The sequence below is a fragment of the Pinus tabuliformis genome, chromosome 8, assembly GCF_031772625.1.
Source record: "Pinus tabuliformis cultivar Carrire ecotype Pingquan chromosome 8, CPIR1, whole genome shotgun sequence".
NCBI lineage: Eukaryota > Viridiplantae > Streptophyta > Pinopsida > Pinales > Pinaceae > Pinus > Pinus tabuliformis.
Window position 1 is genome coordinate 371810644 of NC_142294.1, and position 72089 is coordinate 371882732.

The window sequence follows — 72089 nt, forward strand, 5'->3', positions numbered from 1 at the left end:
CTTGGCCATTTTGGGGTAAGTGTTTTAGTTTATAGTTGCACATCTGTTTCTATGTCAATTTATTGGTCCTTGAAACTCTAATAAACTTGGGGTGAGAAAGCACAATCCTACTATGAGAAAGACTAATATTTATGCTATCTTCTATTATGTGCTTCAAATTATAAAGTAAATTTGTGTATTCGCCAGCAACAAGAGCACTATTATCTCAATTTTATGTAAAAGTATGATGCATCAATGAGGAAATATGTTACGTTGTGACAATATATTGTATTATAGTTAGTTTCAAGTCTATTTATCCATCAATACAAGGTACATTAGTTAGATTTGTCATTTAAATTGATATTTCCAAGGGTCTAAACTAGGTGCAATATATTTCAAAGGTTGTAAAATTATTTTAAATGTTTTATAAACTTTTCTTCTTTTGAAGAGGAGGTAGAGTTGTCTCTTTGATTTATGGCATTGTCATTATCATGTTTTGTTCCTTTGCATTTCTTATTTGGCTTTCCATATTACTGGTATTAAATAATTGAGGTATGGGATCAAAGGATCTATTTCTCAAAGTTTTCCCTCTTGAAAGGAAGCCTGCCTAATAGATATATACTAAAAATAAATTTCTTTCATCTATTCACAAACAAGTCTACCCTTTTAGTTAATGCAAATGCAATCTTAGGATAACTCCACTGGACCAAGTCGCATTACCCAACCAATAAGAACCATGTACATGCAATGATGAATTTGTAGCCAAATCTCAAGGATACTTGTATTAGAAATACCCAAGGATCTACCATCCATCCTCCTTCACACATATAAATCTAACGCTATTTTGATTTGTATCTATGTTTTTCCATGTCCTTCGTTCAGGCCCTTTGTTCAAGTGAGTGAATTTGTTGGAAGAATCTCATCTTTATCTCTACTCAATTATTTGGATTAGTGTGCATTTTATCACAATGAACTAGTATTCCCGGTGGACATATTCCCTTGGCCATCGTGGGGTAAGTGTTTTAGTTTATAGTTGTACATCTATTTCTATGTCAATTTATTGGTCCTTGAAACTTTGATAAACTTGGGGTGAGTGGTTCTTTGGTGTTTTGGTATTTTTTCTTCACTATAATACGGTTGCTCACTTTGGGGAAATAAATGAAGAGAGTCATTATAGTAATGTTTCTTCTCTTTTTCAATTTGAAAATCATGCTTCATACTTTTATTGTTAAATTACTTGGATTGAGATATGTTTTTTCTTGTTGGACAAAGTTCTACAAGCAAACACCACTTTATTTCTTACTATCTTCCTCATGATCCGTGAAGGGTTTCAAGACGGGTAGGATTAAAATATCTCTCACATAGTTACAACCAAAAATATTTACCAATGATAATGTGCTTCTATCCTATAATTTCTTACGATTCCTGGTTTAGGTTTATTGCACAGTTACAAAGTTCACTAATGAAAGTATTATCCTCTCTTCCTTCTCCCTTGTAATTATTTAGGATTATAGGGTTAGGTGATTTTATCTAGAGATTCATGTGTTGTACATGGTGGTGGATGAGTTCATTGAATCTAGGGTCCATTGAATATGGAAATTATGAGAGACTCATGTAAACCAAGTTCAACATCAATGATAGGTTACATATGTTGAGGCCACACAAATTGATGTGCTCGATAAGGTGAGGGTGAAGGATTCATTAGCACTCACTGTGTTTATGGGTGGGTGGAATGAAAGTAGAAGGGATTGAGTATCAACACTAACACTAATATATATAAACCTGAATACAAATTGAGGTGCTTTATTGGGTGATTTTAAATGATTTAAACACTTTTTGTCTGTATTGGTGAATTGAATGTACATTGCACTAGGTATGAATATTAACAAAAATCCATTTAAACCTGGTCTGATATGTATATTTGGGTTGTGAAGAATGTTCAATAATGTGTTAGATGCCCTCCTACCTAATGTAGATAATTTACCACATATCTGTCTTCAAATTGGGGGGAAATATTACATTGGTCCATTTGATGCAATAAAAAATAATCGTAAATATCAACCCCATGAGGCACCCTTTCATGAAGAGCTTCCTAGGCTACCTATGCCCAATTTTTACTACACACTCAAGTATATTGTATTTGAGGTTGCAAAGAATAAAGAAGGATTAACTTGGTCCATAAACCATTCGACACACATATTTCGCTTCTCTGCTTGGAGCTTGATGAATGTTTTAGACACACTGTTTGTTTACACTATCATTTGCAAACATGAGGGGTTCCCTTTCAAGTACCCAAGGAACAATATTTTGTGGGAACATTTTATGGATGCACCTGATGCATAATTGGTTGCAAAACATGAAATTGGGGCTACTACATATACTTATCCAAAGACCCACGCCTTTAATTATCCTAATGGAGATGTGTATAAATGGAAATGCCTCTAAAGATTACTCACAGGTAAATTTGATCTGGAACCATTACCCTATGAGGGTGAAGGGTTCAATGTGCTTAAGGTGATAAAAGGAAAAGGTCTGGTCTGGGATGCAATTGTTAATGAAAATAAGCTCTTGGATTGAGCACTTGGGAAGGAAGTGGCACATGCCTATGGTTTGAGTAGATTGTTTGATTGTATTACATTTAACATTAATATTTATTTTTCATTCAAATTGGGTTATAGTTAGATCACATAATAGATCACATCCTTTATCATCTATACTTTTTCTCCATAAACTTTACCGACTTAGGACGTTTCCTTTGCAACATCTGATATAAATATTAGTACATTATTTATTGACAAAAAATTAATTACAAACTACCATATTTCAAATAGAATGTAATTTTTTAAATTAAAATCAGAAAATTAGATTTTAATTAATCTATTAAAATAAATATTTATGTGAAAAATAATCTTAATAATTAAATGATACAAAATTTATTGAAAAAATTTACATTGCAAAATACGAGTCCACTGGAATATCCATGATTATTTTAACAGATAGTTTTAATTTTGTAAAATATATTCCAATAAAGTTTCAAACAAATCATTACATTTTGTGTATTTTACATTTTTTAATTTACTGAGATTAAAAAATGCATAGTCTATTTAATTTTAATTTTTAACCTTTTCGAGGTATATTTTATGTTTTCTTTGACCATTACATTTCATCTAAACGTACGTACATCTTTTTTTAACAGAGTTTTAATTTTGTAAAATATATTCCAGTAAAGTTTCAAACAAATCATTACATCTTATGTATTTTACATTTCTTAATTTACTGAGATTAAAAAATGCATGGTCTATTTAATTTTAATTTTTAACCTCTTCGAGGTATATTTGATGTTCTCTTTACGCTTTACATTTTATCTAAACGTCCGTACATCTTCGAGAGACTCTTGCTTGTTACTTTATCTATTTAGGTGATTCATAAATACGTAATCTTAATAAAAAAATTGTGCTGATAAAAAGATGAATCTACAGTGTTAGAATTATCTATATGCGTTGGACAACTTGGCTAAACCGATTGACAGAGTTTTCTCGCTGAAAAACTGAAAATAAGTACCCGCTCATTTAGTAGCCATTGGCAAACCATATAAATTTGATGACCCCGCTCAGACAACTATTAATCTTGTACTAGAGATTGTTGTTCACACTCGCACATGCGACGAACCAATCATCTCCCAATCAAACGACCTTATTATCTGGAGCGATACCTGATCAGTACGGCCTTCTCGCTGAGATTTCTTTGCTCTGCAAAATAATTCATTTACCCATCTGCCGTGGCCATGATAAAGTTGGGCTGCACGGCTAACTGTATTGTTTTTGGAGTATTTAGGGTTTTGTTGCAGAAACCTTGCATTCATACAACTCACATCTTTGGGGTAAATATTGATTTCTACATCTTTGGGTAAATTACTCGGGCCTTTGCAGTTTTAATTTGTTTTTCGTGGATGTTCTGGAACGAATTCCCTAGGGGTGAAGGGTTAGGCATGTGTGAAACGAAGACAAACAGTATGCGTGCACCATCATGTAATAATCACATCACAAGGATGAGATTTCTTATTGGAATAAGAATCCCAGGTTTGTGTGGGTATATCTGTAGTCTATTGATACATAAAAGAGAAACAAAGTCCACTAAAATTCCCGAACTTCTAATATACTAACAGAAAATTGGGAATATTAATGAACCTTGGTTCTCTCTTATATATATGTCAGTGGACGACTATTATATCACAGCATTTTGGTATTCTTATTTTATCAATTCACAGATCTCCTCTCCGTCTTTGATTATTACATGATGGTGCAGGAATGCTGTTTCTCTTCGCTCCATACAAACAAAACCTCAGCAACAGCACGGGGATGATGGTATCGTCGCCACAACTTTTGTCGTCTATTTCAACAAGCTCAAGCCCAGCGTAGCCAACTCTGTCATTGCGCAGTTTAACTTTCTGGGTATGGATGATGTATCAATTTTGTAACCCAGAGTTAGGGTAATATTGCATAAACATGTAGCTAGTTAACAATTATGGGATAGTTTTTAAATACAACAATTATTTAAATGAAATGATTTATGAAATGTTTTGTGGGTTTTGCTGATGGATGAAGTGTTTACTTAGAAAAAGAAAATTTCTGAATCTTAAAAATATATAACTAATTGTGGAAATCTATCAAATGTTGTAAATAATTTGTAATTCATACCATCTTTTTTTTAATTTTCTAGTGAATACATTAGTTTTTAATATTTTAGTAAATACATTAGTTATATCATGATGGGTACTCAACCTAAAATACATTTCTTCTATTATATTATGATTTGTATTAAACATATTAAATTAATTTTTCTTAATTGAATTTTTCTTTTATAAAATAATGTTAAGTTTCAATGTATTTTAATTTTACATGATAAGTTGGATTTTGTTTTATTTGCTTTGAATTGGAATTGAGGCACTTTATTGTTCGGGTTACTTTTTACTTTTCTCTTATGTCTTTGGCTATGTATTTTTACCAATTTTATATTCAATTTCACTTTGTTGTTGCTTTCTATTCCAAGATACAATTCTAAACCTCTCATTGAATGCATTTTTGTGATTGATTTTCTATGATCTAGACACCTATCCCATTAGAATTTGAATAACTTACTAAGTCAACATTCAATTATGGCTTGCATGTGGTTTAGGAAGAATTAACCAAATAATGATTATGCAATATTTGTTAGGGTAAATCTGATTTGTTGAAATACTTAAAATCATTAAATCCACAATAATAGATTAGGACACATGGTTTGATAACCAGTGATATTCAAACCCATAAATTACATGTGTTGAAGTCTTTAAAAAACTTGGGGATTCTCATTGTAAAGTTCATTAATATTAAAATCGGGAACGTTAATGAACCTCGGCTCTCTTTTTTATCTCAATGGACAACTCTTATATGATCAAACTTCGGTATTTTTAATTTATAAGTTCAAAGATCTCCTCCGTTTCTGATTATTACATAATGATGCAGGAATCCTATCTGTCTTCGCTCCATAAAGACCAAACCTCAGCAACTGCACAAGGATGATGGTATCGTGGCCATGGTTTTTGTTGTCTGTTTAAGAAACCCAAGCCATCGTGGACAGCTGTGTCATTGCACAGTTTAACATCCTGGTTATGGATGACAGTATAGTCGTCATTGTAGCAATTTTGTAACCAAGAGTTAAGACTCAATAGTAATATTCCAAAAGTAAAAAATAATATAAACGTAACATGCGCATTGGATAGGTTTCAAATAGAACAATTATTTATATGTAATTATGTAAATAGTTTGTAATAAGTACCATTTTTCCCGGCAGTAGATTAGTGAATATATATATTAGTTATATTATGATTTACATTAAACATATCCAATCAATTTTTTCCTTGATTAAATTTTTCATTCACAAAATAATGTTCAGTTTTAACGTCTTTTAATTTTGTATAATAAGTTCGATTATGTTCATTGAACTTAGATTGTAACATTTTATTGTTTTAGTTACGTTTTTTTTTCTCTTAGGTATTTAACCATGTGATTTAGACAAATGGAATGACTGCACAAGTTTTATTTTCAATTTTATCTAGTTATTTCTTACAACTTTAAGTTACAATTTTAGATCTGGCTAGATGTATATTTTATGATTGATTTTCTATCATTTAAATAACCTATTTAATTAGAATAACCTATCCACTCAACATTTAGTTATTAGTATATTTGATAGTTCTTTTTAAGCACCTTTCCAATGGCTCTCATGTGGTTGAGGGATCAATTGAACAAGTGATGAATATGTAGTATCACATTTGTTAGGGTAAACTTGATTTGGTGAAAGAATCGAAGTTGTTAGGTCCATAGTGATGGTTTAGGGCACATGGTTTTGGTATCTAGTTGTATTAGCGCCCATGGATTACTTGTGTTGAAGTCTTCAAAGGGCTTTGGGATTCTCTATTGTAATGTGCCTGATTTGAATGGAAGGGAGGCATGATGTTGGAGGGATTCGGTCATGTTAAGTCAAAGAACGATTTAGTTTAAGCCATAAGATAATAATAGATCTATTAGCTAGTAGTTTGTTTTACTTGTTGTTATTGTTATTGTTTTTTTATTTCGTATTGTTATAGTATTATTAGAGCCAATGGATTGTGATCTGTAGAACGAGGTGTTCATTGGAAATGCTTCGACATTGTATGTTGATGTTGAAGATACTGACACTTTCCTAGGTTCATGGGTTCTTGTAATGCACATATTGGCCACTAAAGGGACCATATTTAACTCGGAAAGTATTCTAGCATCAACACTCAAGACAACCTTTCAAGCAGCCAATAATCAAGAGAAGAGCCAAACGTCAAAATTTTATATGGCAACTTATCTTCTTTATGCAGTTTGTGCAACGTGTGAATTCGAGAGATGGAATTTGAAATGAAACCCATAGATACCATAACCTATACATATTTATTAGAAAACCTTTTGGAACCTAGGGTATAAAGGTTTTGTTAGAAACCAAGATAATACTGAGAGGTCAGGGGTGAATCAATAATGTAGCAATTTTACTAATTCAAAAATTCTTTTTACTTTGTGTGAGAAACATAAGATAGTGAAGGACACTTTCAATAATAAATATGATAAACAACTACTTCAACAATCAATGGAACATTCAAGAACGAATAATTTCAGAAACTACTTCTCCATTTTATTCATAGGGTAAGTTACAACTTGCAAATACAATGCTTTGGTTATAACAAGTAGGAAGCTACAACTTCCTAATTTATCGGTTGTAAATAAATAGAGCTACAACCCCAATTATTCTCTAGAACCCACTGAAAGGAGCACCAGCCCTTGATCAGCAAGCTACAACTCACTTTATAATTTCATTATTCCATCCTTCATCCATTTTCCCACTAGGATCAATGATTTCCTTCTCTCCTTTCAGAACAAACAATTTATGTCAGTCACCTCTGAACAAAACCTAGATCAATCACCATACCAACACCTCACTAAACCATAAGCTTTGTGTAAAAAAATATTGTTCTTCCATTAATTTTGATCAAGAGTGCTTATAAAGAATTTCGCTCAATATTTTGGGCATCCTTTTATTTTATTTGATTGTTGCATGATTGCTTATTTTTTTTCCTTTGTCATATTCATATCAATTGTCTGCACCTATTCACTGAGTTCTCAGACATTAACCAACATTTTCTGCCAGTTGAATTGATTTTATTTGAAGCTTTTAACTAATCTAGACTTTTACAGGTTTTAGAAATGCTTATTCTATTTTTAGTTTCAATTAAGCTTGGCTTGGCTTCCAAATTTACTGCCAAACTATCATTTCCCCCAAATTTGGGCTTAAGCCCCATTCACTAGCTCCTTTTCTGCCATAAGGTCAGGTCTTTACAACCACTGTCTTAGGCCCTAGGCACTCTAGGAGCCTATTTCCTTTGCTAATGACTCCATGTCATTAGTCACACCTCTATGTGAGGCGACCAAGGAATAATGCTTAGTTGCTTCCAAAAAAGTTTGCGACTGTTTATATACTCTGCCCCCATTTCTAACCTATGGCATAGTTTCTGGTGCAGGCGCTTAGCCCGTAGCCCTTAACATCCCGACACATTCACTTATGTGCACCATAGTTCACCTATAGGGGTCATACCTCTGGGTTGACGTGTCTCGTGGGGACCACCCAACACTCTCTCTATTGGATGTCGCTCATTACCTACGAGATGATGTCACCATGATGTCACTCCTTCTACGTGTCGACCTGTGAGTGGTGACACATGTCACTTAGAAAAGGGCCTTTCGGGTGCCAAAAATTGTTGAATCTGCCTGCCACATGTCCATGCTGACTCCACCCTCTGACGTCATCCAAGAAAATCACGTGTTGTTTTCTGCCCTAGTGGCGGAGAGAGAAAAGGTCCTCCATACATTTTTTTGTGACCATTTTCTTTGTTATTTAATTTATCGACTTACCCACCATTTTCTTTTTTTTTCGTTGGGTTGACACTCCTCTGCTCTACCTTCTTTGTTATCCTATCGAGATAAATCTCCGGGCTCACCCTTTGCAGGCTTAAATGATGGAGTGGGCCTCCTTGTGCTCCCTTTACATCGGTTCGTTGCCTTAGCTTGCATTTCCTTACGCTTACCTCCCGATGCTTAGTTGTCTGCTTCTCCAAACAAACCTCCGAGGTACACCTATCAGGGTATTACCACTAGGTGGGCTCCACCCGCTTAGTCCCCATTGGAAAGTGTGCAACTGTTGTGTCACAACTCTTTCCTCCCGGTTTCTTATACTTGGGCACCAAAACATTCTGTCAGGGTGTATCTATCAGGGTAATCTTGTCAGGTGGGCTCCCCTTATGGTCGAACCTGCTACTGCCACATCTGCCCGGAGCTCTCAGTTAGAGGCTTCATTGGTCTTGGTGTTGAGTTTGGCATTTAAGTGAACTTTGGTTATGCGCCAAAGGCTCCTACACACTCTTTAACTCTACTATAAAGGCCTTGGGGTCATAGAACTTTCATTGGCTCTAAATTTTGATCTAGGAGGCATTTTTAGGACTTCCATATAGCATTGGAAAGCTTATTACAGATCTCTATCCATATGGGTGGATTACACCTACACTTTATGTGATCTAGGGCTCCAAACCTGACTCCAAATATGCTACATTAATTCTGATCTTTTACCCTTCTTCTATGCCTGGAACCTACTCCTTAAGGTATTTTTTTGACACCTGTGCCTCCTATTGCCACCTGCCATCACTGAACACTTTGTTTCCATAACCTTGTTGCCATCAATGGCAGCATATCTCAATAGGTTCGTATGAGGCAACTCCAAAATATTTCATTTCTCTTCTGTATCAGGCACGCTTTGGCAATGACCCACCTTGCATGTCAGAAAGAGCCCGAAATACCCTCATTGAGGTTATACACTAGTTCTCTATTATAGAAGAAACATACATTAGAGTTTTAGGTGCTTATAAACCTCCTCATGCCCTCCCAACAATGGTGACTGATATATTACTTCTATAGGAAGTTTTCTACCAATTAACCACTCGCCAATCAAAGACATTAGCAAAAGGGAAGAAGGGATCATGGCCTACGTTCCCCTCAACGATACAAAAGGTTTATGTTTTGTTGATTTTAAATTTTGAAAGTATGATCCAATGGGTGTTGCATATACACATTCTAAGGCAGTTGCCTTTGCATGGTCCTATAAACATTTTAAAGCGAGTGAAGAACATAAGGTAATAAAACTTTATAATGTGTGCAGGGAAATAGATGATCTAGGTGGATATTAGTGGCCACTTGCCAAGTCCACTTGGAGCCCCACCATTGTTTCTTTCAGCTTTTTAGTTTCCTTAATTGTAGCATAGTTTACTATTTTTAGCAGTTTTTTGGGTCATGAACTTTCGGAGCCATTTTGAAGCCCTAAACGACGTTTTTTAGGAAAACTCAGAGCAACATGGGTCCATAGACCGATGTTTCTCTTCCCAAAGTTGTAGTTCTCGGATAGATATTTCTAACGAGATATTGTGCGCGTCAAATAGATATCATATGCCAAAGTTACAACCCCGGGAAGTTGATGTACCAATTTACCCAAACGGGGCCCACAGTTTGGTGTTTCATCTTTTAGGGTTAGGTTTTTGGATGTTTATAGTTTTCCATTGTTTCTCAATAATAAATAGGCCTTCGAGCCTCATTGTAACATAGTTCAGAGGCATGTAGCCGCCACATCTATTCTCGGAGATAAGCTACCGTCGCCCTAGCTGGCTTATTTCCATCGCTATTTGTAAGCATATTTCAGTATTTTACATTAATGAAATGAAGTATTATTTCCACTGCATCTCTATGTTTATGGTTATCTCAGTGACTTGTTGCATTCTTGTTTAAATCTGGATCAGTGGTATCAGAGCGGTCTACTTTTTCTTTGTTTTTCTTTGCATGTCTCCAACAAGATTGAGATATAAGGAGTTAGGGCTTGAGTTGGTCAAACCTTTGCAAGACCAACCTCGCAAATCCTGACAACCTCCCATGGTGGACGAAAAGAAATACGGGGGGGTAGGAGATCCTATCAAAATCTTGCTTGAAGAAGCCCTCGAGTGACAAAGGAACATGATGATGGACAACTTTTCCCAGATCCTTCAGCAGCTACCCAGGGGCGACGCATCGGCTTCCAACAGCTACTCTGGAAACACCACATCATTTAAGGTACAAGTTAATTTTGAAATCCCCATATTCGAGGGTTAGATAGACGCATAGGTCGTTGTTAAATGATTAAATCTACGAGAGGGTTATTTTTTCATTCACGATTTTTTGAGTCGGGAAAAGATTATTTTCGCTCTTCTCAAAGTGGCCCCCCATGTCAAGGACTGGTGGGAAACCTACTGCGAGTAGAAGGATGAAAGTACAGGCTCACTATTTATAGCTGCACCCACTTGGGATTAATTTTGGGGTGCCATCAAGGAGTAGTACTACCCTGTTGGAAGCTATGAGGATCAATACATAAAGTGGACCATGCTGTGGCAGGGGAGGGACCAAGATGTGCCGAAGTTTACCAATATTTTCCATACCCTTCGCACAAAGTTTGGTATCAAGGATTCAGAGTAGAATTTAGTACTCAAATACTACGGCTGCCTACACAAGTACATTAAGGAAGAAATGGAATTCCTAAGCATCCCCTCGCTTAGCATGACATACCAATATGCCGTCAAGGTCGAGAAAAAATTTAAACAGAAGAAGCGAGACTTTGGATCTGTAAATTCAAAGCAAGGGAAAGGTTCCCCCAAATCGTAGAACAAAGGACAAAGCTAAGGTGGGGTGGCCCAAGACAACCCACCAAAGTTGTAAGCAAAGAACAACGTCGTGAAGCTGAAAAAGGACACGGGCAAGTGGTGTGAGTTCCATAAGAGCTCCACCCACAACACAAGTGAGTGTCGGGCCAAGCAGTCACCGGTGGTCGAGCTAAAGGTTTCAGAATCAGATGCATGTTCCAACTCTGAGTCAAAACCTGACAAGGGGAATGACAAAGGGAAGTATATTATTGATGCAGAGCCCAATGCTATCGTTTCCATCACGAAGATACAGAAGGAGGAACCGAAGATCCAGAGGAGGAGGAGTGTCTCTTCCACTCCTAGATGTGGGTAAAGGGCTCCTCACTACAAAGGTCATGAAGCAGCTAGGCTTACAGACCATAGCACATCCAAAACCATACACCATCGGGTGGCTTCAGCAAGGATGGGATCTTCGCATGAGCTACGAATGTTGCCTTCCAGAGAACATCAAGCCCTTCACAGATGAGGTATTGTGTCACATTGATCCCCTTGAAGTTTGTGATGTATTATTAGGACAACCATACTTGTGGAAGCGACATCCTGTGTATGAATCAAGGCCCCTTGCTGTTATTGTTACTTTGGGAAATAAGTTGTACAAGATACCAAAGGTAGCACTGCCTACCGCTATCTCTTTGGTTACTACAAAACAATGCAATAAGCTCATTTCCAAAATTGAGAAATTTGTTTTCCTAATGATACACCCTCAAGGAAAGAAGAAGATTGTGGCCACGACCTCTAGACAGGGCCCCTCCGCACGACAACTACAGATGGACAAGGTCATGGAAGAGTACGAGGACATCTCCACCTCCCTCGTAGGGGTTCCTCTACATTTTCAGGTCAAGCACTCCATTGATCTCACTCCAGGTGTGTCGCTACCCAATGGACCAATCTATCAGCGCTCTGTTCTGGAGAACGACGAAATCAAGAGGCAGATTCAGGAGCTACTATAGAAAGGTCACATCTGTCCGAGTTCATCGCCCTGTAGGAGCCCGGTCGTGTTGGTACAGAAGAAGGATGGGACTTGGAGACTCTATATTAACTATCGGGCACTGAACAAGATCACTGTCTGTAATAGGTACCCGATCCCACGGATTGATGACCTCCTAGACCAATTGAAGGGGGAAAAATATTTCAGCAAGATTGACTTGAAGTTAGGATATAACTAGGTAGCAATTGAACCCTCCGATGTGTGGAAGACTACCTTCAAAGCCAAGGAGGGCCTTTTCTAATGGTTGGTTATGCCTTTCAGATTGAGGAATTCTCCTGCAACCTTCATGAGACTAATGGATGACATCTTGCCGCCATTCACCAACTCATTTGTGGTGGTATACTTGGATGACATCCTGATCTTCAGCCAGAGTTGGGAAGAGCACCTCCACGACATCCGACAAGTTCTCCAAACACTGCGAAAATGCAAGTTATGTGCCAATTTGGAGAAATCAACTTTTGGCATGACCCAAGTTCAGTATCTGGGATACATTATTGATGAACAGGGGGTGCATGTGGATCTAGCCAAGATCCAAGTTGTTTGGGATTGACCATCTCCAACCACTATGATAGAGCTCTATAGCTTTCTAGGTCATGCCAACTTCTACCGTAGGTTCGTGTTGGGATTTTCTCATATCACTTGACCCTTGAGTCAAGTCACCAAGGGAGGAGCAAAAGAAAAATTATTTTGGTCTGAATCTCAATAGAAGGCATTCACAGAGTTGAAATATCATCTCTGCATGGCACCAGTGCTCGCATTACTAGATTTGCAACAACCATTTGAGGTCAAGACAGATGCCTCTGACTATGCTATTGGGGCAGTCCTTACTCAACACGGGCATCCAGTGGCATATCATAGTGAGACACTTTCAGATATAGTCCGAAAGTATCCAACTTATGACAAAGAGATGTATTCCATTGTGCAGGCCTGTCGAGAATGGAAGCATTACATTTTGGGGAAGGGAATGGTCATCCACACAGACCACTGACCCTTGCAGTTCATACAGACCCAAGGGAAATTGCAAAACGATCACCATTAGAAGTGGTCCACATACCTGCAACAGTTCCATTTGAATAGCAAGTATAAGAAGGTAAACACCAATAATGTTGCAAATTACCTTAATCAACCACCAATCATGGAGTTAACCACCGTGCTCAACTCTTGTGGGCACGAGACTTTTGATTGGCCACTTCTCTATAAAAGTGACATAGAATTCAGCCACGCATACCAGACACACTTGGAGGGTTAGCATGTTCTAGATTTCCACCTCCAGGATGCACTGTTATGCCACATGGGTCACCTTTGTGTTCCTTCAAGCGAGCGTGCCAAGATGATTTGGGAAGCACACTACAGTCGAGATGCTGGGCATTTCGGGGTCGAGAAAATGATGGTAGTACTGTAGAAGTATTTCTATTGGCCGAATCTTTGACAGGATGTCGGGAAGTACATTAGATCATGCACTGCCTGCACCATTGCCAAACAGACCATTAAGAAGCAAGGCCTCTATACCTCGCTTCCTACCCCTAGTCGACCTTAGGAATCCATCTCCATGGATTACATGTCAGGCCTTCCTTCCACTAAGCATGGAAATGACTGTTTTTTTGTGGTCATTGACAAGTTCTCGAAGATGGCCATGATGGTGGCCTGTAAGAAGAATATCACAGTAGAAGCCACTGCTAAACTCTTCTTTGAACGAGTGTGGGTACAGTTTGGGATACCACAGTCTATCATCTCATATCGGGACAGCAGGTTCCTCAGTACATTTTGGTCCAATCTCTGGTCGATGCTGGACACCAAACTCACTAAGTCCATAGCCTTCCATCCTCAAACTGATGGCTAGACAAAGGTTGTCAACAAGATGATCGTAAACATTTTGTGCATGTACAACTCAAAGCATCCACGCACATGGGACGAGAGCCTCCCCTATGTTTAACACAGCTACAACCAGGCTCTTCATAGCTCGACTGGCCACAGCCCTTTTCAGGTGGGCTTGGGATTCCAACCACTATGTCCCATTGATGTGGCCATGCCATTTACAGCTACTCACATAGATTCAGCTCATGTCCAGTCTGAAATAGATAAGGCAACCAGCTTCATTGAGCACATCCAACATATTCACCAGCAGGTCCATGACATTATGGAGAAATCAAATGCCAAGTACAAGCAGCGACATGATCAACATCGGTTGCCGCACAAGTTTCAAGTGGGTGACAAAGTCTGGTTGCATTTGCAAAAGGAACACCTTATCGGAGCCTATCAGAAGCTTACACCACTCCGATATGGTCCTTACACCATTACCAAGGTTGTGGGAGACAATGCATTTGAGCTTAACATTCCCCCATTCATTGGCCTACACCCAATGTTCAATGCGGACTGCCTTCGGCCATACTTTCCACCATTACTAGATACATCCGACATTGCAGAACAACTCACACCCACAGAGTTAAATCCAAATTGCATGGGACAAGCTGCAACCGATCGGGTCATTGACACATAGATCAAGCACACTCACCAACAGAATATCCAACTATAACGAGTTTTCAAAGTGGGCCAACTCCTTCACCAGGGCAAATGGCTCACCAGGGACCAAGTTCAGCAAAAGTTTCCTCATGTCATGGAGGAACTCAACGCAATGGGGACCATTGATTCCTAAGGGGGGAGGAATGATCTAGGTGGATATTGGTGGCCACCTTCCAAGTCCACTTGGGCCCCCACCATTGTTTCTTTCATCTTTTCAGTTTCCTTAATTGTAGTACAATTTACTATTTTTAGTAGTTTTTCAGGTCCTGAACTTCCAGAGCCATTTTAAGGCCCTAAACAACATTTTCTGGGAAAACTGGGAGCAACATGGGTCCATGGATGAATGTTTCTCTTCCCAAAGTTGTAGTTCTCAGATAGATCTTTCTAACGAGATATTGTCCGCGTTAAACGGAGATCATATGCCAAAGTTACGACCTTGGGATGTTGATGTACCAATTTACCGAAACGGGGCCCATAGTTTTGCGTTTCATCTTCTAGGGTTAGGTTTTTGGATGTTTATGGTTTTCCATTGTTTCTCAACTATAAATAGGCTTCGATCCTCATTGTAACACAATTCAGAGGCATGTAGCCCCCACATCTCTTCTCAGAGATAAGCTACCATCGCCCTAGCTAGTTTATTTCCATTGTTGTTTGTAAGCATATTTCAGTATTTTACATTAATGAAATGAAGTATTATTTCCGCTGCATCTCTATGTTTATGATTATATCTATGATTTGTTGCGTTCCTGTTTAAATCCGGATCAATAGGGGAAAATGAGTGACAAGAGGAAGAGGGAGAGAAATTGGATGATGAGTATAGGGAAAGCATGAGTATTGAGGATAGAAGAGATTTTCTTAAAATAAATAAGGGACATGAAGACAAAAACATGAAACAAAAGAAGAAGAAATTCTATTAGTAAGAGAAAATCCAACATTAACAGAATGAGGGACAACATGATGGAGAAGAAGACTTTGAAGGAACAAGTGCAAAAATATCCTGAAAGAAACAAGAAATGAAAAATAAAAAGAGAAGAGGAGTTTCACAAGAAAGAGGAAGGTTTATCGAGGAAACAAGAGGAGTAAAAGTGGGTGAAATTAGAAGAAGAAGACTGATATAGAAAAGAAGCAGAGGAAAAACACGAGAAGAGGAACAAAAGAGAAAGCCAGCAAAAGAAGAAATGCAAAAAAAACAAGAAGGAAAGGAACCCAAAAGGAAAATTAAGAAAGAACAAAGGAGGAAGGCCAAAGAAGAAAAGAGGTTGAGAGAATAAGTATAGACCAAAAGGAAACAAGAATCTCTAGAAAAACAAACCAAGTAGGATCTTCTTTGGGAACAAAAGATCAAAGTGACAAACGGTCAACAACCACAAGGGCCTGAGATGCGGCTAAATATGCCTCCTTTGGATATCCCACCATCTACTCCAATTACTGGTGGATGCTTCCCACTTCAAGAATTGGGTATCCAACAACAAGAAGAAGAAGAGGTATTGGATATTACGAGGATCACTTTCAATCAGATTCAATGCAAGATAATGCAAGATATATAAAAGTGTTATGTGAAGAATCCAACCAAGCCTATATAGGTGGTCACAGAAAAAGATATCTTCATAAACACCACCATGAACTAAGAAACAATTGCCTCCATTGAGATTGCATTTGTGATAGCCACAATGATGAATGTGACAAGACTAAAAAAACAGGTTGCCAATCTACAAGGCAAACTTGTTGCCTCTAAGAAAAGTGTTGCACAACTATGAAAGGAGAACCATGCCTTTCTATTTCCATTCACACAGAAAATAGTCACATGTATATTCAAGAAGAGGTAACAATATTGGGAGATTCCATGGACTTGGTTTACTGAGAAATGATGAAACTACATCATGTTATATCATAGTTCCCATATATGCATGCATAATCTAAGGATAGAGGAGTGATGCTTAAACTAGCCACTGTAACCATCAACAACATGCATAAGTTGACCATTGAATATCTAGATGCACCTAAAGAAATTCCAAAGAAAGATTGGATAACAACAGAAAATGATAAGGTTTCAATTGGCATCAAGGTTTATTCACATGATAAGTTGGCGAAAGATTTGGACAAGGTAATAGCCTCATACAAACACTTACATAGTGGGCTAGAATCTCTTATTCAAGTGAATAAATTTCCTTCTATTCGTTCACTCAGAAATATAAAGATGCAAGAATAAATCAAACAAGTAATTAAAGCATTTCTGAGCCCCTTCAAACAAGTTGCTACTAAAGAATATTTGCAAGTTACTAAGGAGAAAAGTACTCAATATGTAGTAAATTTTGTAAGGATATACACGAAGTTGTTGACTTTATCAAATCAAGTGAAAGGGAATAATTCCACTCTATTTCTAAATGCCCTGGAATGTATTCACATGCATGGGGATGAATTACAAGAAAAGTTCATTGGTGTTGTAAAGGATTGCAAGCTTTGGCGGACCTATCTAGTACAAGAATTACATTTGGATGTCCTAGAAATTTCTATCTCTAGATTAGTAAATTGAGAGTGTTTCATTTCTTTCATGTAATACGTTAATAGTAGAATAGAGATTAAAGTAGATAGTCATGTAGGAATATAAAAGGTCATAGGGTAACTCAAAACTCATATGGGTAGGTGGAAGGTCACCCCATTTTCTATAAATATACCATTATGACTCAATACAAAGGACTTTTAATTTTGGACAGTTTTGGTGCACATTGTTTTGGGAACTAATAGACCTATGGTGAATACAAGTGGTGATTTTTTACTTCCACTTTTAGATGTCATGGATTCTTCATGTGATAATGCTATGAGTATCTCATCTTTTCAATCTCTTTAAGTTCAAGGTTTGTTATTCTCTGATGTGTCATCAATAATTGTTGGATTTCTCTTGCGATGATCAAATGGTATGTGTGTGTGTATTTATGCTTATTTAAGTAAGTTGTTTTATTGATTTAGGCATACATCATGTATTGAGTTGTGAAATGTATGTGATTTCACAATTTTTTTGGATATGAATTTACTTATAATAAATGCACTTATCTTTATAAGGTACATGGGTTTTATTTGAAGTTTTTCTAACACTGCTTCTCCTAAGATTCATGTAAATATTACTTGGTCATTGTTATATGTATAACATTTCACATGTTTAGAACCTATAAATCACTCGTTTACATTTTTTAAGTGTTTTATTTGTTCTCTAATGATTTTTGTTTGTTTTTCCAAAGCAAACTAATAACCAATGTGATGGAAGTAGGGCCTACATACCAAATGTGACTCCTAAAAAAACGGTGTAGAGTCTAGTTGGGATTATACCCCAGGGATATTCCTTTTCTATCGGTGGAACATCCTAGCTCATCAAAATTGCCTTACACAATAATAAAGGTTGTGAGTGAAATTATTTTGAATTGATCATTCCACCTTTCTTTGGATTACACCCAATATTTAATGCAGAGCCGCTTCGACCATATTTTACACATTTCTTGGACACCTCAGAGGTAGTCTAGTAGTTGGTCCCCATAAAACCCAACCCTGACTACATTTAATAGGTTATAGTGGATCAAATCATGGACACAAGACAAAGGGTACCCACCAGAAACACAAATAAATCCACTAAATTGTTAAAATAGGGAAGCTTCATTATCAAGGAATATTGCTCACTAGGAGGGAAACTCAATAGAAATTCCCCCATCTGATGAGGGAGCATGACACAATGCTGATTATTTCTTCCTATTAAGTGGGGAGCACTAATCTGGGTGAACATGATTGGCCACGCACCTCTTCCATTGTCTCAATGGTTCTTTATCTTCTTAGGATTTTTTCTATGATTTTTGGTTCCCAAACTTATAGGGCCCTTTTGATGCCCTAAACAATGCTTTATGGAAAATTTGGGGGCCCTAATAGAAATTTTTTCTCCTTTGATTGTTATTTTCAGTGAGATATCATGCACCCCAAATGGATATTGTATCCAAGCGTTACACCCTTGAGAAACTACTGTACCAACTCAACACCCAGGGTCGATAACCCTTTTGGTGATTCATCATGTATGGATAGGATTTTATGCCTCTATCATTCTTTCTTTATATTAATATGTCATACTTTCAACTTAGTGTACTAGCATTTGTGAATGTGCATAGATACCATATCTCTCTGTTCAGAGATAGCTAACACTATTCTAGACAGTTTTTGTTCTACACTATTCAGTCATTTGATTTATTAATAGAAATTGGGTGTTCACCATATTACTGTAATATCTACTATATTTAACTATTTGTGTTCCATTTATTTTTATGCATTTAATTTTATTCCTTATACAACCTAGAACATGTATGCTTTGGCCAATGCAATAATACATTCTAAATATTTTTTCATCTCTTCTTTATTGGTCATGTTGGTTGTAATAGACCTAGTAAAAATTCCATGTAATAAAAGTAAATAAAGGAAAAATAATAACCATAGATGATGCAACATTTATTCCAAGTTGAATGTTGGGCAGAGTACTAGTGATGAGGATCACTTGTGATTGTTTGTGACTAAGGAAATTGGCAAAGGAAATGGCTAAGGCTTTGGAAAGGTAAAATATATTTTTGGCATATTTATTTATGAAAATAATGGAAATTAGGAGAGAAAGGAGGTGAAAGGTCATAGGTTTCCTGTGATTTGGAAAAAGAAGGAAAATAATGGAAAATGAAGAAAATAGAGGCGTTACCCATGAAAAGGCTTCTAAGGATCAATTGGTAACCTTTTTTCAATTCAGTGTTGGATCTCTCTCTCACATTATTCTCTCTCTCATACTCTTTGAGAATTAAAGTTTTCTTGGAGCACTCTTGGTGGGTGTGGCATACTTGGATTCTTGGAGAAAGAAGCAAAAGGAAGAGAAGGAAAGCATAGGAGGGAATCAGGATTAGTAGCTACATCAAATTTTCTTGTAGGTACTGAGTTTCATGTATGATTTCTTCACTAGTTTTGGCATGGACGGAATATGCATGCAGATTTTTGGTTGTGATTTGACATTGGCATGGAGGATGGTTAGGATTGATAATGGATTGCGTAGCCTTTCAATTTATTGAATAGCCATGGTGATTGTGGGTTTACTTTCATATTTTGTATTTGATTGGTTCTCATGTTTCCTTAGCTTGGGTTGAGTTACTAGTTCCTAGATCCTTGGTTGGAAAAATGCTCTAGAGCCTTGTAACAACTTGGGTTGAGTTACTAGTCCTATAGCCTTGGTTGGAAAAATGCTCTGGAGCCCTTGGTGGGTTGAGTTACTAGTCCTAGAGCCTTGGTTGGACAAATGCTTTGGAGCCCGACGGAAACTATGGTTTGAGTTACTAGTCGTGGAGCCTTGGTTGAAACAAATGCTCTAGAGCCCAACGGAAACTATGGTTTGATTTACTAGTCATGGAGCCTTGGTTGAAGCAAACACTCTGGAGCCCTTGGTGGCTAGGATAGAGACCGATTCAATGATGGTTTTGTGATGTCTGATCGTGAGGTCGAATCACTATTTGATTGTTTGAGGTGGATGGCCTCTGGAAGATGTAGGAATTTACAGGGTAAGTTCCTCAGACAGAACAACAAAGGACACCGCCCACAAACAAATCACAGATCAATACACCAATATTGTTGACATGGTTAAAACCCTCAAAGAGGGAAATAGTCCACGGCCTGAGCCAATTCGGCCACTTCAGGCAATTTATTAATAACAGAATGAAAATTTACATAAGCTTCTCTCATGAACGATTAGCCTACAAATCAACATCCATGCTCTTTAAATAGAGATCATGGACCAATTGGGTGTTAAGCCACGGATCAAGTGTAGATAATACCGAGGAGAGAATGAACCATCGGATCACTACATATCGTGACCATCAAATTGTAAGTTATAAAAGTACATAGTAAAGAAACACCCTTTACCTAACTCTACACTAGACCAAGTTATACTTAACTATTTCCTATGTGTTGGAATATCCTAACATCCCCCCTTAAGAACAACTTGGGATACGATTGAAGGACGTACAAATATGACATAATAGGAGAAGGAAGGAGGCATTAGAGCCTATCCCCCCTTAGTGACAACTTCCTGAACTCCAACCATAAATCGAAGTTTAGTAAACTTCGCCTCTGTGAGAGCCTTTGTAAAGATGTCTGCAACTTGATCATCTATTGAACAATATTGCACTTCAAGAACATGGTCGTGAATGAGCTTTTTGATGAAGTGCATGTGCAGTTCAATGTCTTTGTTGCGCTGATGTTGGACTGGATCTTTTCATAGTTGAATGGCATTTTGATTACCACACCAAAGTGTAGTCGGATGCTGCTGCTAAAAGCCAAACTTTGACATGATCTGACGAAGCCACAAGGCTTCCTTACTAGCTTCTACAGCACCATGATACTTTGCTTCTGCTAAAGAAATAGAAATGAAACTTAATTTCTTGCAAGCCCATGTAATAGGTCCTAAAACAAGAGTGAACACATAACATTTAGTAGATTTCCGATCATCAGGGTCACTTGCCCAATCAGAATCAGTGAAACCAACGAATAGAGGAGATGCTTCTACACTATAATAAATCCTAAACTAAACTGTACCTCGAACATAACGAAGTATTATTTTAGCTACTTTCCAATTACTTTCATGTGGGTTTTACATAAACTGAGTAATAAGACCAACAAAGGAAAGGTCAAGACGAGTATAAGTTAGATAAAAAAGTTTTCCTACAAGTTGACAGTATAAGGTAGCATCAACTTCAAGGGAAGTACAAGTGACTGAAAGTTTATCTCTAGACCGAAAGGGAGAAGGGGCTAGCTTACAGTGTTCCATGTGAAAATAACGTAGAAGATCACATGCATACTTGGACTAGGAAATGGAAATACCTTCCTTGGATTGCAAGACTTGAAGACCAGGAAAATAATGCAAGTGTCCTAAGTCTATCATTTCAAACTTTTTTTTAAGGCTGGACTTCACATGGTTTAGAAGGTTGGGATCACTACCATTAAGGATAAGATCATCAACATAAAGAACAAGAATGATAAGAGACTTGCCCACTTTCTTGGTGTAGACAGTATTATCAGAATGACATCTAGAAAATCCAGTTCCTAAAAGAAAGTTATCCATTTTGGCATACCAAGCCCAAGGGGCTTGCTTGATACCATAAAGGGATTTCTTAAGCTAACATACAAGCTGGAGTTTGTATGTATAAAGCCAATAGGTTGTTCCATATATATTTCTTCATGCAAGTCCCCATGCAAGAAGGCAGATTTAACATCCATTTGAAGGACTTCCCATTTGAAAGAGGTAGCAGGGGAAGGAACAAGGCAGATAGAGTTCATTTTGGCAACAGGAGAGAAGGTTTCAGTATAGTTAATGCCTTCAACTTGTGAAAAAACCTTAGCAATAAGACGAGCTTTATGTTTATCAACTTTTCCATCTGGTCCATACTTGGTTCTGTAAACCCATTTGCATCTAACAAGTTTTCGTCCCTTTGGAAGGGGAACAAGATCCCATGTATCATTTGCCAATAATGAACGATATTCTTCATTCATAGTTGTGTCCCACTCTGTATGGCCTGAAGCTTCTGCAAAGATGCTAGCATCATAATTAGTTGAAGCTTGAGCTAGTAAAGAAGAGGATCTATCGAACTGAGAACGTGTATGTCGTTGATCTGTAAGACACCGGCAAGAGCACTTGCTTTATCCCGAGTAGCATGGACCCATTTTAGAAGCTGAGGAGCTGAAGGATGATCCTGAGAAGGTGGGGGATGATTTTCATCCTCGCTGTCATCATTTGAAGAAGAAATATTTTCATAAGTAGAAGGGACGAAGAGAGGTGGCACATCCGCCAAACTAGGCTCGTAGGCCAATATATTTTCAGCAAACTTTACATCTCTTCTAATGATAACATCTTTGGACTTAAGTGGAATAAGTCTATATCATTTGACATCTTTAGAATATCCAACAGAAATACTTTTTTCACTCTTAAGTTCTAAAGCTTTATGTTTCTCATCTGGAATATGGGCCCATGCTTCACTTCCAAAAACACGAAAGTGACTTACATCTGGTTTAACTAACCTCCATGCTGCTTCTAGAGTGATATTCTTTAAAACCTTGGTAGGAGTGCGATTTATTATGTAATTTGCACAGTTAATTGCTTCTGCCCAAAAATTAAGACTAAGTCCTTTAGATTGAAGCATATAATTAGACATTTCCTTTAAGGTGTGATTCTTCCTTTCAGCTACACCATTTTTTTGTGTAGAGTATTTGGAACAATATGTTGCATTTGAATTCCATTCTCAGTCCAAAAGTTGATGAATTCGTTGTTAACATATTCTTTGCCATTATCAGATCTTAGCTTAAGAATTTGATGTCCAAATTGTTTTTCAACAAAGGCCTTAAAGGCCAAGAACATGTTAAATACTTCACTCTTGAGTTTTAAGAAGTATACCCAAGTGTGTCTGGAGAAATTATCAATGCAAGTTAAGAAATACTTGTGGCCAAAGAATGAAACAACTAGAAGTGGACCACATAAATCACTATGTACAAGCTGTAAAGGGGCTGAGGCATGCCAAGAGGCACGTTTTTCAAAACTATCCCGATGATGTTTTCCGAGTACACATCCGGAACAAGCACCATCTCTGCAAGATACCATTGGAATACCTGTCAACGTATTTTCTTTACTTAGATTCTGAAGGGAGCGATAGTTTAAGTGACCAAATCGCTCATGCCAAAGTTTGCTCATTTCATCATTATGAGCAACAAATACCAAGGGAAGATTTGATGACCCAGAGTTGTTAAAATTATTCAACCTTGTAGAATCATGAGCAATGCCAGTAACTAAAAACTATCTAGGATCTCTTAGGTCCTTAATTACAACATCGTGAGGTGAAAACTCAACGATTTTACCTTGACCTAAATGAGTTATCTAATATATAGATAGAAGATTGTAGGATAAGGTTGGAACACATAATACATCATTGAATTGACCATTGTCTATATGAATAGTTCCAGTCCCTACAACACTAAGATATCTATCATCACCAACATATATATTTTTGGTGTTACAATCATTTAAAGAAGAAAACATGGTTGTGTTTTTGGCCATGTGATAAGAAGCTCCAGAATCAATAAGCCACTCATGAGAATGAGAAGAAGAAGATACATTTAGTGCATATCTAGACCAGGATGCTTGACAACCACATGTAGAAAGTGCTATTCCTGAAGATGAAGTAGAAGTTTTTGAGTGCTCCAAATGGATGTTATGCTTCTTCATTGTTGTTTCCAAGGCTTCCATCTTCTTAAAGCACTTGGATTCTAAGTGGCCATCTCTCTTACAAAAGTGGCAATGTCTATCAGGCTTCTTCCCTTTGTTTTTATTTGCGTTATCATTTTTTTGAAATGATTTTTCATTTTGAGACTGAAATTTCTTAGGACCCTTGTTTGGTTTAGGACCATTCTTTTTAGGATACAACTTCTTAGGATTCTTTGAATTTGGTTGTTGCTGGGTGGCTAAGGCTTTCTTAAAAGAGTTTCCAAAATTAAGAAGACCAAGATGTAAGAGTCTTTCTTGTTTTCTTATTAAAGAATCACAAAAGGCATCAAAGGAAGGGGACTTGTAGTCTTGTCCTTGAGAAATGAAGGCTTCTCTTTTAGAATGGAAGGTGGAAACAAACACAGAGTAGGTTGGTCCCAACTTAGTAAGAATGGAATAGATAAGGTTACCATCTTCTTTCTTAACCTTAACACCTTCCAAGAGAAGTCTAAGGGTCTTGAAATTGGACAAAAAATATTCAATGGAAGAAAAATTATTGGGGTCCAATGTAAGAAACACATTTTCGAGTTGATGGGCTCTAAGTTCATTTTTAATTCCAAAAACTTTAGTGATATGTTTCATTGCTTCATTAGGAGTATCAAGTTTTCCAATATGGAATCTAAGGTGTAGAGAAATAGACATCCCTATCAACCCACGTGCTTGATCTTGCATATTTTCCCATTTGGCTGCCTTATCTTCATCTTTTGGTTTGTGTTACACCAGAAAATGTCACCATGACTATTTGCAGTTTGTATGGCTCCATCACCTGTCATACTATCCTCCTTGGCAAGTCTCATGCCTCTGCTTTCCATGTCAAACTCAAAGAAAGAGAGAAAAGTCATTTAAAGTCAAGTTATCTCTGGTACGCAGTTTCTCTCAACCTTACCTGCGGGTACGCAATCCAAGTTCACAATACCTGCGTACTTGTACGCTCTGTCTGTAAAGCAATGGGTGCATACTCCTGTAAAGGTCAATAAGCGCAAGTTTCACTCCAAAAAAGTTACTTGTGGTTATTTCTAGAGCATTCTAGAAGCTTGTTTGACGTGTATGGAGCGCCTCCAGATGGTTCATGTATCCCTATAGAAGAGGAACTTATCCCATCAAGAGGGGAGCTAACCCACCCAAAAGAGGGGCTTATCCCATTAATGGTGGACCTGATTAACTTCCTCTACAGCACTATAAATACATGCCTTGGACCAGAGGGAGGGGAGGTTGAAAGCTGAACATTCCTAAGGGTAGATGCTGCTGGAATTAGGACTTCCTTGTATAAGCTTGTGAGGAGAGATTACCATCTTTACTTGTTGTATTTGGAAGTGGGTGAGCTGATCAGAGTAAAGGAGGACTCTTGTGGACCCTGGGAGGAACTTGCACAACACCAAGGCTCAGGTTGTAATGGTTTCTTTTGTTACCTTTTAATACAAGTAAGTCCATTCTTCTCAACAATTTGTTATTTATGAGTTGTTTCATATACTCCTTGGTCTATATGTTAAATGTGTTTTATTTTATGTGATATTCAGGTGCTATTTAATCGTTTGATTGTTAGTGAATGCAAGTTTCGAAGAGAAGGAGGAGCTCATCCAGATCAACAAAGTTGGACTACTACAACAACGTTGGGTTATAGGTAAGATCTAAAACACTTGATTTCACATTGTATAAATGCATATTTAGAGAAGGATTGCTCCTATTTGTCTTGTTTGTCACTAGAAAGTCTTAGACTTCTAGGGAGGTCGGTTGTGTCCACACCGTCGACTCTTTCTGCGTGACAAAATGGCGACTCCACTGGGGAATCCATGAATGTGCTTGAGTTCTTTTTGATTTAATATTTTGGTCTGAGAAAAAGCGCTTGCTTTCTGATTTTTGGCTGTCTAACTGTGTGTTTGGGTGGGTTAGCTTAGGGTTAAATTAGATTTTTAGTTTTCTTAGCTTTGCCAGCAGTACGCAGGGTTTGAGTTCAGCACAGTGCGTACTTGTACGCACTGTGACTGTGTGCACAGAGCGTACCCGCACCTGTGTAAACAGGTCACCTGCGTACCCCTGTCAAATTTGAGAAAATCTCAATTTTTGCTTTTTGCTCTTTAAATTTTTGTTTTTAATTTGTTTTTACTACCCAGATCCATTAGTTTACTGTCAAAGATCTTCACCTGGACTTGTTCCATTAGTGTCGAGAGTTTTGGTAGAATTCATAGGGATTTTGCCTTAGGGTTTGATTTTTAACTGGTCCTGTAGTGACTTTGGCGTTAGAGGTTGTCAAACTTTGGATCTCCTTGGTTTTGTTCAACCCTCTTAGGAGTCGGGCCTGTTATCAAATTCACCCTTGTGAGAGACCTACCTTTGTGTCTTCTTTTTGCGAATCTCGAAAACGTTTATTGATTGAACTTTGAATTTTATTTTTTAAACAAAAGAATAAAAAGATTTTGATTTTGTTTTTTATGATCAGTTTATGATTCTGCATGGATTGATCCTTAGTTACATTTTGACTGAGTAAAACATCCGGGAATCATCCTTGTAGGATTTTGTCCTCATTAGTTTTACTTTTAGGTGAATTTCCCTTTAATTTTCTTTTGAGTGATTTTGGTTTGATTGCCTTAGATTTGTTAAATTTGATTTTCGATAAATAGTTTTACATGCTTGATTAATATAGGAAAAATACAAAAGATTCTTTGAAAACAAGTTTGCTTTGGTAGCATTTGTAGTCTTTTGAAGAAAAGGAAATTTCGTGAATAATTAGTGGTCATGAGTTGCATGTTTTGAAAAGATAAAGAGAATTGTTTCTTTGATTGTCTTTGTTAAGAAAGTTGTTTTCTATAAAATTTGCATTCTCTCAACTCTCTTAGCTAGGAGATTCATTGAAAAAGGAAAGTAGTGTAAATCATCTTAGGTGCATCTTTGTAGTGGTTGAGAGTCGAGTCTACACACCACCAGTTTCATCTCCACTACCTTTTGTCTTAAAGAAAAACCATAAAATTAACGCTTAAAGTAAAATCGACTTAGTAACTTTTTATTTACTAGGGCTCTGAAACACCAATATAGATCAGGCTAGTGTCTTGGAGTAGGAGAGTAATTAACTCTCCAAGACAGCAAAACCAAACAAGTAGTTGATCTTGTGGTAGGATAAATCCAACTGTTTCATTTATACTCTGGGAAAGCTCCTCTTAAAGGAGAAGCACGAGCTCGTGTCTGAACCAGTGAGGGGATCAATCCTCCCTCGTTGGGAACGACGCCAGACACGCACGTATTACAAACGGTAAACCTCGGATTAACCATTGTCGAGGAGCCAGGGGTCACTTGTCGGTAAACCTTGGATTATTGTCAAGGAGCCGGCAAGGGGATTGAGCTTGATACTCTGCCCTTGCATGATGTCGGAGTGTAGACTGTTCCCCTAGGTGTATTTGTTGCTGTTGGTAACCTTAGTGACCATTATCTTTAGGATTCTACCCGAGGTGACGGTGGAGAGAAGATCCCACTGTACCTGGAGCAGACGTCGGCTAGACTCACTTGGATTTTCCGGGGGGTTCACTTCACTCGAGACAGTTAAAGTGGAGGAACTTGTGCTGGTCTATTCATTAAGCAGGTTGCCGGGGTAACTGTTCCACCCACCACTTCTGTACTGAATTCGGCGATGTTGGGCTTCACCACCAACTAGTGTTTTCGGTCCGGAAGGCTAGTGTTTGTGCATGGTTTGACGCCCTAGATTCTTTAGGCGTGTGATTCAAATTTGTTTAGTTCTTTAGAGACTTTAGGTGGTTTGCTTTGAGATTTTACTTTGTTTGCGTGTGCAGTAGTTAAAAGTTTTTAGCTGTGGCGGAATTACCGAGACAGTCCCATAGACTTCGGGGCCAGTCTACTGAGATTGTTTCCGTGGCCGAATTGTTGAGGAGATCCCGTAGACTTCGGGGTGAGCCTCCTCGAGACGACCCGAGTAATCTAGAAGGTTTGAAAGTCCTCGTAACTCCTCCTAGTGGCAGTAGAGTAGGTTCACTTGAAGAAGGAGAGTCTTCGTTGGTAGTCCATCCAGATTACCAAAGTCTAGAAACAGGTTACAATCCTGAAGCTGTTGCAGTTTCTGAGCTTGCTGGTAGTTTTTCATCTACTAGTGATATAGGCGAAGAACCTGAAATATCTGAACCTGTTACTCCAACTTATAGTGTTCCTGATTCACCTAGGGTAGAAAGAGTCATAACCGAAAATCTTCCTTCTGGTTTGTTAGCTATTGAAGAACTTACTCCAGAAGAAGAAATAGGCCCTGTTCTTGAAGATCAACCTACTCTTGATCTAAGAGAGCGTGAATCTATCTTTTACAGTCCACCTAGAAGTACTACTTGGTACCTTTCGTTAACTAATTATTTAGACAACTCAGGGATAGGTTTTTCTCCACCTCGTACTCCTTATCCACCCAGAGGTATTTATACTCCTGTAAATATGTCTAGTCAGTCGTCCGTGTCTACTCAACCCCCTGAATCTTTCTTGTATGGTGGTCCTTCTGTTCCTACTGGGTATCAATCACTTTCTGGTACCTTTGCGGGAGCATCTCCTCAACCCATTGGACATGGGTCATTAGCTGGAAATAATGGTAATAGACCGTTGGGTGTAGGAGACGTTTATATGATGTCAGGTTCAATTCCCGGTTCTCAACCTCAAGGTGGTCAATTACCGCCTGGGGGGCAGCCTCAATTAACGCCTGGGGGGCAACCTCAAGGTACACAAGTTGCGGCTGGGGGGAAACCTGAAGGACAGTATGTACCTATGGTGCAATACGTTCCTCAAGGTCAACCCCAACCTCAATATGTACCCCAAGGTCAACCTCAGTATCAATTTATGCATCAAGGTCAACCCCAGTATCAGTACTTACCTCAAGGGTATCTACCCCAAGGTCAGTACTCGAGTCAAGGTTATCAACCGCCTCAAGGTCAATCTTACGTTCAAGGTACGGGAAATGTTCCCTTCAATTATCAATCCTACCCTCAACCTGGTTACGGATCTCAGTATCCTCAACCTGTTACGGGTCAATACCCCAGAATGATAGTGTGGGATCCATCACAAGGTCAACAGGTGTTGCAGCCAAGTATACAGTTGTTACCTCAAACTGGACAACCTGTAGTTTCTGGTCCACCCCAGCAACCACAACCTGTCCAGTCAAATGTTCAAACTTCTGTAACTTCGGTAGTTACTCAGCCGCCAATCGCACCTAGTACTCCATCTCAAACGGTTGCTGCAACTACCGCAACATCTACCGCACTTACTTCTGGAGTATCGACAGCTCCAGTTTCTACTGTCTCTGCAACCACCCCTCAGACATCTTTACCGTTGTCCGGATCTACGATTCAAACCACGGTCTAGATGCCTGTAAGGCAGCCTGGTTTAAGTACTGTTGTAACAAGTCAACCACAATTTACTTATCAACAGTACCAGTGACAGTACCAATTCGGTCTTGCTGTCCAACAACCGGTTTACCAGTGTCAACCGTATCCTGGGTACACTTATCAACAACCTCAACAACCCCAGTATGGTCCGGTTAATCTTGGTTTTCTAGGAGGATATAATATCCCGAACACGATTCCTGTTCCAAGTTATCCTGGATATCCTCCTCCTGGGACTGGTCTTGTGACCCAGAGTTTTAGAGATCCTAACCGGCAATTGCCGTTTATCGCAACTTTGGATTTACCCGACTTGACGCGCCTAACGAACGATCCAATAAATTATCTTCCGTTCTGGCCGCCAATGCCAAATAAGTTGCCCAGTGATATACCCAAGTTCGAAGGTAAGTCTGGAGAGGATCCATCAAATCACGTGATGACTTACCACCTCTGGTGTGCTTCGAATTCTATCTCGGATGATTCGATCCGTTTACGTCTTTTCCAGCATACGCTCATTGGTCTCGCGGCCAAGTGGTACATTGAGTTACCACGGGCCTCTTTTTATAACTTTAGCCAGTTAGCTACCTCGTTCCTAACTCATTTTTAGTTGTCGGTCAGATACGATAATGGTACTGAGTTATTAACTTCATTAAAACAATCGACGTCCACTTATATTTATGATCATATCCATGAATGGAGACGTCGAAGACGTTTAGTGAAAGTTTTTATCCCGGACCAAATCTTAGCTGAATTGTTTGTTAAATCATTATTACCGAAGATTACTGAAGATGTAGCTAAGGCCGGAGTAGTTACTGAGGAGCAAGTCATTGCTCAAGCCCAGTACCTTGACTTAGTTTACACTCAGTCGGGTACGTTGCACGAGAAGATCCCAGATCTTCCTAAGTCGAATCAAATCGCTGCTGCTCCTTCAGGGTCTCATGCTGCTGATGGCATGATTGGTACGGTGAACACTAAAAGTAAGAAGAAATCCTCAAAGAATTCTTCTCCAATCATAACCTTACCAGACTCCCCGACAGGAGAGTCTTCTCCTGAAATTACCGCCGACGTTCACGCTGTAGAGTCATCTACGGCTAAATCAAAAAATGGTGGTAAAAAGAAAGGCAAGAAGAAGGATAAAGCAGACAAGGCTCCAAAGGAGAAAAAAGAGAAGTCGGAATCTAACGACGAGAAGCGCAAACCTCGCTATCCTTGTTTAATTTGTGAAGAAGATCATTTCACAAGAGATTGCCCTCATCGGGCAGAGGTTGTGAAAATCGTTAAAGGTTCCCCAACTCCTGTTGTTTTGAAAGATCCATTTCCAAAGCAGGAGAGTAAGATGATAGGTTCTTCCTCGAGTGCCAGTGAAGAACCCATATTGATGATGTCTCATGTACGGATTGCGACTCGATCACACGATTATGGTAGTAAGAGTCCTGTTGATGGCAAAGAAGCAGAATCTTCTCATTCTAATCCATCAACCTCAGCTCCCGGTTCCGATCCACTACAGATCGAGAAACCTAACCCGAACTTGGTAATCAAACCGCCCGCCAAGGGTATACTTCGAAAGTCTGCTTTCAATCCACATGCGAGAGCAGCTCAGAATTATAACATTGTTGAGGACTTAGCTGTTTCACCCTCAGCAATGTCGGCTTTAGAAGTGCTGCAATCATGCCCAGCACAACGAAAATTACTTTTGTCGGCTATAGGAGCTGTTGATATTCAGGACCCGAACCTGATAATCTTTGATCTAGAAAATAGTACACCGCGTCTCCCTCATCAGATGGCTTTCCAGATCCCAGTGATAGTCAAAAACAGGCCTATTCATCGGACTGTAATTGATGAAGGAGCTTCTACGTGTATTATGTCGATTCAATGTTGGAGATCGCTTGGTTCTCCTTCATTGAACCAATCCCCGACGATTCTTAAGGCCTTTGATGGTCGTGGGTTCCATCCGTTTGGCATTCTACAGGATTTTCCTATAGGGGTTGAAGAAAAAACCGTTAGTCTGGATGTGGAGGTGGTTGATGCCCCTCTAGACTACAACCTTCTCTTGGGTCGAAGTTGCTCTTACGCTATGACAGCGATCGTCTCATCGGTCTTCAGAGTTATAAAGTTTCCACATAATGGCAAGATCGTGACAATAGACCAGCTGGCTTTCTTTTCATCCGACCCAGCCTCTTCAGAGAGTATCTAGCATGTCGGTAAAATGACTATCCCTTATAGGGATGTTGGCGTAGGGTTAGTTAAAGATTCCGGTTTACTGGGAACTTTTCCTTTTCCTCCAATCAACGCAGACCCTTCATTCGCTTCCATTCATATGGTTACTTCAGACACTATTATTTATGATGATCCTTGGATTGTCCCATCTGAATATGAGATAGACTCATTCGGTGATGCTATGCCTTTGAGTCCATATGAAATTGCTTATGAAGCCGTGCAGTCTTTTACCGACCCGTGTTCAACCCAAATCGACCAAATGAATGTGGTCCGTGAGGAATCACTTTTCACATCAACCTCAGAACGGATAGTGTTTCCCGAAGTTGTGTCATCTGATGAGCAACTTCGCGAAATCCTAAGTGTAGATGATCTACCATGGGAAGATCTCCATCATAGATCTTCGTTTTTACCTGAGGGTGATGGCTTTGAAAAAGATTTTTCATCCATTTTTACGACTGAATATGTTAAGGACGCTCAGAATCCCATGAAACATCATGATTCAGAGTTGAATTTGGGAAACATTTCCCAAACAATTGCCATTGACATTTCAGTCAAAACTGGAATTATTGAGAACATTCATATAGGTGCCTCGTGTACAAATGACGAAATTCAAACATACAAGGCCCTATTTCAAGAATTCCGCGACGTGTTTGCCTGGTCCTATGAGGAAATGCCAGGAATTGATCCCTCTATTGTTGTTCATGAAATCAAGACTTACCCGGACGCTAAGCCCGTTCGGCAACGTCTGCGTCAGATACACCCTAGGAAAGCGGCTGCAATTAAAGCAGAAGTTGAGAAGCTGTTGAAAGCAGGTTTCATTTATCCGATCCCGTTAACGGATTGGGTATCGAATATTGTTCCGGTTAACAAGAAACAGGGAACAATAAGAATCTGCATCGACTATAGGGATATTAATCATGCTTGTCCAAAAGACAACTATCCCATGCCCTATATCGATCAAATAATTGATGATTGTGCCGGCAGTGAAATATTTTCCTTTATGGATGGTTTTTCCGGTTACAACCAAATCAATATTCTACCTGCCGATCAACCAAAAACGGCTTTCATTTGTCCTTGGGGGACATTTGCTTATTGCAAATTACCTTTTGGACTTAAGAATGCCAGAGCCACTTTCCAACGGGCAATGTCTTATGCGTTTCATGACATCAAGCACATTGTGCAGCCGTACCTCGATGATTTGCCTGCTCATTCTTTACATCGAGATGATCACCTTGTCCACTTACGAGCTATTTTTATGAGGTTTCGGCATTATCGAATTCGGTTGAACCCACACAAATGTGTCTTCTGCATAGAAGTGGGACGATTGCTAGGATTTGTCGTTTCAAAAGCCGGTATCTGCGTCGATCCCTCGAAGGTAGAAGCTATCATCAAATTGCCTCCTCCTTCGAGTTTGCGCCAACTCCAAAGTTTGCAGGGGAAAGCAAACTTTTTACGTCGATTCATTCCTAACTACGCCGAGGTTACAAAGGGTTTCACCCGGTTGTTAAAACAAAATGCTCAATTCTCTTGGGATGAGATAGCTCAGAAATCTTTCGATGCACTTAAGCACGCATTGACCCATGCACTGTTGTTGCATCCTCCCAACTACAACCAAGATTACTTTTTGTATCTCGCCGCCTCCCACTCCACCATTGGAATGGTCTTAGTTCAGGAAGATGAATTCGGAACGGAACATGTGATATATTACCTTAGTTGGACGTTAAATCCAACCGAGCTAAAGTACTCACATGTGGAAAAATTGGCACTGGCAGCCGTTCAAGCTGTCCAGCGTTTTCATCACTACATTCTTCTCCGTAAAACTATAGTGATTTCGGATTGCAACCCTATGATCTATATTCTAAGTAAACAATTGCTAGGGGGCAAGTACTCCAAATGGATTGTTATCCTGCAGGAGTTCGATTTGGAGTTCAAAAAGTCCAAATCTAAGAAATCCTTAGTCTTTGCCGAGTTAATGTGTGATTTCCCGCGTGCTGACACGGAAACAGTGGCAGAGGAATCCATAGCGGACGAATCTTTGTTTCTTATCAGCACTTTAGATCCGTGGTATGGGGATATAATCATTTATCTCCAAACCCAATCCTTTGGGCCCGAAGCTTCTAAGACGGAACGTCGGAAAATTCGATTCTAGTCCCAACAATACAAAATAATTGGAGATACTCTTTATCGTCATGGGGCGGACTTGGTTTTCCGACGTTGCTTAACTCACGAAGAGGCAGAAAGGGTTTTGAATGACTGTCACTCTGGGGCATGTGGCGGTCATATGTCTGGGTATGCCACAGCTCAGAAGGTGTTGCGTGCTGGCTATTTCTGGTCGTCCATGTTTAAAGATTGTATCATTGCGGTCCGAAAATGCCACAACTGTCAAGTGTTTGATCGCAAGATGCGCGCACCACCAGCTCCTCTCCACCCTATAATTGCCGTTGGTCCTTTTGCTAAATGGGGTATCGACTTTATTACTTGTAACCCTCACTCGGCCGGGGGGCATGCGTATATCATCCTTGCGGTTGATTATTTTACTAAGTGGGCCGAGGCGATGCCTACATTCGAGGCAGATGGCAAGACTGCTGCAGTTTTCGTATTCAATCACATTATTGCTAGGTTTGGTGTCCCACAAGCGATAATCACTGACCATGGGCGCCATTTTCGAAACATTATGATGACAGAGCTTACAGGCCAGCTTGGTTTGTGCCACGATAGCTCAACACCTTATTATCCACAAGCCAACGGTCTGGTTGAGTCCATCAACAAAGTTTTGGTCATCATGATCCGGCGAATCATTGGCATTCATCGGTCGAATTGGCACAACATGTTATTTTCCGCGCTGTGGGCATATCGAACTTCGGTGAAAACATCAACAGGGTTCACTCCTTTCCAACTAGTTTATGGTTTGGAAGCCGTGCTACCCATTGAATGCGAAATCCCATCACTTCAAATGGCTGTCGAATTACTCCGAGCTACTTCCGAAAAGGAGAAGAGTTTATTGTATTTAGCTCAATTATATGAGACTCGACGTGATGCTGCACTGGCAATCGAGACTCATGCGAAATGAATGAAAGCTCAATACGATCGAAATGTGACCCCTCAAAATTTTTCGGAAGGAGACCTAGTGCTATTATATGATCAAGCTAACGATAAGTTAGGTGCTGGAAAATTCGTTCCTATGTGGCATGGACCCTACGTTGTTAAGCGAAAGCTAGCAAAAGGGGCCTATGAGCTGGTTGATTTTGATGGGGACTCTTTGGGTAAACCCAGAAATGGACTTTACCTAAAGAGGTACTATGCTTAAATGGTGGGTGTGAAGATTTTTGTTAGGGTAGTTAGGTTAATTTTCTCTTTCTAGATGGTACGTTTGCTTAGTTTAGACAAGTGTGCTTAGTTTAGAGAATGTGGCTTTTCGTCGTTATTTTGGCTTATCTTGGTTTTACTCTTGATATTTCAGATGTCGACACCTCTCCAAACGTACATTGGATTTGCTGATGGTGCTTGTCGTAGTACACGGAATATCTCTTCCGCAACTTGGGTTATCTATTCGCCCTCTGACGAGTTAGTTTCTATGCATGGGGTGAGCCTCGGTCAAACAACAAACAACATTACAGAATACAGTGCAGTGATTGAATTATTATCTGAATCCATTACATTTGGAATTCGGAGTTTGATAGTGAGGTTAGATTCTGAACTCGTTGTATTACAGCTTAATAGAGTTTATGCCATTAGAAATCCAGTGTTATTAAGGTTATTTTTGAGAGTGCGTCTTTTGGAACGTGAATTTGATTACATTGAATATCAACATATTCCAAGGTCTTTTAATACATTAGCAGATGCAATTGCTTCTCGAATGTTAGACAGACATTTGCGATAATCATACATGTAAATTTAAAAAACATTAACATTTAATCACACATGTTTAACAAGATAAGCCGGTAATAATGATATATATATAGATAGGAGTGTGTCAAAAATATACATCGTCTTCGATCATAGGTTGAAAAACACCTTATGATCGGCAAAAATGATAAGTACAAAAAACCAAAAATGTCATATGTGTCTACAAAAAGTGACTAGCCAATCACTGGTGGTGCTCTCTATACGAGACCACTGCCCGCGCTACCCTACACAGGAACCTCCTGATAGGTCCTGGGACTGCAACCACATAGCGCTGAAGTCGAATAGGAATATCATCTATAGTCGTCTCTGGTATGTCCGCCGTGAGACGCTCTAGGTCCTGTTCCAGCTCGGCTAAGGCCTCTGCGGCCGCATCCTGTGGGGCCGGTGCTGGTGCAACTGGTACTCTCCTCTCGAATGGCCGGAGATTGGCCGGACGCTGTGGGCCTACATCTGCATTTTGAAAATTGTCACTGTCAGTTTTGAGACGATATAAAAACAAATAAAAAGTAAATAATTTCAAAAATTTGTGAAAAATGAAATACCTCTGTCGTCCCATTGTTCTCCCTGTGGAAGAACCATGTCCGGATCACCGTGAAAATCTACTCCGGCATAAGGAAAGTCCTGAATCGCGAAGACCTAGTTCTCCAACCAGTGAAAGTAACCAGCAGGAAATCGAACAACTCTCGCTCCCTCATCAGGATGTCGGGCCATCACCGTAACCCATCGTATCAACTTTGGCTCCCGAGGTGACCCAACCGGAAAAGTGAGATGCTGAGGGATAAGCATCGGAACTCTCTCTAGGGCAAAGCTCACAACTAAAGGCCCATACCCAAAGGTCTTTAGTTGCCCGTTCTTTACCCTAGTCAGTTGGCCCTTTATGTTGGCCAACACAGCATCGCACCAGTTGAAAATGGTGCCTCGGTAGCAATCTATCGCCATCCGCATTTGGGACCCGATGGCAATGTGCAAGGCGGCTGCGCCGCAGAGTCTGGTAACTGTAAAGGAAATTACCATAAGTTCAAGCAGGGATATATATTTGATTTCTATCCCTCTCTCCTGGTTCTGATTGTTGCACCACTCTAGCCGGAGGCTAGCAAGGGATTGGCCACCCGGCCTAGTCCCGAAGAGAGTCAGTTGCTCGCCCCTATTAGGCAAACCAGTGAGAAAATATATGTCAGAGGGCTCTATCTCGAGCTGGTGCCCTCCGATGTAAAAGCATTGTTCCTAGATGTTCCACCTTTCAACCAGCCACTCTAAGAATGGCACCTGGGCCCTCATGCCAGGTATGGCCCAGTATTTGTAGAGACTGCATGCCTTCAAAGCATCAATGGAGGGTTGATGATCTATTGCGGCCAAATCAACGTCCTCGTGTTCTCTTTCACGCCAATCAAGCATGGTGTGCACCCTGCACATCATAAAACATCTGTTAGAGTCCATAAAATTTTAAAATTTTGGTCTATTTTGGAGAAATGAGGGTTTCAAAACGCGTTTTGCGGGGTACGCACCCCGGCTTTTAGGAACAGAGCATATGTACGCAGCTGCCCTTAAGGCCGGGTGCGTACGCCCGATATTTTCCCCATTGAGAAAATATCGGGGTACGCAGGTCAGCAGTGCATGACCTGCGTACCCCAAAGGGCGCATCTTGAAACCCCAAGACCTCCAAAAAATCAAATAGAAACCTAAAAATGAATTCTAAATGGATGGAAATTAAGAGAAGGATGTTGTAGAATACCTGATGAGACGGTGTTCGATTCTGACGGTCGGATTCTCCGCAAAGTCCACGGGAAGTTTCTTGTCAAAAGCCCTTTTCTCTCCCTCAACAGTAAAATGGTAAAAATGACATGGTAAAAATTCCTTTTATAGGTTTTTTGGATAAATGAATGCTAGGTTTGTTTATTTTTCACCATAAAGAGATATTTTTCAATGTATTTTTGCCTATCTTAAACAGGTATGAGTAATGTGTTGTTTTTGTGCAGGACAAAGGGACTTTAGGGTAAACTATCATTTTTCACGAACCAAGAAATCAGAGTCGTCTTTTAAGCCCTTTTCTGACTCCTAAAACATGAAAAGATTGCCGAGTGTTTCTTTTACACTCGTTAAAATGGAATTAAAAGACGGTCCTCTTATAGCCCTTTTCTGACCGTAAAAACACGAAAAGATTGCCGGGTTTTTTTCGTTTCAAACTCGATATTGGAAATAAAACGACGTGTCCTTGATCACTTTTTACTTTTCAGGTCAACGGCACTAAACATGAAAGTACTCCTTGGTCGCAAGATCAAGCGGTTCTCTCAGGTATTATTTTATACTTTTTCGGGCTTGGGAGACACAAATTTACGAAAAAGTTCACCTTGGAGTCTTCTTTAGTTTTTCAGACTCTCTAAAATTGAAAAACGCCGAGTTTCTCCTATACTGGACTCGTTAAAATTTCACAGTAAAGGACCTGTTCGATTACAAACAGGAACGGACCACTCCTTCTTAGGGTCCGAATCTAAACTAAGTTGGACTCATCCGAAGGATGAGCTTATAATCAAGCATATGTTATCCTCCTCAAGCTTGTAAAAAATAAAGAGGTACTTGCCAGAAATGGTGGGGGAAAAGAGAGAAGAATGAACCTATTTGTTATCCTTTGTTACAGAAGAACCTTATCACCGCTCTTGAACACGACACTCTTTAATTCACCTGGGTTGGGAAATCCTTTGCCTTAAAGTTGATCAAACCACTTTGAAAGTCTTCAACCGTTTCCGGGTATTAACTTTGGGTCAATCGTCACCAAGCCATCTGTTGTGTCGTTATGTGTTCAAGAGGTCTCTGCAAATAAACCATTCATATGCAAAATACTTGTCATCCATTTTGACCATCCCTGAGTCAGTCCTTACAACAACATTTCTTCAACTTGAACAATGATTTCGTGTTGTGGGTTTGCCTGCAACGGGTCGCTTTCTATCGACATCAGCACATTATCTAGAAAGATGACTTAGAGATCGTCAGTACCTTGAGGTCTGCATGCATCAATGGCAGGTTTCTCGCCTTTGACGACAGTTTACATCATTGACTTTCGATCAAAGGACTCCGTGACGTGTTCGACAACAACCCATTCATTCACATTTCATGGATTGTACTGGGTACTTTGAGAACCATTGACATCACTGGTGGTCTCTCTCACACTTGTTAACAGTTTACATCATCGACTGGTAATCAAGTGGTTTCTACCATGTTCGACATCGACTCATTTATTCGCATGGATAGAATCGTACCAAATCGGGAAGTAGAAATGAAGACCCTGGATCTAGTTTCCACCATCCAGGCTGCGAGGAGTTTTGTATTCATTATATAGTAGACTAATCATAAACAGATGGCTGCGTCCATACTGTGTCTACAAAAGTCTATAATTGTGATGTACTGCAAAATCATTCCTGTATCAGAGCAGTAGTTAGATTGTTAGTTAAAGTTTTCAATCTGAGTATGGGAATGCCTACCTCAGCGATGATATCATCTTATATATGTATTTTGTGTTGAATATTTGCAGGTTCTGACCAGGCTCTCCACAAGATAATCCTTGAAATGATAAAGTACTTCACCCTTCCTAGATGTTTTGAAACCCTAATCTACTTCAGGCTTTGCACTTTAGGGGGCAATCTGTTACACCAAAAAATGTCACCATGACTATTTGCAGTTTGTATGGCTCCATCACCTGTCATACTATCCTCCTTGGCAAGTCTCATGCCTCTGCTTTCCATGTCCAACTCAAAGAAAGAGAGAAAGTCATTTAAAGTCAAGTTATCTCTGGTACGCAGTTTCTCTCAACCTTACCTGCGGGTACGCAATCCAAGTTCACAATACCTGCGTACTTGTACGCTCTGTCTGTAAAGCAATGGGTGCGTACTCCTGTAAAGGTCAATAAGCGCAAGTTTCCCTCCAAAAAAGTTACTTGTGGTTATTTCTAGAGCATTCTAGAAGCTTGTTTGACGTGTATGGAGCGCCTCCAGATGGTTCATGTATCCCTATAGAAGAGGAACTTATCCCATCAAGAGGGGAGCTAACCCACCCAAAAGAGGGGCTTATCCCATTAATGGTGGACATGATTAACTTCCTCTACAGCACTATAAATACATGCCTTGGACCAGAGGGAGGGGAGGTTGAAAGCTGAACATTCCTAAGGGTAGATGCTGCTGGAATTAGGACTTCCTTGTATAAGCTTGTGAGGAGAGATTACCATATTTACTTGTTGTATTTGGAAGTGGGTGAGCTGATCAGAGTAATGGAGGACTCTTGTGGACCCTGGGAGGAACTTGCACAACACCAAGGCTCAGTTTGTAATGGTTTCTTTTGTTACCTTTTAATACAAATAAGTCCATTCTTCTCAACAATTTGTTATTTATGAGTTGTTTCATATACTCCTTGGTCTATATGTTAAATGTGTTTTATTTTATGTGATATTCAGGTGCTATTTAATCGTTTGATTGTTAGTGAATGCAGGTTTCAAAGAGAATGAGGAGCTCATCCGGATCAACGAAGCTGGACTACTACAACAGCGTTGGGTTATAGGTAAGATCTAAAACACTTGATTTCACATAGTATAAATGCATATTTAGAGAAGGATTGCTCCTATTTGTCTTGTTTGTCACTAGAAAGTCTTAGGCTTCTAGGGAGGTCGGTTGTGTCCGCACCGTCGACTCTTTCCGCGTGACAGTTTGGTTTCTTGGCCTGAGGCTATTTTGTAAAGACCTTTAATTCTAAGTAAATCCACAATGTAGGACCACCATTGGAAGTGGTTGGTGCTGTCAGGAATAACTTGGCATGGACTTTCCATTTTAACAAAAACTGAAGCTATAGACACTGAATCTAAGAGTTCCAATGGAAATATCTCAAAAAAATAGGTTGATTAAAAAAAAACGGCTTTCGGATGAAGAAGTTATGGCTTTTTGAAGAAAAGTTGTTGAAGATGCTGATGAAGTGCGGGAATGGGCAGAAATGAATGATAATGTTATATTTAAAAAAAATATGTCCCCATTCCAAAATTAATCTAATTAGCACAACAAAAAGAAAGACTTGAGCTCAAGACCTCTATTCTCATAAAGTAGCTTTGGACCAAGTGAGCTAGATTAAAAGGTTAGTAATTTTTGGAAAAGAGGAAGGGGTTTTTTCTTTTTTTAGTCACTGAAGCTTTGGGGTGCATGCTTACTTGGGAAAGCTCTTTTTTGCCTGCAAAACAAAAAACACAAAACCAACATGGATATACGAAAAGAAAACAAACCTTACAACTTGAAGTTAGCTTTAGCTGGAAACTAAATATTTTCCTCAATGTTTCTCATTTTTCGAGATCACAGTAAGGCGCGGCGTAAGAGAGCATACACATGAGAAAAATCCTTCCTTTCTATTTTTGATATGCCCATATCGGACAGAGTTGCGGGGCAAAGAGCATATGTAGAAATGAAAGGTATATATCTGGTAATAAAAAAAACAAACACCTAAATAAGCCGAAATAAACCGAGAGAAAATAACTAAAAAATTGCAAATAAACATTGTATACCTCCAGATCTTAAAAATGACGTACCTCGGGCTATTGGAAAGATTTTCACATCAAACGAAAGGGGTTCCTCACTAGAACAGATGCTCCTAACACAATAGAGTAGTTCTCTCAACCCGAAAGCAATCAATAACAGTAGATCTAGGAAACGATAGTCGGATGCTATTCTACCTGCTTCAGATTTGGATCACCAATAGATGCAGCCCTCAAATAGCTCTAATAGCATGTACGAATTTACAGGGTAAGTTCCTCAGACAGAACACCAAAGGCCACTGCTCACAAATAGATCACAGATCAATACACCAGTATTGTTGACGTGGTTAAAACCCTCAAAGAGGGAAACAGTCCATGGCCTGAGCCAACGTGGCCACTTTAGGCAATTTATTAACAAAAGAATGAAAATTTACATAAGCTTCTCTCATGAACGGTTACCCTACAAATGACCCTCCATGCTCTTTAAATAGAGATCATGGACCAATCAAGTGTTAAGCCATGGATCAAGTGTCAGTAATACCGAGGAGAGAATGAACCGTTATATCAATACATATCGTGACCGTCGGATTGTAAGTTACAAAAGAACATAGTAAAGAAACACACTCTACCTAACTCTACACTCGACCAAGTTATACTTAACTATTTCCTTTGTGTCGAAGTATCCTAACAGAAGCCCTGTATGGTTTTTGATTGATGTGTTCTATGAGATCCCACATTCATGCTTGGAATATGGCACGGGGGTGAATGGCTGAAGAGAGATTTGGCTCAACTATTCTACGGTCAGGTGGAACATGGAAGTCCCATCCCATGTTTGGATTTTGCATCATTAATGAAAGGTTATTTCTCCTTATATTTCTATGAGTATTATGATGGATTATATGTGGTTTATATAGATGTGATTTCATGGATAATTTTTCCCATTATGTTGGTCATTTACATGTTCCAGATCAGCAGCCATGTGTGGCTCTAATCATGTTTTTACTGATAATTGATTGATCAATGTATTTATGACCTAATGAATGGAATTACAGTTGATGTGTTGATGCATCAATTGTTCTTAGTGATTCTAAGCTAAGTATGAGACCCCTATGCTCAGAACTGTTAATTACAACTGTAGATTACAAATTTGCAATATGTTTGATGAAATGCCTGTTAGGGCTAGTAGGGGTCGAGTCAATTTTTTGAACAAGTATTTTCTTTAGTACTGTCATTTCCATGTTATTTTATTGATTTGAAGAGATGGTTAAATTACGGGTAGTGACCTGGTCTCTTGGCTTGAAAAGGTGGCTCAAATCCTGGATTCGTTGGCATAGCACTATTAGTTTTTATCTCTAGTCACTAGCAGGCAAGCCTGTGAGAGTGACTTTGGATTTTTGGTCTCGCTCATGCCTATATCATGGGAGCAACTAAGACTTAAGTTGTCCAAAAGATTAGTGGGACCCCAAGGCAAGTTGTCTAAAGTATTGGATTGGTTCATAAGGGTGTTGTAGCTGATGATTGATGTATGTATGGTGTGTGTCCATCGGTTCCACTTCCTTAACATGACTTAGGAGGTGGAATCATATCATATTGTCCTCTCGTTGCATGTTTAACCCGATTGGTCAATTGCTTGGGTAGATGTCAGAGGAAGGTGTTACATAGTGGTATGAGAGCATGGTTCACCCCTTGGATTGGATGGGCTATGTGTTGGTCATGCATGCATGTCACTTGCATGTGTGTCTCTCACACTTGCATTCCATGTGCTTGTTTCATTTGCATGATGTTTTTCATGGTTGAAGTGATGTCTTCATGTGAAACTTGATGTGTTGTTTTTGAATGCACCGTTGTGAATGTATGACTAGTTACATGTTGACTTATGTCACTTACATGTATTGTTATAGCATGTTTGGTTATAATCTTGCATGTTTGGTTACATTCTTCTATGCTTTGATGCATGTATCATTCTTATAGGTTTGTTTTCAAGTATTGTTCATTCATGCTTGATCATATGTGTTTATGCATATGTGTGGATGGTTATGCATCAATTATTCATGTTCTTGTTTGCATGTGGTCAAGTATATACTGACGTAATGATGGCAGTTGTAATGCATGAATTTGTGGTGTGTGTTGTTGTTGAGGTCATGCATTGATAACTAGACCCTAGCTAGAATGACGGTTGCATGGTCATATGCTTAGGTTTTATGTTTCTATATGCCGTCATGATTATGTTATACATGTATCACATTGATTTATTTATCTTGGAGACAAGGTATCCTCCCTGAGCTATACTAATGTACGTTGTTTTATTATGATTTGGTTTAGCTAAGATGATACACCTTGCAGGAAGAAATATCAAATGGCTAGCAAGATGATTGACTACAAAGACTCTCCCTATGAATCGGAAGAGAAATATGGTCTTGGGAACCCTTCCAATTTAGAAGTTACACTGAGAAGATTAAAGAAAGAGATAAGGAGTTGTAAGGCAGATAATGATAGAATCATATAGGCATAGGAGAAACAAATAGAGGTAAATGTAGTAATACATTAGATTTTGTTAGATTTTCAGTGACGTGGACCACATCAAATCAAGTATGAATAGGAGGATAGAACTAATGGGGCGTATGGTGGTCGATCGCATGGTGGTCACATATCAGACAAAGATGACACAATCAAATATGGAATATTGTTGGACAATCCAGATAGGGTAAGGGATAGACACAGGTATGATTCTATTTCTGATTCCGATAAGAACTATGATCGTCATCAGTATCATCCTTATAGGAGGAGTGACAGGGGATACTTTGCAGATGATTTTAAGAAAGCAAAGCCACCAACATTTAACGAAGAGATGAAGAGGCATGGTTGTTTGTCATGCGGAAATTATTCAGGTTGCATGACTATTTAGAGAACATGAAAGCTAGAGTGGCTACATTTAGTCTCAAAGGTAAAGTAGACATTTGGTGGGAAGATGTAAAGAATGTCAGATGTATTCATGAGGAAGATTTGACTTGGAGTGAGTTTGAGAAGATATCCAAGAAGAAGTATTTGTCACAAAAATACTTTGATGATAAGATAAAGGAATTTTATGAGCTAAAGATGGGATCTATGACAGATGATGAGTACACTAGTAGGTTCTTGGGGTTATTGAGGTATGTGCCTTATCTCACGGAGGAGAAGGATACGATTAAGATATTCGTTAGTGTATTACCAGTTTCATTCAAAGATAGGATTGAGTTTGATGAGCCTAGATCATTGGAGGAGGCCATTTGAAAGTTGAAGCATTGCTATGAACAATCGAAGCAAAGAACTCAGATAGAGCTAGACTGGAGAGGCAATGCAAAGAACAAGGGAAAATGGGACTGAAAGTGAGTAAGACCATAGGATTCAGGTAACAAAGAGAATGTTGCACCACCTAAGAGGATCAATGTACCAGATAGAGGATAGGGACATGTTGTACTATGTAACAACCCCCCCATTTATACGAGTAATAGTTAATATTTGACATATAAATGGGGACCCTGAAAATAAATGTTAACTCAACAAATTTTCCTTAAAAACCTTAAAAAAGGAACTCATGCTTAAAGCTCTCATCCCAAATCGCATCTCACAGTTTTCCATGTAACAATTGTTAACATTCCATTGAAAATTCTGAAATGCGATATACAATGAGGTCCTCGTTGCGATTTTCTAATCACAACACTTTAATAACACATGATCACACTTCGAAAATCAAAAACTGATAAAGCATCCCATTGTGTCACCCCTTAAAAATTTGTGAAATGCGATATTGCGATTTTCGCAATCACATTTCGCATTAACTTTGAATAAAGTTATGTGGAAATGTTCGAAAGTTGTGATGTGCAAATAAAGTGTGAAGCGTGGGAAGTTACTGAGTTTAAATGATATATTAAGTGGTTTGACATAGTAATTAATGTTTAGCAGCTCGACGACAGGAATTGATGTTTTCAAGTTATGGCTAGTTAACACTGAAATCTCATGTAAAATCTTCCCATGATTTAAAGTCATTTCAAAGAACTCTCAGCCTTAATTGCCTTCCATTGTGTGCATTGATATATCTCTTTCATTTTAGGAAAGCTTCAAAAGATATGTCATTGCAAAAGGTGATGCAAAAGAAGAAGAAGCATAGCGTTATAGAGCCTGAGGTATCAATATTCACTGATACAATTTTCAGCGCTAATGGAGAATTGACAACATGGGAAGTCATATCTAATAGACTTGAGGACGAGCAGCCTAAAATCACTATCACAAAGGCAACAAATGACTCAATAAAACCTTCAGAGGTCCAATTTAAAGATGCTTCTTGGTCCTTCCTTCACAAAATAGGAGAAACCGCGAAAATACTCCCATACACTAATATGATTATATGGGTTGTGGAAAATATCAGTATTGAAGATAGGAAATTCAGGAACTCAAAGATGGACGTAATGGGGTCATTCAGAGCTGAAGACCTGAAGGAAATGTATCATATACCTAACCCTCAGGATATAGGACAAATAATACCTGGCCAACTTCGCAAAGAAGAATCAAGAACCCTTCAAGATGATCCAGGGCTGGAGGGTCCTAGAGACAAAATTCAAATATGATAAAACGTGTATGTATCCTGTAGCTTCTTTGGAAAATCCCTAAAACTATGAAGCTTCTATGTTATGTAGGTTATATGGATTACCTAATAATACCAAGTTCTCTTTAGAATAGATTCCTTTAATTGATGCTTGTGCCAATTCCAATATAATGAATTTGGCCACTGTCTTATCTGATAATCTAGCCACTGCCATTTCCGAGTATCCTCAAAAGATATCCACCTCCATAGAGAACCTTCCTCCATTTTATTTCAGTGGCTATATCATGGATGCCATCTATTTCTATACTAAATTTCCAATCATGGGTTGGAAATGGAATTTTCAATACCCCTACCCCATCCATATCAGCCACAAACAGATTTGGGAATCCCATTATATACCTCATTTTTATAAAATATGCTACTTTGTTATTTTATCATTGCATCAATTTATTTTTAATAAGAAAGCCCCTGGGTTTTCTAAAGAAGTCGCTACAAACCTTCTTATAGTAGGCAAGTATTTTGTTGAAGAATGATTTACATATATCAGAGTTTTTAGCAGTACAACAAACCCACATCTACTCCGTTTCTACGTCTCTAACAAGCTACTAGCAAGAGAAATAGCCCACCAGATTGTGGGTAAAGGCTTAACCAAGACCCTAAAAGATAACAAAAATTCATTTTGGCCATCCTTTCCCATTTGGTGTGGTTCTTTTTCATTGGAAAATTTCAACCATGCAACCAAGGAATCACTAAGCCTAGAGAACCTCAGGTTCCATACTTAGCCAAAGAGGAAATTTGACCTAGAGAAGATAGCACACAATATTACTACTGTAGTAAAGATTAAGCCCTTTAATCATGATGCTAATGATTCCGAAGAACTTTTACAATCAGCTGAATCATTCGAACAAGCATTTGATTGGGCGAAGGCCAATTTGAGTCCTGAAGATTTTGAAAACTTTCAGGAATTCAAAAGTCATAGGCTCGAAACAATCCCATTGCATTTGTTAAGAGCTGATGACAAGCCTATGCCCAGTGTAACTATAAACAACGAAGGACCAAATTCTCACATAGAGTCTCAAGTTGATATACGGAAATCCCAGGATACAAATAATACAATGGAATCCAGCATAAGGTTAGGCAAAAAGTAGGCCATAAGTGACCTAACTAATGACACCGGTCCCGAAGTCAAAAGCAGCAAATTGGAATAGGTATGGGACCAATTTAATAAAAGGCTACAAGATACTCCTAAGCCAACAGATGCATAGGAAACCACAGAATATCACACCCCTCTAGAAACTCAGAAAACTACAAAGTCTAAGTTGATGGAAGAGCAAGGGACAAGTTCACAACATACATAAATCATTCTTGCGTTTCCCACATCGGAAATTATCCTAAAGGTGACTGAAATTCCTCCTTTAAATGTGTTCTATAGCCCACTGCATAAGGTTTTAGTGAGAAGACAGAAGAAAAGAAGGAGGGTCGAGACACCCAAGATCTGACCAGGGAATGAACCGATGGACATAGTATGGAGGGATATTCCTTCCAATCCGGCTGAAAATTTGACCAGACTATTATAGTTTATAGGGGCATATGCAACTTCCACCATGGATAAAGCCATTGAGGTATCTATTTTGTTAAGGGAAAGGGAAGAAAAGATAGCACAACTTGAGAAATAGCTTGAAATTGAGAAGGCAAGTGTGAACAAGCAAGCCGCTGAACAACTAGCCCAATTGCAGCAGAATATGGAGATATTAAAGATAAGCCATGAAGTAGACATCTCTTTGAAAAACATGCAAATCCAAGAACCTCAAGAAGCCATAGAAAAATATAAAGATGTCCCTACTGTCGATGAGTTCATCAAAGAGACATTATAGCTAAATTCCCTTTCATCAAAACAATAATATCTATTTTTCCAAAGAATGTTCCATATCACTTCTTATCTTATTATGAGTGATCAATTAACGGATAAGGTGATTGATCAGAGAAATGAATTTAATGATTTAAATACAAAAAAATCTGAATTCATTGAATGGCAAGAAACTAATGAAGGAAGGAGATATTATCTGCCTGAGATTGAGGAGACGCATACGAACATTTTATTCACAGATTGGGATGCGTGGATCAAGCAGGCTGAATTAGCAGTGGCAAGAGTAGAAGGAGTGGCAAAGAACATAGTAAGAGCAGTAAATCACACTTTGCACACTACCAAATTGATTAAAGAAGGTAATCCAAAGACGTTACTGGATTTGAATGACTTGGATAAAAATTCGAAGGCAAAGGTAAAAACCCAAAGGGAAGTGATCACAAATTTATAAAAGGTTGATTGGGAGGCATATTGGCAATTCCTTGTCAAACCTCAAAGCCAAATAATGATGCTCAAGTGTTCACTCGATTCAACACAAAGGATGTTGCCACCTCTCACAGATGTTATCTTCGCAGGACAGGTCAGAACGCAGTTTGGGGCACCTCCTCAAGTGAAACTGATGTCTGATATATGTGATCTAAAGGAGAAGCTGAAGATAGGAAGTCATATGCATAACCTCTACTCATAAAACTATTTTTACTTTTAGAGTTAGTTGCTAGTTAAGAGGAAGGTTGTTTGAAACCTCCTCAAATATTTTGTATAATCTATTTTTGAACTTTAGTTAGATATTATTTATACCCTTCTCATGCATTTAGAGAAGGGTCTAGAATTTTATCAAAAACATTTGCAAAGAATGAACTTCTATAAGTTTGTGAATGCCTTGATGAAATTATGGAACATGGTCATTTCTTTTGAATATCAGACTACTTTCCTTTGTTGATGCACTATTTTATACTTGGAGAATAATTTGATCTGAAGAAAGGAGTTGATCTATGTCATTAGTCAAATGAGCAGAACCTCACACATATGGTACTTTTATCTTGTATGATTAGTTATGTTTTTGTTTAATTAGTGATAACATTTTGTTTTCATGAATTATATATGGAATATGTTCTTTCTGTTATGTGTTAATTTCACTACTATATGATGCCTAGCTGAAAGTATTTATTTTCATATATGATCATTAATATATGTGATATAGTTTATACATTTCTTTGACTAACTATTTAGTCAAAGAAATTATATTTACACGTTATCATCTTTGTTTAATGTGTGAATGATCTTTATTATCACATGTCAAACAAATATCTTTTAAATCACATATCACACAGAATACCTGGGTTTATATTACATTAAGTTAGCTAGAGATTTGCATGATAGAATAGGTCATTTAGTTATCATTATTCTTACTACAATCGCTTCAAAACCACCCATTCTCATTTTAAAACCCACATTGGGAAATTGGTCCCATCATCCCCAATCATAGCCACCACTTCAAACGGAAAAGGAGTTTCCTTTAAGGTGTGGACCGGGTGGTTATCCCCCATGTTGGAGCAACAAAAATCTAAGGCTTCAATAGGACACAGATCTCAGGAGTAGAATGAGGAGCCTATGCAGTGTTGGAATTGTTGAGGAGATCGTCACAGGAGAGACCGTCCATAGTACCAGAGTAGTAGGCCTAAGATATGTAGTGTGCAAGAGGCATGGACTGTTGGAGATGCCGGTCAGAGTATTCCACGTATTTATGCAGCATTAGATAAAAAACAGGTAGAGCATGAGGCATCTATCACTAAAATGGATGGTAAGCTTTTTTATTAGGTTATTTATATTTTGATTAACCCTAGATAAGTGCGGTTTGACTAAGGAATTGCATGTAGAATATTGGTTAGTGAAGTTGGCTATAGGTACGAAGAAGCGAATTCATCATTGGGTAAGATCTTGTGTATTTGACTTGAATGGTATGCCTACCGCAACACATTTGAATGTATTACTACTGGGATTATACAACATGTTGTTGGGCATGGACTAGTTGGATCTTCATAGAACCAATGTGGATTGTTATGATAAAGCCATTGAGTGTGTTGATGACAATGGGGAAATAAGAGTCATACAGGGTAAGACGAAAGCTACATAAGTTATAATGGTGTTAGTTATGCAAGAAAAGTGTAGTCATAGGAAATGGTGTAAACTATTCGCATGCCACATTTCTAGTGATAAGGGTAAAGAAGCTAAGGATGCAAATGTGTTGAGCAGGTACCTAGTTTTACAACAGTTCAATGATGTATTTCTTGAGGAAAGTACAGAGTTTCCACCTCACAGGGACGTAGAATTTTCGATTGAGTTAGTACCAGGGGAAAATCCAACATCAAAAGAATGATACAGGATGAGCACACCTAAGTTGGTTGAGTTAAAGTTACAGCTGAAGGAAATGTTGGACAAGGGGTACATTAGGGCAAGTGTATCACCATGGGGGACACTGGTATTGTTTGTGAAGAAGAAAGATGGTACAATTAGATTCTGCATTGATTACAGACAATTGAACAAAGTGACTATGAAGAACAAGTATCCATTACCTAGGATTGATGATTTGTTCAATTAGCTGAAGGGAGCAACAATGTTGTCAAAGATTGATCTGAGATCCAGATATCACTAGGTATACATCAAAGAGGAGGACATTTACAAGACCACATTCAAGACCAAGTATGACAATTATGAGCTTGTTGTAGTTCCTTTGGCTTAACTAATGCTCCAGCTAAATTTATGTGCTTGATGAATAGTGTGTTGCGAGTGTATTTGGATAGGTTTGTTATTGTGTTCATTGATGATATTCTAAAAATGAGGAAGAGCGTGCCGAGAATTTAGCATTAGTGTTGGGGTCATTAAGAGAGCATCAGTTGTATGCGCCTAAGCTTAGCAACTGTAGTTTCTTTCATAATGAGGTACACTACTTGGGGGATGTTGTCTCCAAGGAAGGCATTGTTGTAGATCCTAAAATGATGAGAGCCATCATGGAGTGGGTAGCTCCTAAGAAGGTGGATGAGGTGAGATCCTTCATGGATTTGGAAGGATACTATAGGAGGTTCATCAGAAACTTCTCACGTATTGCTTATCCTATCACATCATTGTAGAGGAAAGGTAAGAAGTTTGAATGGACAGAGGAGTATGAGGCTATCTTTGAGTAACTTAAGTAGTTGTTGAAGCATGCACTAATGCTACAGATTGAAAATCCATATAAGGAGTTTGTGGTAAGCAAATATGATTGCAAGAGATGGTTTGGAGGAGTCCTTATGCAGGATGGACAGGTGGTATGCTGTGAATCATGGAAAATAAATGAGCACGAGAAAAACTATCCGACACATGATCTTGAGTTGGAAGCGATTATACATGCATTGAAGATATGGAGGAACTATTTTCTTGGCACGAGGTTTGTGATTATGAGAGATCATATTGGGTTGAGGTATTCATTTAACAAGACGAGTATGAACATCTAGCATGCTAGATGGTTGGTTACGATCAATGAGTTTGGTTTTGAGATCCGATATAGCAGTGGTAAAGAGAACAAAGTGGCAGAAGCTCTTAGTAGGTAGATACAGGTAAATCACTTAGCAGCTATGAGATACTATGGGAAAAATTTACAACATAAGATCTTGTCGGCAAGATGTCAGATATATGGATATTGTGCATAGGTTGCAATAGAGCACAGGAACAGGTATAGGTGTAGGTGATAGTACAGGTATAGGTATAGGTGATGGTATAAGTACAGGTACAGGTGATTGCATAGGTAGAGGTGCAAGTGCACATGGTAAGGATTATTGTCTTACAATAGATGGGTTGGTCATGTTCTGAGACATGATGTATGTACCAAATAAAAGTGAGATCAAGAAGGTTATCTTGAGGGAGGTTCATAAGAAACCATATTCGGGTCACCTAGGGTATCAAAAGACATTGACAATAGTGAAGATATTTTATTATTGGTTGAATCTGAAGAGGGATGTGGTAGAGTTCATGGATAGATGTTTTGATTGTCAGCGAGTGAAAGTAGAATGTAAACACCCAGGTGGACTTCTATAGCCAATTGCGATTCCAGAATGGAAATGGGAGGCCATTTCCATGCATTTCATAATAGGGTTGTAGAAGACAGTGAGACATCCTGATACCATCATGGTCATTGTGGACAGGTTAACAAAGGTTGCACACTTCATTCCATTCAAGTCTACATTCTCAGCTAACAATGTGGCACATGTATTCATCAGAGATGTAGTTAGATTGTGTTGGGTTCTGAAGAAGATTGTGTCAGAGATTGATGCAAATTTCATTTCCAAGTTTTGGAAGGAAATTTTTGTAGTTTTGGGCACATATTTTCCTTTAGTACAACTTATCATCTGCAGATAGATGGACATATAGAGAAGGTCAGCAAGATATTGGAGGACATGTTGAGGATGTATGTGATGCACTAATAACGGACATGGGAAGAGTATCTCCCTTTGGTAGAGTTCACATACAACAGCGCTTATCAAGATTCATTGAGGATGAGTCCTTTTAAGGCATTGCATGGGTGAAGTTGTAACATTGTTGATGGTGTTGGCCCCGCTAACATGTCAGGCGATCTCCCCGGTAAGAAGTCCCAATTAGATCTTAGACCGTTTGGTGTAGGATCCCAACAATGGGTCGTACGGTAATGCCTTAACCGTGGTTTTGCACAGAGGCAAGTAAGATGTCGTTGTTGGTAGCAAGGGTGTGATAGTTGTTGTAAGTCAAGGAAGTTGCATGAGAGGTTCTAAAAAACTAAGGGTGAGATGAGTGCACCCCCTGGAAACCGATAATAGTATGTGGCTTGGAAGGGAACACATGAGCAAAGATGCATCACAACATGGTAGGCAAGTTAACGAGCAATTCAAATTGATGGTTAAACCAACATCACATTTAAAAAAGATTCATACATACTTATACAGAATAGTCCATACATGCATGCATAAGAAAAAAAATACATATGTTATTTAGAGTAAACAAGATAGCTAGAATATAATACAACATAAGCATGAAACATGTTGGCTCTATTATGTTAAGAAGTGTAAGTTCCATTCATGAAATACATCCATGTCCAATCACTAGTTCCAATAGCGGAGCGTTACATCCACAACCGCCTGCTCCTCCAAAGAGATATACTATCTCTCTACAGTGGAGAAGCCAAGGCACATTGGAGTACTCTCCAAGCTTTCTCTAAGATACTCCTATCGAATATTGGCTGACCAAAATCCTATACAATGAGTTATGAGGGAATATTTATAGAAAGGGGTGGGGTGGCCCTTAACATTCCCCTTTGTGACAGTTCATCTACCCTCATGACTCTTCATCTACTCTATGACTGTTACATCCAACTATCGACACTTGAACTTACACTTGGCAAGAAGTTACATTACAATGCACATGTAACCATGTGAGACAAAATGGCTTGAGCAAGCCATGCAAGACATCACCATGAATTAGACAACCTTGGTAAGTCCAACTCTTCGAAATTCTTGCGATGATCGATAGTAGAAAATTGATGCCAATATCAGTAATCTGCGATGGTGTTTGTGTACTCCAAGGTGACATCTTTTTGGAACCTGAATCTTGCCTCCATAGCATCTGGGTAGACTGCTCAGGCTCCTATGTCCAACTTGTCTGATAGCATGCGCATCATTGTATTCAGCGCGACTGGACCATTAACATACTTGTGCATGGTGTCTGCATTGATTGAAAAGTCTCAGCTGGTGGCTATGCACATCAACTAGTCAAAGTACGAGTCAAGCTCTAGTCAGACCTGTGCCTTCTTCTTCACCTGGGTGAGAGTCCCAATAGATTGGATCACATGTGCGTGCACCACAACATCCATACTCTTGAATACATGTGCATGGGAAGCTTTTAGACTAGTTATGAGCTGCGGGAGGTCTCATAGTTCTTGATCTGACTCTGGATGTGTGCCTTTAGCTCGACCATTTTGGGCTTCATCATCTTAGGCAAGTGAAGCGAGGATCCCTTGTATCTCATCGTCCATGTTTGCATGTAATCTACAACAACATGCACATTTGACAAGATATGTGCTCTGCTAGCACATCGCTGCTACCATCCATTGAGATGGACGACTGCCTTTTGCACAGTACCAAAATTGGAATACAACGTTGACATAACTGTGTCAAGGGAAAATACTTCATCCAGTATTGCCTTCTTCAATTCTTCTCAGGCACACAATGTAACCAACTCTCCTCCTTGCTTGGACGTTTGTAGCTCCTTAACCATTTGCTCGTTCTCATATATCAGGAAGTGAACACTTGAGCTAGTGGCTTCGGCATATGCTTTGGTAGCATCAACCATTGTTATTAGACGTTTGCACACGTCAGAAACGATCACTTGTTCCTCAAACTACACAGGAGATGTATGATCTTCCTAAGTTGATACTCTGCAAGATTGCACAACTCTATTTTGAGACTCGTTGAATGAGATGATGTGCATCTCTCCTTCTAGCTAATCTCCAAGGATCTCTATGTATCCTTGGTCACGTCGGACTTGCTTGTCTTCTGGATGCAGTGAAGCTCATGGGTAAACATCTTAGTGGTGAGGCATGAGGTCGATGTCTTTTTCTAACTCTTCCTACTCCATATCCGTATCCATCCGTTCAAGCGCTCGCTCTATCTCCTGAGCGAAGTCCTGCTCCTGTGACGGTTCGCCCTGTTTTCATGATGCCAACTGTTCTGATGAGTCCACTACCTTTATGGGTGTTGTTTTATCCGTTTGTACATGTTGCTCCCTCTGTTGTATCTGTTGTTGCTGCACTTCCCTCTCCTATTTACACAACTCATGTTCCTTCTTGAGTTGCTCCTTCAAGTCAGGCACCTCCTCTTCTATTTCCTCCATTCTTCGTTTCTCTCTCGGCCTTTGCATGTTTCGCTTGTCGCGATGTTGCATCCTTTCCTTTATAGCCATACCTTCTTTCTCCACAAGTGGATCTGCTCAGAACTTGCAACTTTTCTCTTCCTCCATGCGGTCGACAATCTTCCTCTTGCCTTTGTAGTGCGCTGGCATGTTCACCTTTGTTGTTGTTTCTCCTTCTGTTTCTCTCCAGGATGCTGCTTCTGTTGCTCTCTAGGATGCTTGTTCACATTGCTTCACTAACCATTCCATAGCAAAGACAACCTATTCATTGGGTCTGGAGAAATTGTAGAAATATCTCCATGGGTCCAACTCCGCCCAATGAAATGCCCCATGGATCTAGTTGAACTATACTCTTGCACAATGATCTTTCAAAAGACAATATGGGTCATACGAATTGTAACTTTGGAGGAAAAATGGATACTTCTTCATATGTTTTTCTTCCACATCAACATGCTTAAAAATCTGAATCTCATATAAACCAATGCGTAGTGGAAGAGCAGGCCAAGTTGCCTTCTTCTTCCAGTGCAACCTAGTTGTCAATCCTGCCGAGATGTGATATGATACTTCCTGCATGATGAGTATGTCGAAGGAAAACTTTGATAGTACATGCAGAGGCTTCTTCGTGTTGTATAAAGGTGCCTCATGGTGAGGCATACCAATCACCTATGTCTATTAGTGCCTCCATTACAGCCTTCGACATGCATGGTGGATCCTGTTCGAATATCATATTGTAAACTAGGGTGACATAATGATAGGATAGTCATGTGATAAATCCTCTAAAGCTGCATTCAGACAACATCTTGCAATAAGTTTTCACAGCAGTCTCCGTCGGTGTCCATGCCAACTTCAATCCTGGGAACTCTATCGAGCACAGATTGCATCCAAGATGTAGGCAGATATGTATATTTCTGCTTGCATACCTTTGGGTGGTTATTGAGCACTTGTTACCTGTTCCTTCAATTGATGAACCAACATGCCAGAACAGTTACATTCTTTGTCCTCTCTGGCCAGTTGGTCCAACATGATCACCCAACTATGTGGAAAGGTTTTCGTGCTTTCTTGGCCATATAGTCGACATACGAAAATGACCATGTATTAATACGCCTTCCACATTATCTTCGTCTTGTAGACCTAGTTGGGTTTCATCTTAAATCTAGCCAGTTCTTTCACTGAGTTATTCAAAATGTCTCTGGAGTTGGCATTGCTACTAAGTAAGCTAAAGGGAGTCTCCATGATGGTCACGGGCTCAAATATCTGATACATCGCATCATAATCATGTGCCCTGAAGGTAGTAATATACATCTCACTAACACTTCTCAAAGTCATCATCTCAGGATCAGTGTGCGAGATGATCCAATGTATCATGTCTATGCATGGGAACAAAAGATACCTGCATGCAATCCTATACAAGCCAAACTTGTGAATGTTCACATATACTTGGCAGTCTTCCCCAAATTTTCTACAAATGAATCAGTGACCTCTTGCCATTTTAGCTTCATGTCCTTGTCTACAATCAACTTGGTATCTTCATAGATCGGTAGACTTGCAGACACTCAATCAACTGTTGCTCTAGTTGCACTTCCATTAGTGTCCTTTGATCCTGCTCTCTTGGAGGCCGTTGATCTTGAACTGCTAAGAGGTAGATGAACACTTACAAGATTTGGAGACAAAGAAACATGCATGGCAAGGAATCTGTCAGCGAAAACCAAAGGAAACTTGAGGAAAGACATGTAACATACTTAGGAATTGACTGGAAAGGATTGTTCAATTTCTTTTAGGAGGTTGGCTGACTGGCTACCAGAACTACACAAAAGGAAGTACGGGTTGTCTTGGGAGGTTGACTGACTACTGGAATTGTGCAATGCACAATCCAGGTTGGTTTAATGGCTGTTGGAATTACACAATGCGCAATTTCAGCTGGCAATGGTTGCAGACTTAGTGACGACATTGCACAATTTTCTAGGTGAGTAGTCACTATCCCTCAAAATTGCACAAAGCAAGCCTAAAGGACAGTCACTTGGGAAAAAATATGCATTTCCTGAGGGAAAGATAGAGCCCTCCTTCTTAGGATTGCACAATGTTGTCTTGGTGAGGCAAAGTCCGGGCCAATGCTGGCTAGACCCGTTGACGAGCAACTAAAAGAAAATGTGATTGTGAATTCATGGTGATACTGAGTGTAAGCAGGAGTGAATGATTGTGAAAGATTCAAAAAATGAAACAACATGCATGCGGGTGAAGCGAGTTACCGAATCGATGACCGTTCGTGAAAAATAGTTTCATGCATGTGACAACTGTGAGATGCTAATGAGAATTGAAATGGTGGTAGTACAAGCTAGTATGCATATAAATGAAAGAAAGTGTTCATAGCAGTCAAGCAAATAACATTCACACAAGCGAAAACACAAAAAGCAACAGAAATTCTATAAAAGATAAGTTAAGACCACTTACCCATGAATAGTTGAGTTGGATGTGTCCAAGAGTCTTGGATGTGCTGTGGGATGTCACGGCTCTAAGATCGATGTGAAGAAATGAGCTTTGAAGTGTCAAATAAATAAGTTTCAAGCTCATGACACGCATGCCACAAATATAGGAAAAAGAGACACTTGGAGGAAAGATTCTAAAACGATCTTTGCATGTAACATCTAGCTGCTAAAATTAGCTCCCTAAAATCTAGGGATGTTTTTTGCATGTTTCTTTTCTATTTCGGGAAAAAGCAGGCCATGCATTTAAGTCAAGTTTTCTTGGTCCCGGATGGAACTGGTCAACTCAACTACACATGCAATAGTCTACTCAGCTTGGAAGAAGAAATGCGCATTTCTAGGAGGGAGTTGGGCTAGCTGCCTAAGAGATTTACGCAATTTCTCGATAGAGGAATTAACTGCTGCCCAGGATTGCACGATTCTTGGGCTGAGTAGCCCGCTTAAGCTTGACTGGCATATTTGTGCAATTTTGGTAGCCCAACACGCTGCCAGATAAAATTGCATAATTTATAAAGGGAAGGTTGGTTTCCCTCCCAAATTGCACAATTTCTTGAGGGATCTTCTCAGCCTGTAGCTAGACCAAGTCCAGAGAAACAACCTGTGATGGGAATGCAACAAGCTCTCATGGACAGGCTCTCATTCTACAAGAAAATCACTGAATCTTATCTACTTGACAAGGAAAGACATGCTGCTATGAAAGGTTGGTAGGGAGGCTCCAAAATGAAGCTAAGGAAAAATTTTGGAGGGTGGTTGTAGCCTCTACAACACTTGGTGACATACTGGTAGAACTCCAACTCTTTGAATGGACCTTGTTCGTGAAAAGCAAGTCTAACACCTCCGAAAGTATTGTTCAATTCTAAGTTCATCTTGGTTTCCACACTTTCTTAATTGTAAGATGTAGCATTTTCCAAGCTCTTGGTTGATTGACACACATTCCAAGCTGTTAGGGTTCTATAATAATAGGATTCATAATTTTGAATTGACTATGGTTAGTATTGTAATATTATACATACCTTTGCTTTCTGCAAATTTTTTCTATATTAGAATTAAAAAGTGTAAAGAGGGTATATCCTAAAAAAATAATCAAAGGACATGAAAAAGAAACAAAAGGACGAAAAGAATAAGAAAATATAAAAAAATGAAAATATATGAACCCCAAATACAAAAACAGATCATGAAAATGTGCAAGTCTAAATGCCACTACTATGTTACTTCTTCTACAAATAATGGTTATGTGCAGCTTGTCACACATGCCATAACCCATGGTAGTCAAACTGCTTAATCTTGACTATGTCATGCTTTCAATTTCATGTTTATACTTAGAGAATAAAATCTAACCAAATAGCTTAATCTTGGCAGATCAATATATAGGTAGAGAAATAAAAGGAGCTCATTAGTTTAATTTGAGGCCATGGAAGATATAAGGTTAGAATTAGTTAGTTTGTTTTATAAAAGAAAAGGAAAGAAAAGGAGATGCTAGCCTAAATGCACCCAAAGAAGTATAAAGAAGAATAAAATGTTAGGGTAGGTAATGGGTAAGTAGAAGAAAGGTTGCTGAAGTATAAAATTGATTGGATCAAAACACATTCATCACGCTTAGACATATGTGCTAATATGTATGGTCAATTATGAAGGCAAAAGCAAAGGTTTACAAGTTAATTTAATTAACTCCCCCTCAGTCATCTTTTCCCATATACTTACTAATTTCCTATGCACAAGCATGTTCTATTGCTTCTAATTCTTCATGTCAAAGAGGCTTAGATCATTTCTCTGACTTTTGGTGGGACTAGATCCACGACTTAATGACTTATGACATCAAGTGTTAGAATCCCCTTCATAAAGTCATCCCCCTTCATTTCCCTAATAAAACTCTTTTTCCTAAGGTTAAACTCCATTAGCTTATGAAAAGTGAGAAATACCATGTTAAATCCCATTTCATTCAAAAACCCACAAAATATTTCATCCTAAGTTAAGTGTATGTAAATGAAATGTACAAATATTACATTACACTTAATACTATTTACATCTCCGCTCATTTCATTTCATATTGATTTCTAATTTAATTATATAGCTCCCATAATCCCCTGTTTCTCCTATATAAATAAATACCTATGTATTACCCCCACCCATAGTTTAACTATAAACTATAGTTTTATTCTATTCCCCTCGATGAAACCCACTTAACCCATCAATACTTCACAAAGTTAAGTTAAACCTTTATTAAAACTCGTCCAATCCCCAACCCCATGATTAACCCCACAATAATCACAATCTGTCATAATTAAAGCCCCTCGGTGCCCCCTAAACCTTCGTCCATTTCCTCCATGGTAGTCTGCTTCTTGACTACCATCTGATCATCTGCGCCCAAATCAAATGGTGCACAACAATATCAGGCTCACCCGACACCCGACCTTTACCTGCCCGATAAAGCGGTATTGCCCGGGGCCCCATCTGCTACGTGTCAAGTGTTAAGGTAGAACGGGTGACCTCACCAAAATACCACCGCCTGCCAAAAGCAGTGTGATGGCCTCCAATACTGCCTCCCTACTAAACCTGAAACCACTCACTATTCATAATATAAATTTCCACGCCAATTTACCCATTACCCGTTAAAACCCCGAAAACCCTCATTTTCATGCCTTTTACTCAGTTACACAACGAAACCTATCAAACTCTTCCAGCACCTCCGTGAGCCTCTAAAACATGATTTCACCATGGATTCCCTCCTGAACACCTTTCAGACTCTGTCCACAGTTCTTCCCAGTTTCGGTACAGTCTCCGGTCACCTCCTAGCAGACCTATGTTTTATTGACAAATTGTTGTATTTTGCAGGTAATTAGTAGAAGACGAGAGCTTAGATAAACACTTTTGATACTAGTCACAAAACTTGTTTACTCCAAGACCCAAAAGGAAATCTATTTAAAAACCTTCATTCAGAAGAGGAAAACAGTTATACACAGAACAGAGAAAGAAATCATTCACATAGAGACGTTGACTGTTAAAACAAAGGAACAAGACAGAGCATATAGTCAAAAGACAAATAGATCAAACATATAGAAAGTTGATCAATATCCATCACCATATACTGATACATATAAAAAACTAAATAATTTACTGTTGAAATACATAGTAAAAAGTTAAAATGTACAATAAAAGTAAAAACACAGTAAATGATATAGATAGGTCATCAAAGTAAAAGTGTATCAGATGAAAGAATATCAGTGTCAAAAAGTATCAGATGAAAGCCTAAAGTGACTAAAGCCTCCAACATGAAAGTTCAAACCGAAAAGAGCATAAAGGGCTAGAAATCAAACCATAAAGGCCAGCAGTACCACAATAAATGGGACATCATGAAAGTAGTTCAATAGCTATCTTTATCTTCTTGCAAGAAGATATTTTTATTTCCTAGATTAAATCTCAAGTTAGTTTGAGATATTTTGTAATAATTTTTGTATAAATACTTCACAATTTGAAGTATGTAGTGTGGATTCTTAGACATTTTTATAGAAGTTTGATCAAGAGACTGTAAAGCTATTGTATCATTGACTGAGCCAGCAAGCTGGATTGATGAATAAAGACAAGATATTTCACAGGATTCATGTGTTGAGCGAAGTGCAAACAAGTATTTTCTCATGTTGTTGTTATCTTTCTTAAAGTTTTTCCACAATATTTAATGTATTTCTGAATCTGAATGCTATAACTGGAACAATATCTCAGAATTTGTTTAATTACACTCTGTTTTAACAGTTATGCTTATAAATGTTTTCAACTGATATCTAAGTTAAGGAATTCTTAATTGCTCCTTAGTTTAGGTTGTTTCTTACTAATCCAGATCAAAGGATTCTTAATTGCCCTTTGCTTTTGATTACCCTCTATTCCTCATTTATATCTCGATCTGAGAATTCTTAATTGCTCTCTCACCCTGATTAAAACCATTTCACCCCCCTGTCCCAAAGACCTGCACTTTACTCTGCTAGCTTGCCCTTTGAACATTCCCTTTAGTGAGTTGATCCAATTCTGCTACCCTTCTGTTGACTCCATAGCCGAATGGTCTAGTGACATCATTATATCCATCTGTTTAAAGAATCCCACCACCCAATCTCAAATACAAATAAAAAACCTCAAGAATAATAATAACTAGCCTAAAATTCAAACAAATAAAGTTAAAACATACAGAGAGAGCCCTCTCTGGGTATAGGTTGGCTAGAGCCTATGCTCCAAAAGTAGTTTGTGGTTACCTTGGTGATTTATTTATTTAACCATGAGAAATTACTGAGTGATAACACAAGGCAAGGCATCACAGTTGTTTCGATTAGGGTTGAGAGGTATATTGGTGCAAAAGTAGTATAGTCCTCAGAGTCTTAGTTTCATCTCTGGTGTTGCTCCTCTCCCAGCAGGCCTACACAATACCCCGACAGAGTTACACAAGAACACAAGCATCACTCCACTGCCAGTGAGCCTGGTCAATACCCCATCGGAGTTACTTGCATCACCTCTCTACACAGGAAGCCTTTCTCTTCTTTGCTTTATTCATTTTTCATTTTTTTTCATTTTTCATTTTTTCGTTTTTTCATAACTATGCATGGCACTTATTCATTTCAGAGGGCGGAAGAGGGATCCCAACTTATTGAGATAAGAAGAGGTTGTTCCTTCAGAGAAGTAGTTTATTATATACCTCTGACATGCTTGTTAAGGTTTTCCCCCTCACCTTACTCTACTTGATTGAGCTGGAAAGGGTTAACCCAAAAACAACCGACTAGAGAAGGTGACACTAGTTAGCGCGCAAGAATTGTGTTTTCACCAAGGTTCACTTCAAACAGTATGTAGTTTCCATCAACGTATCATGGACTAAAAGTAACAAGTTCTTCATACAAAGGCTAGATGACAGATAACCAAGTAGCGGTAGCTACACAAGGCCTCTTGTGCTTTACCTAGCTTGTTTCAAGAGTCATACATGATTTCATGCGAAACTAACCTATGAACAAGAACAAGGAAACAAACCACAAAGCAAAGCAGAAGCAAAAGAAAATGCAAAGCGAGTAAAAAAAACAAACAAGAAAATAAAGTAAGCAAACAAGCATGCAAGCAACCAACTAAAAGAAAACACTCCTCGTACTCCTAAGCTAACGGTGCATGGGCATGTTCACGTGAATTGATATTTCCAATGCAGCCATCGACGCATTGGTTGACACATGTTGGTGAAGGCTTTGTCTACGAGAAACATAGTTGTGCGAACTAGCAGACAAGAAAGATATAACAATGTAGACAGACACACTTCATGTATAAAAGTGTCCACAGGACATAAGTAAGTGCAAGTGCATGGCATGTGGTCTGTGGACTTGTCACCGTATTGTGTGACATTGCATGCAGCTTTGAATTATACACATATTCTTGACTATGACATGCAAGAAAATGAAAGGAACAGAGACAACTTGCGTCATGCACATGCGCTTGCAATATAATATTCCTCCAGTGCGTGAGCAAGGGGATCGTGCAGTTCGAGTGGAGGAAGCATGATCTATGTGTGATATTGATCTTCAATGCATACAGATGAGTGATGAGGAGCCTTACCTGAGTGAACAATTTCCTGTCAATCAGAAGTGAAACCAACCTCTGGACAACGATGGCCTGACATAACCATCAGATCAGGCTAAAGTGCCTTAACAGTTTGGGGGTTTTTGACTTCATTGTCAGATAGATCATCATAAACAGGTGGCTTGGAAAAATCAACTACGATAGAATCATGATCGAGATCGAATATGGGAGTAAATGGATCACAACAGCCATGATTATAAAAATCAATTACTTCATCGGCATCCTTATGATCTGAGAAATCAAATAGAGGGGTAGATGAAAAGCAGACAAAATCAATTCTTTGTGTTTCTGGGAAAGGCAGATGAAAGGTCAAGTGGATTTTCAATGATGAGTTTATCCTCTCCATTGTTAGATGATGGGATGAAATCTAGTGTGTCCTATGAGTGATCAATAATGGGTGCATCCGTAGATGGAGATACACATGTGAAGTCATGGATGACAGGTTCACAAAAGATGTCAGGAAAGAATAGAGGGGGCTTAGACAGAAGGGAGTCATCCTTCGCTAAGTGTTGATGCTCAAGCTCCCAGTCATACTCTTCATGAATGACAGTGCATGTTGGTTTTGCAACACCAACTTCATCAGTGGCTTGATCCTAATTCACAACAAATGTAGAGTCCAGGATGGAAGAACACAAGGCAGTATCATACGGAGGAACATCTAAGTACGAAGATGGAGGTTGTGGTAAAAAATGCATATGACAACTTGATGGACTCACAACCAAATCTGTGTGAAAATGAAGTGAAGTGATGTTGGGAGGATGTGATAGCTGAACAAATGTGTGAGCATGATCTCCCACATCAATCAGTAGTGGTGGAGTTGTTTGATGAGGGGACAACAGACAATCGGTTATGACAGTGACCGCTTCCATCTATGATTGCAGAGCTCCATCACTGAAGAATGTTGAGTGAGGCTTGAGTTCAAACTTCTTCCTGGGATGAGAAGATTTCTTAAGATAGTACTCGAATCGGTCCCAAAGATAGAAAATTTCATCTGGCTCTTCAGAGCTTGAAACTGCAAATCACGGAAGTGCTTCCTAAAATCCATAGGCGATTCAGGCAGAGCCTTCCGTTGCTGTAACAGTTTTTGCTCAAGATGTTCTGAATCAAAATGATACAAAGTGTCTTCAATGAGATCACAAAAGATGTCAAGTGAGTGCACACTGTTAGCCGGTAGGCTGCATAGCTAACGATGTGGAGGTTCATGAAGTATGTATGCAAGCAACAAACTGGCCTATTCGTTAGAACATCCATCTTCCTTGTGAAGCATGGAGAGGAATTCATGTAAGAACTCAAGTCAGGCCACTTCGCCTTCACCACCATACGTGTATGTGGACAAGATATCGAAAAACTCCCTCGTGATGGTAACAGATTTGGCATGTGCAAGACTCCATGACAGATATGCAAATGTTCAAAATGGGATGAGAGGACACAACTTTTCATTTGGTCCTCCTTCTAGAACCAGAAATGTTGACGGTGCTGGACTCGCAAACATGTCGGGGGATTTCCCCGGTAAGAAGTCCTAATTATACCTGAGATCATTTGGTGTAGGAGTCCCGACAGTGGGTCTCACCGTAATGCCTTGACCGTGATTTTGCACAGAGGTAGGTAATATGTCCCTGTTCGTAGCAAGGGTGTGACAACTACAGTAAGTCAACAAAGGTGCATGAGAGGTTGTAACACACAAAGGGTGAGGTGAATGAACCCCTTGGAAACCTGTAATAGTATGTGACTTGGAAGGGAACACACGAGCAAAGATGAATCACAATATGGAAGGTAAGTTAATGAGAAATCCAAAGTGATGGTTAAACCAACAACACATTTCAGAAAGATTCATACATACTTGTACATAATAGTACATACATGCATGCGTAAGAAAACAAATACATATGTTATTTAGAGTAAACAAGATAGCTGGAATACAATACAATGTATGCATGAAACATGCTGGCTCTTTTATATTAAGAAGTGTAATTTCCAGTCATACAATACATCCATGTCCAACCACTAGTTCTGATAGCGGAATGTTACAGCCACAACCACCTCCTCCTCTAAAGTGATATACTAGCTTTGCACAGTGGAGAAGCCAAGGCACGTTACAATACTGTCCAAGCTTTCTCTGAGATACTCCTATCGATGTTTAGCTGACCAAAAGATTGTACAATGAGTTAGGAGGGACTATTTATAGAAAAGGGTGGGGTGGCCCTTAACATTCCCATTTGTGATAGTTCATCTACTGTCATGACTCTTCATCTACTCTATGACTGTTACATCCAACCATCAACACTTGAACTTACACTTGATAAGACATTACATTACAAAGAACATATACCCATGTGAGACAAAATGGCTTGAGAAAGCCATGAAAGACATCACTATGACTCAAAAAACCACGGGAAGTCCAGCTCTTCGACATCCTCATGATGATCAACAGTAGCGAACTGATGCCAAGATCGGTAGTCCGCGATGGTGTCCATGTACTCCAAGGTGACATCTTTCTAGAACCTAACTCTTGCCTCCATAGCATCTGGGTACATTGCTTGGGATCCTCTATCCAACTCATTTGATAGCATGTGCATCATTGCCTTCAGCACAACCACACTAGCAACATACTTGTGCATATTGTCTACACTGATTGACAAGTTTGGGTTAGTGGCTATGTGCATCAACTCGTCAATGTACGAGTCAAGCTCTAGTCAGACCTATGCCTTTGTCTTCACTTGGGTGAGAGTCCCAATAGATGGGATCACATGTGCGTGCACCACAACATCCATACTCTTGAATACACATGCATGGGAAGCCTGTAGACTAGTGATGAGCTACGGGAGCTCTTCATAGTTATATATCTGACTCTGGATGCATGTCGTCAGCTTGACCACTCTAGGCTTCATCATCTTAGGCAAGTGAAGTGGGGATCCATTATATCTCATCATCCGGTTTGCATGTAATCAATAGTAGCATGCATGTTCGACAAGATATGTGATCTTCTAGCACATCCCTGCTGCCATCCATTGAGATGGATGACTGCCTTATGCACGATACCAATCTTGGAATACAATGCCCGCATAACTGTGTCGAGGGACAATACTTCAACCAGTATTGCCTTCTTCAATTCTTCTCGAGTTGACAATGTAACCAACTCTCCTGCTTGATTGGCCATCTATAGCTCCTTAGCCATTCACTCGTTCTCAGCTATCATGAAGATAACACTTGAGCTAATGGCTTCGACATATGCTCTTGTAACATTGGCCAATGTTGTTGGATGTTTGCGCACATCAGACACTATCACCTGTTCCTCAAACTACATAGGAGATGTATGATCTTCTGGAGTTGATACTCTGCGAGATTGCACAACTCTATGTTGACACTCGTCGAATGAGATGTTATGCATCTCTCCTTTCGGCTGATCTCCAAGGATCTCAGTGTCTCCTTGGTCACTTGGGACTTTCTCATCTTCGTGATGCGGTGAAGCTGGTGGGAAAACCTCTTGGTGGTGAGGCATGAGGTCAATGTATTTCTCTAACTCCTACTGCTCCATATCCATATCCATTTTTTCAAGTGCTCGCTTTATCTCCTGAGCAAAGTCCTACTCCTGTGATGGTTTACCATGTTTTCGTGATGCCAGCTATTCTAATGAGTCCACTACCTATACGGGTGCTATTTCATCCATCTATACATGTTGCGGCCCTTGTTATACCAGTTGCTACTGCGCTTACATCTCCTATTTGTGTAGCTCCTGTTCCTTTCAGACTTTCTCCTTCAACTCATGCAACTCATTTTTTGTTTCTTCCATTCTATGTTTCTCTATCTACCTTTGCACATTTCGCTTGTCATGTTGTTACCTCTTTTCCTCTATAGTCATAGCTTCTTTCTCCACAAGTGGATCTTCTCAGAACTTGCAGCTTTTCTCTTCCTCCATGCGGTCGAAAATCTTCCTATTGCCTTTGTTGCTCACTGGTATGTTCACCTCTGCTTGTGTTGCTGCTTCTGGTGCTCTCCGGGATGCTACTTCATGTTGCTTCGCTAACCATTCCACAACAAAGCCGACCTATTCCTTGGGTTTGGAGAAACTATAGAAATATCTCCATGGGTCCTCCTCCACCCAATGAAATGCCCCATTGATCCAGTTGAACTGTACTCTCGTGCATTGATCTTTCACAAGACAACCTGGGTCATATGGATTGTAACTTCGGAGGTTGAATGGATACCTATTCATCTATTCTACTTCGACATCTGCATGCTTGAAACTCTAAATCTCGTATAATGAAATGTGCAGCAGAAGAGTGGGCCAAGGTGCCTTCTTCTTCTGCTGCAGCCTAGTTGTCAATCCTTCTGAGATGTGATATGCTACTTCCTGCATGACAAGTATTTCCATGGAAAAATTCGGTAGAACATGTGGAGTGTTCTCCATGTTGTACATCCATATGAAGGTGCTAGATGGTGAGGCATACCAATCAGCTATGTATATTAGTGCCTCTACTGCAACCTTCAACATGTAGGGTGGATCCTGTTTGAATATCATCTTGTAACTTGGGATGAAAAAATGATCGGACAGTCGTGTGGTAACTCCTTTGAAGCTACATTCCGACAACGTCTTGCAATAAGTGTTCAAAGAAATCTCCATTGGCGTCCATTCCCACTTCAAGCCTGGGAACTCCTGTTGGGCATAGATTGCATCGAAGAGGTAGGTGGACATGTAGATTCCTGCTTGCATACCTTTGGGTGACTGTCGAGCCCTTGTTACCTATTCCTTCAACTGATGAGCCAACATGCAAGACCAGTTACATGCTTTTCCCTCTCTGGCCAGTTGGTCCAATGCGATCACCCAACTCTGTGAGAAGGTTTTCATGCTTTCTTGGCCATAGAGTCAACATGCAAAGATGACCAAGTATTGATATGCCTTCTGCAACATCTTCCTCTTGTAGACCTAGTTGGGTGTCATCCTAAATCTAGCCGGCTCCTTCACCCAGTTCTTCAAAATGCCTCTGGAGTTGGAATTGTTGCTAGGTAAGCTGAAGGGAGTCTCCATGATGCTCACGGGCTCGGACATCTAATAAATCTCATCATACTCCTATGCCCTAAAGGTAGAAATCTTCGTCCTGGTGACACTGCTCAAAGTCATCATCTCACGATAAGTGTGTGAGACGATCTAATGTATCATCTCTACGCATGGGAACACGGGATACCTGCATGCAATCTGGTACAATCCGGACTTGTGAATTTTCACATGTACTTGGCAGTCTTCAAGGTCTTCACCAAATGTGCCTACAAATGCATCATTGACCTCTTTCCATTTCAGTTTGATTTCCTTGCCTACAATCAACTTGGTATCTTCATACATCAGTAGACTTGCAGACACTCGCTCAAATGTTGCTCCAGTTGCACTTCTGTCAGTGTCCTTTGATCCTGAACTACTAAGAGGCAAACAAATAGCTGCAAGATATGGAGACAAAGTGACATGCATGGCAAGAAATCTGTCAGTGAAAACCAAAGAGAACTTTAGGAAGGGCATGCAACATACCTGGGGATTGACTAGCAAGGATTGGAGAATTTCTTCTGGGAGGCTGGCTAACTAGCTGCCAGAACTACACAAAAGGTAGTATGGCATGTCTAGGGAGGCTGACTGACTATTGGAATTGTGCAATGCACAATCCAGGCTGGATGACTGGATACTGGAGTTGTGCAATGCGCAACTTCAACTAGAAATGGTTGTAGGCGCATTGACTGCATTGCGCAATTTTCTGGGCCAGTAGTCACTGTCCCTCAGAATTGTGCAAAGCAAGCCTAGAGGATAGTCACTTCAACAAAAATTCACATTTCTTGAGGGAAAGACAAAGCCTTACTTCTTAGGATTGCACAATGTTGTCTTGGTGAGGCAGATTTCGGGCCAAGGCTGGACAAACACGCTGACGGGCAACTGAAAGAAAATGTGATTATGAATGCATGGTGATACTGAGTGTAAGTAGGAGCAAATGATCATACATGCAAACCGTGAATGAAATATTTATAAAATGCAACAACTTGCAAGTTGGTGAACTGAGTCACCAAATCGGTGATCGTTCGTGCAAAACAATTTCACGCATGTCACAACAGCAAGATGCTAACAAAAGCTGGAATAGTTCTAGTACAAGATAGTATGAATGTAAATGACAACAGGCATCCACAGAAATAAATCAAACAAAATTCACATAAGCGAAAACACAAAAAGCGACAAAAATACTGCAAAAGACAAGTTAAGATCACTCACTCGTGAATAGTTGAGCTGGATGTGTCGAAGAGTCCTGGATATTTTGTGGGATGTCAGAGCTGCAAGATCGAAGTAAAGAAATGATCTCTGAAGCGTCGAATAAATACTTTTGAATCTCATGACACGCATGCCACAAATATAGGAAAAAGTGACACTTGGAGGAAATATTCTAATCTTTGCGTGTAAACTCTAGTTGCTAAAAATAGCTCCCTAAAATCCAGGGATGTATTTTGCATGTTGCATTTTCTATTCCAAGAAAAAGCAGGCCATGCATGCAAGTCAATTTTTCTTGGTCCTAGGCAGAAACAGTCAACTCAACTGCACATGCAATAGTCTGCTCAGTTGGAAGGAAAAAATGAGCATTTCTGGGAGGGAGCTGGGCTAGCTTCCTAAGATATTTGCACAATTTCTTGGCAGAGCAGTTGATTGCTACCCAAGATTGCACAATTCCTGGGCTGAGCAGCCCTGCTAGGAGGAATTGGGAAATTTTCTCAGTGAAGCTTGACTGGCAGATTTGCATAATTCTGAGAACCCAGCAGGCTGCCAGACAAGATTCCGCAATTTCTGGAGGGAAGGCTAGTTGCCCTCCAGAATTGTGCAATTTCTTGAGGGATCTGCTCAGCCTGCAGCTAGATCAAGTTTGGAGAAACACCCTGTGAGGGGAACACAACAAGCTCTCATGGATAGGATGCCATTCTTTAAGAAAATCATTGAAGCTTGTGTGCTTGACAAGGCAAGACATGCTACTGTGAAACATTGGTAGGGAGGCTCCAAAATGAAGCTAAGGTAAAAAAATTTAGGGTGGTTGTAGCCGCTACAACATGCTCCCATGAGTTGGAGTGATCTGGTTAGGAGGGTATTTATTGGAACAGAGATATTAACAGACATGGAATAACAAATGCAGGTTATAAAGAGAAATCTAAAGGTAGCACAAGATAGGTAGAAGAGCTATGTGGTTTGGAACAATTTGTTCAAGGAGTTCCAGGTTGGGGAATAGTTGTATTTGCTCATCAAATCAAAGAAGAGCTCCCTGTGGATTGGTATGTGTCAAGTTGGCACCACGGTTTTGTTGACCCTTTAGTATCATTGAGAGGATTGGGTCAGTAGCCTGTTGACTTGCATTTCCTCCGACAGTGAAAGTCCATGATTTTTTCCATGTATCATTGCTTAAGAAGTATGTTAAGGATGTTGATCATGTGATTGACTGCTCTATATTGCATGTGGAACCATATGGAGAATTCTAGCCAAAGCCTTAGTGTATATTGCAGAAATAGGTGCTCATGCTCTTGAACTGAGCAATCGAGCAAGTTAAGGTGTACTGGAAGCACTTTGGGCCTGATGAAGCTACATAAGAGATGGAAGATCACATGCAAGCTATGTATCCTTCCTTGTTTACCGATTGAGGCAAAGCAATTTTGGTTTGGTGTTTTTGCATATGCTTTGGTATATGTTTTGGTATATGTTTTGATGATGTTGGTTTATGTACATATGTGTATGGATGTAAATACCACCATGAGTTGTGTTATAAATCTCCACTATGTGGTATGTTGTTATGATGTCATGTTATTATGTTGTTATGTTGGTTTTCTTTTCAACAAGGTTATCATTGACAATATTGCATCGAGCTAAGTTATAAAGCTCCATCAACAATATAATTCTGTATAAAATTGTTGTGGTTATAGGTGTTTTTGAACACTGAGGATGATGTTCTCCCAGGGGGTGGGTTTTGTAACATCCCTGGTGAAAATTCCACATAATAAAAGTAAATAAAGGAAAAATAATAACCACAGACGATGGGACACTTATTTGAAGCTGAATTTTGGGTTGAATCCTAGTGATGGGGATCATTTGTGATTATTTATAGCTAAGGAAATTGGCAAAGGAAATGGATAAGGATTTGTAAAGGAAAAATGGCATTTTTGGCACATTTAATTATGAAAATAATGGAAATTAGGAGAAAAAGGAGGTGAAAGGTCACATGTTTCATGTGAGAAGTAAAATGAAGGAAAATAATGGAAAACAAAGAAAATAGAGGCCTTATCCATAAAAGGCCGATGAGGATCAGCCGGTAACCATTTTTCAGTTCAATGTTGGAGCTCTCTCTCTCATACTCTTGGAGACTTAGTTTTTTCTTCGAGCACTCTTAGTGGGTGTGGCATACTTGGATTCTTAGAGCAAGAAGGCAAAGGAAGAGAAAGAAAGCATAGGAGGTCATCAGGATCAATAACTACATCATATTTTCTTGTAGGTACTGAGTTGCATGTATGATTTCTTCACTAGTTTTGGCATGCACGGCATATGAATGTGGATATTTTGTTGTGATCTAGCATTGGTATGGAGGATGGTTGAGATTGACAGTGGAGTTCCTATCCTTGTCATTTCCTAGATAGCCATGGTGATTTTGGGTTTACTTTCATTATTTGTTTTTTATTGGTTCTCATGTTTCCTTAGCTTGGGTTTAGTTACTAGTTTCTAGAGCCTTGTGTTAGCACTCCTCAGTGTCCCAAGGCTGAGAAAGGAAGCCAAGGAGGTAACCTTAGACCAACTTTTGACTTGGTAGCTAGCCCTGCCAAATCAGAGAGGGATCTCTCTAAAACAATCTCATAGCCAATGGAAGTGACTGGAGAATATATGGATTTTAGGCTAGGTATTTAGCACAAAAGGGTTTGATTTAGGGTTTGTTGGACATAAGCACTAGGTCTGAGAACTAGGTCAAGTATCCCAAATGATTAGTTGCAGACATAAGATGGGGTGAGGTAGACAAAATCAGTGGCACAAAGTAAATTTTTCATTGTAGTATCGTGAAGGGAAAATAAGAAGAAAAATGAGCATATAAGTATGAATTCATTTTCTTAGAAGAAGAAACACTAATGTGAAAACGCCAAACAAAATAGAGCATATTGATCATGAAATATGCTTTAAAACTTAAGAGATAATCACGAGGAGAATATAGATGGATACTAGAAATACTTAATGATCAAATGTATAAAGAAAACTGAAGAAACACAGTGCCATAAACCACATCACAAGAATCCCATGAAAATAGCTCCAACTGCATATATTTATGCAAAAATGTCTAGTATACTAGTCCAAGAGATGAGCTTCCGGATTCCAACCCCATTTATAAGTTCATTCTAATTACATGTAGATGAAAATAAACATTCCCCCTATGAGGGGTCGAATCCTTCTTCCTAGGAACTGATTTCCTACTCCTACCTAGTCACTGCGACATCATAAGTAGTTAGAAACCACTTTCCTCTTTTACATAAACTGATTTGAATTTGACTTGAAAGCATTTAGATAAAAAAT